General features: G+C 42.1%; 3 protein-coding genes across 3 annotated transcripts in view; all 3 read left to right on the top strand.

The window, feature by feature from the left end:
* Window positions 1-340, top strand: part of LOC147903657 (uncharacterized) — a 3,170-nt gene extending 2,830 nt beyond the window's left edge. The window contains exon 3 of the mRNA XM_087400481.1: window positions 1-340. This exon is cut by the window's left edge and continues 1,306 nt beyond it. Coding sequence (XP_087256607.1) covers window positions 1-154 — 154 coding nt within the window. The 3' untranslated portion in view covers window positions 155-340.
* Window positions 341-16,184: 15,844 nt separating this feature from the next.
* LOC147903656 (putative pentatricopeptide repeat-containing protein At3g49142) lies at window positions 16,185-19,063 on the top strand. The gene is made up of 2 exons (XM_087400474.1): window positions 16,185-16,631; window positions 16,745-19,063. The coding sequence occupies exons 1-2, from the start codon at window positions 16,614-16,616 to the stop codon at window positions 17,987-17,989; spliced, it is 1,263 nt and encodes a 420-aa protein (XP_087256600.1). The 5' UTR covers window positions 16,185-16,613; the 3' UTR covers window positions 17,990-19,063.
* A 20,705-nt stretch (window positions 19,064-39,768) lies between these two features.
* Window positions 39,769-47,915, top strand: LOC147903655 (nonsense-mediated mRNA decay factor SMG7-like). Its single transcript, XM_087400440.1, has 5 exons — window positions 39,769-39,860; window positions 39,944-40,564; window positions 40,675-40,797; window positions 45,889-46,052; window positions 46,191-47,915. Exons 1-5 carry the CDS (start codon window positions 39,825-39,827, stop codon window positions 47,773-47,775), a joined length of 2,529 nt encoding a protein of 842 aa, XP_087256566.1. The 5' UTR covers window positions 39,769-39,824; the 3' UTR covers window positions 47,776-47,915.
* Window positions 47,916-72,089: the final 24,174 nt, after the last annotated feature.

The following is a 72,089-nucleotide window of genomic DNA, read 5'->3' as shown; positions in this document are numbered from 1 at the left end:
GAAGGAGAAAATTAAGGACACTTTTCAGTTGTTACGTGATATCATACCGGGAGGAGATGATAGGGATACAGCATTTGTTCTAGATGAGACCATCCGGTATGTGAAGTCTTTGCAGGTTGAAATCCAAACTCTAGAGGCCAAGAAACTGACGTGATGAAGATGTTACATAGGTTTACATGGTGATCTGATTAGCTTGCTTAGGTAAGGTGTGGATTTGATAATCCTTTTGTCAAGTTTAGGAATAATTTATCTGTACCTTCTAGTGATTTGATAGGGAGAAACCAAGAATTTGGAGTATTTTCGTTGATAATCTTAGTTAATCTAAACATTTATTTGGGAAGTGGTTATTCTACATATCGTGCATAATTTTCTTTCTAATACTATTAAGGTCATTACCAAAGAAAGAGCTCATGTACATTCTCTCTCTTTTTCTGCCTGCTTTGTTCTTTTTTAGAAAATTTAATGTGTAAGATAGAATATATTCTAGTGTTTAGAAGATATATATGAGTACTCTTATGTCTCTTTCTTTCTAGGATTTTGGATCTCTGATTCATTTTATGGTCAGGACTAGATTAACTAAACGTTTCTTTGTCATCCATGTATTGGGATCGGATTAAAGCAAGGCTTGAATCTGTAGTGGTTTGTAGAGCTTCTTTGTTTCCTTGATGAGGTGTGCGGTTTTCTCTCAATGAAGGGCAAATGCTCAAATATGGACTGACATGAATTTGTAAGAGCCTTGTCAAACGCTTGGTTTTCTTTTGTTTACACTTACTCCTGAATAATAGATTTTAGTTTCAAAAGAGAGTTTGATTGTGAATGCTTGTGCTTTCTAAGTTAGGAATGTAATTTTGCCTCTTTGTAGGAAGCGATACATAATTGTAAAGGGTCTATTTAACTTTTTATGTTTTAAATAAGAGAGAGAGAGAGAGAGAGAGAGAGAGAGAGAGAGAGAGATTTTTGGAAGATTTTGTTTCTTGACTTGCTTGTTTATTTTTGCTTAGTCACCTTCTTCCTTTCTTCTTGATTTCTTGTTTTCTCTCTTTTGTTTATTTGACGTATTTTAGTAAGCACTGGGTTTGCCCAAGAGACTCCTCGGGTCTTTAGAAACCCAGTATAGGTGCTTATGCGTGGGCACTGATTACAACATTAGTGTTGCTTTGCATGCTAAGTATGTCTTCCTTTTGTTCTTCCTAAAAGTTTTTGTTTACCTCTTTTTTCTTCTCTTATTTTAGTAAGCACTGGGTTTGCCCAAGAGACTCCGCGGGTCTTTAGAAACCCGGGCACTAATGATGACAGAAGTGTTGCTTTGCTTGCTAAGTATGTCTTCCTTTTGTTTTTCATCAAAGTTTTTGTTTACCTCTTTTTTCTTCTCTTTCATTTTCTCTGTTGTTTTCTGTGTAGATTTTTTATCTTTAGAACAACAAAAACTCTAAATTTGTATGGACTTATTCTAGTCTTACAAAGGCATATTTAATTTGTGTAGATTTTTGGTCTTTAGAACAACACAAAATCTAAATTTGTATGATTGGACATATTCTAGTCTTACAAAGGTATATATAGAGATTTTTTTGGTTGGTTGGTTTGTTTTTTTGGTGCGAAAGAGAGGTTTGTATTAAAAGAAAATTATAAAGATTTGAAAGAGCATGCTGTCACTGAGCAGATGGCAAGGCTTTCTCAGCAAAGGCAAAACTAAAGTATCTCTCACACCGTGTTGTATCTGACCGTAAAAGCCTGCAGTAATTGGTTTGATCTTTAGACAAGGTTTCAAACCAGCCAAATGTGACTGCCTGAACTAGCTGCAATACCCGCCATCAAATGTCCTTCATCTTGGCCTTGTCAACCAGAATAACGACTTTCCAAGTGAGTGGGATGTGGATATTAGCAGAATTCAACCATCGCTCAATGAGTCGACAAATTCCTCGTGTGAAGAGACATCCCTTCAGGAATGTTCACCCTACATAGTGGGCAATAGGGAGAAACATCCTTCTACTTCGGTATTCTATCTTTGGTTAGGAGCTTACAATGGAGAACTCTCCATAATAGAAAATAAGATTGGCAAGAGGGAGTAAGTCTCCATACCCTAGGGACCTGTTTTCATCCTCTAAACCTCCATAAGCTTTTCGAGGCCACTCGAGTAGAGAAGGCAATGTCTGCAAGTGGAGAAATAGTAATATTCTTCTGACTGAGTCTGGAGATGTCCTTTCCTGTGACATTCACCCGACCTTCGAGATCATCAGTCCATTGTGTCACTGGACTGGTTGGCCAACCTGGTTGCAATCTCTGAAAAGCGACAATAATGAAGTTTCTCTCTCTTTTGGAGAGATTAAAACGCTCTGCAATCATATCTGGTGTCAAGAAAGTGTGCGCATGGACATCCCAAACAGAGTACCATGTGTCAATCCCTCTATTACGTGCCAACCACGGACTAATCTACACAGCGGCCACTCGATTGATATAAGACCATTTATCGACCCAAATATTGACTTATAGAGAGTGATCAGCCTCCACTCATTTTGGGCCCTGCCACTGATAACCTTTTCGCAAAATAGGAATGAGCTTAGATAGAAGCTCGGAGCTTTTAACCTTTATTTGAAAATTAGATAATAGAAGCTCTTGCCAAGAAAGTGATCCATGCATGAATTCGAGTATCCCAATATCTTGGATCCAATATGTCGCTAACATTGCCCAAGGCTGTGAGGACTCCCTGCCCAAGTGAGAAAAGGTGTGGGTAGGGAATGCTTTACACACCAAGTGAACATGATATAAAGAAACTATACTACATTTATGGCAAGTAACGAGAGAGTCTTACATGGTATAGCTTGTGGGCTTTGCGATTGGAGGGTTGTGGGTTCAAATCTCATGTTAGACAGTGGGCGGGCTATGGGCGGGTGTTGTTGCCTTCGTGGGCGCCCCTTATTTTTTGCTGCAATCATTTTTTGGCCATGCAATTGACACATACCCACACACGCTTGCCCAATCTTGGGCGGGTGTTGGTGTGTAAATAATTTCCCCCCCTTTTTTTTGAATAGTTGAAGACTGAGTCCACCCGCTTCTTTAAATGTGATGATAAATGGCCGTGGGAAAGCGTGCCATTGTTCACGCCCAATTGATATCCTTGCACAATTGTTCCACTTCCCACAACCCTCCTTGAGATAAAGGGAGAATGGAGGCGGCATAAACCAAAAGAGACTATAGTATATGCTTACAGTGATTCTGCCAAGCAAGGATAAATTCTTATGGCGTCGTTTATGAAACTTATGCTGCACCTTGAGAACAAACCAGTCTCTACTTCATTGTTACTCCCACACAAAAAGGGGAAATCCAAGGAATTGAAAAATCTGTCCTGTTGGAATTACGTGGAACCCATGCCCTTGGATCCAATCTGGCGGCCTGTCCCAATCCAAAAAGCGCACTTTAGTTTTGGCATGATTGATTTTAGAGTTGGACACCTCTGCAAAGTTTGCATATAAAGAAGAGATTATCTAGATAATGTTGATATGCTTGTAGCACATTACAGCTATCGTATGCAAAAAATTGGGTTGCAGAGGTAGAGCCATCAGGTATGTGCAATCTTGTGATGGTCCCTCTATTAACTACATAATCCATCTGGCATAGAAGACGCTATGTAATTATAGCAAAAAGAAGTGAGGCAATTGAGCATCCTTACCGTACAGATTTCTTGAGAGGGAAGCTACTGTAAAAATAGCCATTGATGGAAATTATAGAAGAAAGTGACACAAGTTCGCAATATTGTGAGCTCTAGTGTGTTGTAGAGGCATCAGGAACAAAGTGACCAAAGTGGCCAAAGATGGCAATATTGTGAACTCTACTGTGTTCTAGAGGCATGGTCAGGAAGAAAGTGATAGAAGTTGACAATATTGTAAGCTCTAGTGTGTTCTAGAACATGAAAAATGCATTGGATGACTTGAACTTACAGATTGACTAACTAGATAGTCATGGAAGGTTTTGCCAAGGGTCCACATAAGCTTCCCAAGAGGAAGGATGTATTTCTTAGACTATGTACCTTCATTGCCTATCTTCTTTACAAGATCCTATTTTAACATAAGAGTGGGAAGTAGTGGAATCTTTGATATAACTGACAATGGATTCTCTGTGAGTTATGTGCAGGAATATCTTTTAGTCATGGAAAACGAAATGTATAGTCCTTTAACTTTACTCGAAATGGTGAAATAGCAGTAAAGAATCTAGAGAAATGCATGAAAATGTCCATTTTATCCCTCGTGCAACATCAAACAATGTGTTTGTCTAGTACAAGCTATCCATAAATTGTAGGTTGGGCATTTTGCATAGGTTTTCTTCATGACTTCGAGGACATTAAAGGCATTGATGGATTTTATTTTGATGGTTTTTGTGTGGTTTCATGTCCAAAGTTTTCAGGTTATGTATACAGTTTTCATGCCTAAAGTTTTCATGTCTAAAGTTTACAATTTATACCTATTTGCCTTGCTTGCATCATTAAAGGAGACAATGCCATGATGGTAAGCATCCTATGTATTGATTTATATTTTATGGTCTTTTAATGTAATGTGCTTTGTTAGGTTTGCTAATGTAATGGTTGTTGAATTGATGTAGGAGGCATTTGAAATCTCTCATTGGTGCACTATATTAGTCGAGCAGGAGGATATGTTGTGGTCTTCCACATCCAATTTTTAGAATGGCCTACTTAATTACTGAAGTGCATCAAAGTATTGACAACTTGAGCATTGTGATCACATCACATGGCTTCCCCTATTGCATTGTATCCCATTGGCAATGGTGTAAAAAACTTTGTGCCCAGCTACCCTGAGAGGAGAGCCTTAATGGTATTAGTATTAGGATCTTACTTGGGGATTTCAAAAGCCTCTTTTTTCTATGTATTAGGGGTAGCAAAGAGGAGGTACAGGATGTGAAGAGTCTTTGTATTTTAATGGAGAGATTATAATACAAAAATGTACATTTTATCACATTCTCTTCCTTGCACGATACCATGTCATAAGCAATGATTTTGATTGAGTCATGGTTGGAATTTTGAATGTGTTGTTAATTCAATATAAGGTAATGTTGCTTTGAATTGTAGAGTATTGAATACACCACCTCCAAGTTTGTTGTGTAGAGAGGTGAACCTTTTAAATGCAAACTTGTCCCTTTTCCTTCATTTGTATCCAAAGTAATTACAAATTTATGACCCCCTCAACTTGTGATTGATTCTTGAAGGTCTTCTACATTGAATTTAAACATTCGGGGAAAAACAGGGTCATAGTGTTAGAAAAGACCCAACAGAGGGTACACGCAGCGGAAATAATGCCCAGGAGCTCACACGGTGTGCAGTGTGGGTGTGGAATCACAAACTTCTTTACTTATGTGCATTCAATAGGTGTGCAGACTCATCAATAGACAATGAACCAAACTAGATAGAGAAACCACCATATAATATATTTCTGTCCACAACTATGGACACAATACAAGAGAGACAGATCCAGAGTCCCACCAATGGTGTGGTCCTCTGATCTTACCACAAAGTCCTTCTCCTATCTGCTGGCTATCTCTAGACTAGAGTCCGCATGCTCCACCTCGAGCGTAAGTAAACTTTCTGTCTAGAATGATCCACTCCACCTTGCTGTCTAGAAACCAGCCTATGTGGGCAGCCTCCTGGCTAAGTCTGCAGCCCTGCTAGCACCTCTCTATCCTCCTGAATGTAGGTCCAGAGGGTGGCTACCTGCTGCTCCTTTCTGCTCTGGATTTGCTGCTGCAGTGATGCTGAAATGAGGCTAAATGGCCTCTTTATATAGGCCCCAAGGCTTGTACCAAAAAACCGACTCAGTCTGTATGAAAACCAACTCAGTCTGTATGAAAACCGACCCCACAGCTCCCCATTTATGGGACTGTGGGCTGCCCTTTTGGGGCACTCATTACAAGGGCCCTTGGCCCATCTTTCAAGGGTAGATGCCCTATAAATACAGGGTCCAGCCCCCCCCAAAATCTACTGCAGACAGTGCGCCTCCTGTCTAGATCCATCGCAATAATCTGTCCCAGCCATGCTTCCGCACTTTTCTGTCCCTCTGTCCTGCACATAACAGTCCTAGATGTGCTGCCCACATGACAGCCATGATGCTGTCTATGTGGCAACCCCTTTCTCTCTTTTTCTGTTTGGTTCTACCCTAGGTCTCCCTCCCCCATGCTCTCCTCATATGGGGGCTTACAGATGGGGAGGTGACCTTTCCATGCATGACTTTGTGTCTTTCGATATGAAGAGTCTATATCATCCATGTCCACCATTCTCATATCATCCTCCATGAAGGTCCTGAAAGAATAACTAAGGGAACCTTAGCAAAAGCAATGCACCACTATGGATAATCCAAAGTAAGAAATTACATTGAAACACTACGAAATTAACATGTTATCTCATATTCTCCTCTTTAGAGCACCTACTGAGGTTCAAGATGCTTCTTTTCTTGAAAAAAACAATCATGGATCACATATTGATCCTGCAATTGTATGGTCACATGGTAACATGGGAGATCTCCTCAAATGGTGCCATCAATAGTCGCAGAGTTTACAGAGACTGTGATAGGCCATGATAGAAGGTAGGTGATGTTTGAGGAGGGATGAGAAAGACCATGAATGATTACGAGGGAGGAGAAGCAAGCGGAGGACTAGGTGTGAGGATGAAGGCAGACGAATATGCATGAGTAGGAGGAGTAGAAGCAACAGGAGTAGGCGTGAGCATGAGGAGGCAAGAGGAGCTTGCATGAGTAGGAGGAAGGAGGAGTAGGCATGAGCATGAGGGAAGATGAGAATGGATGAGCATGAGGGAGGAGGAGCAAGAAAAAGCAGCAGGGGTGGAGGAGGAGGATGCATGTGGGAGGAGGGAGAAGGAGGAAAAGGCAGCAGGGGGAGGAGGAGGATGCATGTGGGAGGAGGGAGGAGGAGGCGTGTGGACAAAGGGAGGAGGAGGGGGAGAGGGAGGAGGGAGGTAGTGGGAGGGAGGAGGAGGAATGGGACGTGTGGAAGAGGAGGCTGGAGGAGGGAGACAAGGAGGGGGATGGGGGGAGGAGGAGGGAATTCAAATTCAAAATTCAAAATTCAAAATTCAAAAGTTTGACTTTGGAGGATGGGGGGAGGAGGGAGAGAGAGGGAATTCGAATTTGAAATTCAAAATATTGGCTTTGGGAAAAGTGCCCCCTCCTTGGTGTGTGAGGTGGCCCTCTCCTAGGTGTAAGAGGTGGGATCAACTGGGCTTAACTTACCTAGGTAGGGGGGGTTAGGACTCCCTTGGACCCCACAAGAGGACTTGCATTAGGCCTAATCCATTTCTTAACCCATTCCTTATGAGGCCCTTTTGAGACCCCAATTCTCCCCTAATGGATATTTTTATTTATATGTATATATGCATATATGTGTGTGGGCCCGTTCGCTTGCGCACGATGCACACCTGCACATACACGCACACCGATGCACACATGCACACACACTCATGCACCCATGCATGCACACACGTACACACACACAACATGCATGCACGCGCGCACGCGCACACACACACACACACACACACGCACTCTCTGTCTCTCTGTGCCCGTCTCTACTTCGTAGTAGCAGCAGCTCTTAGCCCTGTCTCTCCTCATAACTGCTCATAGCTCCTTTGCCAAAGCTCGTCAGTTCACAACACGCCGCCTCCAAGTCTAATGGTTTAGCTAGTTCGAGCAACCACTGCCATAGCTCCAAGGTTCAAAAGCTCAAAACCTAAGTTCGGCCGTCTCAATCCATTGGGTTTCAATTCAGTTGTCCCACTTGTTTTTTTGTCAGTTGGTTCTCTTTTGTTCAGTTCGAGCTTGTTTAGTCTTTCCACATATCCTTCCTCCACTCCGAGTTGGTTTGAGTCCCAGGTCCAACTTTGGAGTTCGCTTGAGAAGGGGTGTACACACAAGTGCAAGTCACCATGGAATTTTCCAAGGTCAAGGTTTTTGCAACCTTGGGCCCCTCTTTGAAGCCTTCGTATTCAACCATTGTGAAGACACCTTCCCCCTATGCAAAAACACATCAAAGATGGAGGGTTGATATGTAAATCTATTACCTTACAACAAGAGATTCAAGAGATCAAGCTTCAGCTTGCAGCCCTTGGGAGAAAAGTGCAAGATATGGAGAGTAGTGGAAAGGAGGAAATTATTACACAGGTCATACACAAATGTAATGCATCTCCACCGACATAAATACTTGCCTCCATGGTTAAAGATACAATCACCACTCACATGAGCCCAATAAAGCAAGGTGCTGATGCCAGTAACAAAGTCAATAGAGTGGAACTTTATGTGGAAGTGAAAGAGTAGGAAGCTAGAGCATGCAACAAGACGATCTTACACATTCGAGGACTAAAAGAAGGCTGCTTTTGTGATGATGAGGAGGAAAGTATTGAGGACATAATCATATGCCTTAAGAAGGAAGTACCACAAGTCCAATGGGATGAAAATGACATCCGCGATATTTGTCAAACTGGCACACAAGCATAGATCTATTATAGAAGGAAGCTAGCAAGAGTCAAGATTCTCAGACAAACACATACATTGAAGGGTACAAAGATTTGGATATCTGAGGAGCTCACTCCGATCCAGCTCAAACAAAGAAACAGTGAACTCACCACGGTAAAGGAAGCACAAAGGCAAGCAATTGGTCGGTTTATTGAGATAGGCAAGCATTGATTAGGGACTTCAAATCCAAACCCAACGACTCTGTCTTAAACTAATGTTATAAAGGCCACTTCATGATAGTGTTAGAATGTAGATATGCCCTATAATAACTCGGGAGGAGCTAGCCTTATGCACTCCCTTAATTCTTTGGCTATCCAGATATAGTAAGTCACTTTTTGGTGCTAATGCTTTGTCTCATAGACACGTGAGGTCTTTTGTAGAGGTTAATCTCTTTCTCTCTCTCTCTCTCTCTCTCTCTCTCTCTCTCTCTCCCCCCCCCTCCCCCCTAGCATTGAATTGCTTACCCATTGTGTACCTTTTTTAGCTATTACTTTTGTTGCATGAAACTTTTTATTTTCATGGAAAGTTGTGCTGTAACCATGATTTCACTTGATTGAAGATTTAAGTATTACTTTGGATTTGGAATTTACATATTTTAAAAGCCCCTAACCTAAATCAAGCACGATTAAATTCATAATTTGATCTGGGACAACTTTCAAAACAAAAAAAAAAGACAAAATTTTATGGAATATTTTCTAATGACTATTTATTGGTTTAAAAAGGGTTGCTCATAATTAGTGTCTTAGAGGATGCGCTATCCACTTTAAGTTTCTAATTTGAGCTCTTCATAATAATATAATGTTATTTAGCCCTTGCTTATTTGAAATGGATAATGTGGGGATCTATTAATATGCATGTTAAATATTAATTATTGACAAGCAAAATTTCAAGATACTTTGTGTTTATTGCTATACAATCTTTGACAAAAGCTTGCTAGGAATCAAAGTGGCTACAATTCTTAAGAACCCCAAAAGTTGATGGCTCGCTATGCTTCTAAGGTAATCTATTTGGACTCATGGAGTCACAATTCTCAAGCAAGCTTTGGATTCCTCTTAGCATCTGCAGCAACGCTCTATGAGCCCTCAGGCATCTTTTTGTCATCCTGCCATGTATTCTATGCTCCACGTTGTTTTTAAGCCCACACAGGAGCATTTGACAACTCACGGTTGCTACATCCTCCCTCGTACCTATTTTTGAATCCAATTCTTACTCTAGTCTTATGCTGATTTCACTCATGTTTCCCTCCTAAAAACCACTTAGTTGCCTTCAAACTTGCATAGCCTTGATGGTCGACCTTTGAGCATTAATAGGATCAGTAGACCCGCCTTTCTTCCCTATGACATGGATGTCACTACTCTCTCTCTCTCTCTCTCTCTCTCTCTCTCTCTCCCCACTAAGAAGTTATTTCCAAAATTTTTAATTCATTAACAAAGTCAAAAAGATAGACTCAAATAGGCTACTACAAGCTTCTAGAAGCAATGATGAGCTGATTTCTCTGTCCTTCTTGCTTCCTACTATTCCAATTAATTTGTGACTAGTGAATAACTAGGGTTGGATGCAAAAAATTTGTACTACTCAATGCTCATGCTCTGTTGAATTTCATTTTAATCAACTTCATGGTACAGTGTTTTAAGATCAGAAAATTGACCATACATTGGTTCATTTGCTATATTATGAGCACAAGTAGTTCAATTCTATGATGAACCTTGAACCAAGCCATGTTCCATAAAACAATATACTACATCTATTGGAGGAAGCCCTTCCTTTAGTTTGGAAACCTCATTGATAAGATTGGTTTTATTTTTCTCATTTACTTCTAATTTTGTTTAAAGTCTCTTACAAATTCTCTCTTCTTTACTTTATTATTGTACGTCTATATTCAAGTCTTATGAAGGTATATATGTATGGTCCTAAGAGGGGGCCAAAAGGTTAGAGAAATGGGAGATGGGTATACTAGTCATACTCACGATAGAAGTGCTAGTAATAAAGGAGGTAGTGCAACAAATGATGGATAAAATATGAGCTAAATTGAAAGAGAATAGAGTACTTTGTAAAAAGAAGTTTTAGTGAGAGAGAGAGAGAGAGAGAGAGAGAGATCTATATATATATATACGCACACACACACACACATACATACATACATACATACATACATACATACATACATACATACATATATATATATATATATATATATATACATATACATATATATATATATATATATATATATACATATATATATATATATATACACACACACATACATACATACATGCATACACACACACACACACACACACACACACACAAACATAGATCTCTCTCTCTCTCTCTCTCTCTCTCTCTCTCTCTCTCTCTCTCTCTCTCTCTCTCTTTCTCTCTCTCTCTCTCTCTCTCTCTCTCTGTGACTTCAAGCTCCATGCATTAAGACGTACCAAAAAACACCACTTTCCAATTATGCTTTGGAATGGAGAATGTATTTGTGCTCTTCAAGAGGATTTAGAAGAAAAGGCCACCAATGGGGATCTTGTTTTCAAGCTCCATGTCTTGTTGGCTTATATTCATGAATATCTATAGCTCTATAGACCATTCTTCCTTGCCTCTCTATTGTTTATGTATTCCATGCATGAACTCAAGAATATTGTCTTTTTAAGGAACATGTGTGAATGTAAAAAATGGTTTAGTTATCAAAATGACATATTGTGTAGCTGTAAAGCCGCACAGTGATTTCATATGTAGCTAGGCACTAAATCTCTTGTTGTGGTTGTACATTAAAGTCTTTGGGCTTGGGTTTAAGGCTATGGTCCAAAACTGCATCTCTTGATAAAAGTAGATTTTAAATAAAATTTTGCCATATTAAAAAGCTCTTACCAATTTGGTACGTTTTCTAACTAGAGTATGATTTGAGATGATTGTATACAATGGGTGAAATTTTAGACAATTTGGTATGTTTTCTACTAGAGTATGATTTGAGATTATTGTATACTAACCCTAAAATTTGAAACTATGTGATTGGAGGGTACCCTCGAATTGCATGGTTATGGATCAATGCTTCACTTTTCAAAAAATGATGTTAAAAATAATTTGTCAAAAAATAGGCATTTTTACAATCATTTTCCCCATTTTTTGATCTAATGTCAAAAATGAAAAAATATGCACAAAAAAAGTTGGTGATTTTAGGAGTGCATTTGGTCAAATCTAAAAACTTTGGACTTGATAACTTTGTGCCTCTTTTGCACCAGGCTATTTCTCCACTTGATTTCCATCTAACGAAAATCTAGATAAAAAGGAGCATTAAAGCTAGGAAATCCAAAACGGTGCACATTGGGCCTACTTTTAGCAAAAACTAGGCTCATGTTGCACCGTTCCCTATTTCCTAGCTACAAGTCACTTTTTGATCTAGATTTTCATTAATTGTATAAAATCAAGTGAGAGAACACTTTGGTGCAAACAAAACATAAAACAAAATATCCAGTCCAAAATTAGGGCTTTTAGAGTTGACCAAATTTATGAAAGAATTTGGTATTTATTTTTAGCTGAGTATGCTTCGAGGATAGTACTTGTTGCAAAAAGTATCCTAGAAAAAATTAGGGTTAGAGAGGCCTCTAAAAAGATAGGGTTGGAGGCTTCTTCAAGTCTAAAATCTCATCCACTATATACACTCACCCTAGAGCATACGCTGGTGGAAAAATATACCAAACTCCTTGAGACATTTGGTCAAACCTAAAAACCAAAATTTTGGACTTGACACTTTTGTGTTTTTTGGCACCAAAGTGCTCCAACAGCTGATGTGATATAGTTGATAAAAATCTAGACCAAAAAGTGTCCACAAACTCGAAAATCTAGAATGGTGTTAACATTGGCTTACTTTTTGCAAAAAGTGGGCTAAGGTTGCACTATTCTAGTGTGAGCAAATCATAAAATTTCATATTAGAATTTAGATTAATCTCCTATATGTTTTTTATAGCTATCAATGGCTGATTTTAGGATGTTTGTGGCTAGATGACTATGCTATGTGTAAGGGTGGAAGCAAAGGATTCGATCAGGGAGGGATGTATTCCATTGTGCATATCTTGACAAACTTCATCCCAATATCTTGGTCTTCCATCGACAGGTTTCTCTAGATGAGAAGGTGCTCATAGTGAAGTTGAGGATGTGGGATTTACTTTTTTGAATGAATTCTATCCATCAAAATGCCGATCATGTAATTTTGGTTAAGTGTAGTGTCGTTCCTTTTTTGTTCTCAAACACTTCATGAGGAACCCTCTATAGACTCTCAGCCATCGTAGGGCTAGCCAGTGTTACAGATCGGCTGCAATAGGAAATGAAATTACACAATCTTCTCTTCTTAGATGAGCAAAGGAGGGTCTAGGACTAAGCCAAGTAGGCTAGAGTTGTCTTTTCCCTAAAGGCTTGAGCTATGTAATCAAACTATATAATTGATCTAGTATTGATGATTTCAATTAAGGTCCTACAATTTTGATATGTTTTCTTTCTTTACTATTGAATATTATTTCTATTCCTTAAGTTGTATGCAAGTAGATTTGAGATTGCAAACACAACTAAGAAAGATACATAGACATCAAATGATGCAACAAATGCAACTTTATTATATTTTGAAAAACCTCATACAAGATTCACATTCCACAATGCCTAAGGCATAGTACACTGAAAATCCCTAACCATCCCCTAAGGTGAATGACAAAATTGCGTGTCCTTGGCAGTCACAGTGACCATGCTTCTGTGGATGGCAGCCAATTGAGTGTCCTTAGCGGTCATAGGCTTCTATGCATGGTGGCCAATTGGGTGTCACTCATAAGCTCTACTAAGTATGCCTATGTGGCTTTCTACAAAGAAAGTAAGGCATCCACAATTGTATGCTAGGGGGCCTTCATAATCCATCATCTATACTCCTTGGACATCTTGCTATTGTTTAGATTATGCTTCACTTTGTGTACCACCCTTGCAAAGTTGGCCTTTGAAATGAGCACCTAGGTCAATAGAATTTTGGTACTTTCTAATCTTTTGAAGAGCCACCTGATTCATCTCCATCTCACGAAGGGAGGGCTTCTATGTGAGTACATGTTGCTTCTTTCTCACCTCCTCCCATTGCATAGCATTCTTGGCCAAAGGAAGTAGGAATCTTCCATGGTGCTAAAGTAATCCTTTAGCTTTTTCTTCTGAGTGGACACGGTTGTGTTGTAGGATGAACTACATGGTGTTGACTCCAAAACAAATTACATGCTCCCAAACATCTCAAGATCTATTTCATGAAAGTTTTGTAGATAACTATAGTAAAAGTATATCTACTCACATGAAAGGATATTTAAAAGTGACTATTTTTTTATTGTTATACACTTCTCCCTTGTTAGAAGACTCTGTAACCTCACTCTTCATGAAATTTCCTCGAAAACAAACAAAACCTCTACCATTTTCAAATCATGTACCAAAATAAAATAACACAACTACACAAAACAAAATACAAAGTGACTATTTCTTCAAAGCTACATCATAAAATTTTAAATCGCATCATTTTTTGAATGTTGCATCTTTCCAAAGCCTATCTCACATCGGGCCTCCATGAAAGTTACATGAATACACTGTAAAACTTCACAAATGTTTTAAAATCATGTCTCTATATGTATTGTAATAGGGCAAGTGATTAGTGTTGAGAGATGGATGAAAGAAGGATTGATTTTCATGCATAAGAAAGTCTAGTTTCTGCTTTCTTCCTTTCTCAAAGAATCTCCTCTAGTAGCTCCTTCTAGGCTAGAAGAGATGGATGAAAGAAGGATTGATTTTCATGCATAAGAAAGTCTAGTTTATGCTTTCTTCCTTTCTCAAAGAATCTCCTCTAGTAGCTCCTTCTAGGCTAGAAACACCTTGCATCATTCATGGTTCGCCTAGCCATATTGGTTGTCTTAAGTTTCTGATTGAAAACCAAGTTAAAATTAAAAAAGAATCTTAAATGAGAGAAGGAAGTGGTGATATATGAAAGAGAAGCGCCCAAAATGCATCTAGCTCAAAAATCTTGAAAGTTATGAAAGAATGAAATTGAAATGGGAGGGGAGCAAATATAGAGAAGGGAAATGATGAGAGTTTGATAAGAAATTCCATCTTATGATAGGGAGGAAAGAGAAATAAGCTTCCCACTCAAAAGAAAATCAAACATTCAAGAATAGAGTTAAAACAAGAAAGGTGTAAAATGGCACTCAAAAATAAGAGAGAAGGAAGGCGAAAACATGAGAATAAGAGGAGCTCATAGTTAGATGGGAGGATCTAGTTTCAAGATAAATGGTGCAAGTTTGGTGGAGAAACTTGGTTTTCAAGTCTGGTTGTAGTTCAAAATTAATTGAATTAATCATCGGGATTGCCTTAGGTTAATCTGGCATTGCACCTCTGGCCTCACACAACTAATTAATAATAGCTTGTTTTCATGAATTGGGGGGACGCTATTGACTAAAATTTAGAACTAGGGGATAGCAAATAGGTCCCCCCAATTGAAATGAAATAAAAAATGTATGAACTTGTGGAAATGGGAGGAGGGGATGGGTCAAGGTAACGGGGGGCTTTGTAAAGAGGAGAGAAATTTATGAGGTAAGGCCCTCCCTCCTCTCTTATTCATGTAAAGAGGAGAGAAATTTCTGAATGAAGCCCCCCCCCTCCTCTCTTGTTTATAAGAGGAGAGAACTTTATGAGCCCCCCCCCTTCTCTTATTTACATGAAGTTTTGTAGTTATACCTTTGACTTTAGCTTAATTGGGATATCTCCACCTTTTTACATAAGACATCAACTGAATTTCTAGTCCCTTTTCAATTAGGTTTTGCCTTAGGTCAAGTCATATGTACGAAATAATTTGTTGAGATCAAGGGCCTTCAAAATACAAGCAAACTAATGGAGAAATTAGGTGACAGCCACTAGTCTCATGGGGGTGTGATTAGCATCCAACGATACACTTATTTGCAGTTACATGTTTTAACTATTCTATTGTTCTTGTGTCATGGAGGGGGAAAATAGGGGAAGCGGTATTTCCCTTATGTTGTGCAAAACGATGGGAAATAGAGGGGGAAAACACGGACAGAGGGGAAATAGTGGGGACCACAGGAAATAGCACTCCATGGTCTAGACCTCAAGGTGCTACTTCCCCTACCCTTGAGAACCATTTGATGTGAAACTTCTCTACTATTGATGTCACACTTCTTTATAGCCCTATCTCATTTTCCCTCGGGTGCTTATGTAATGCACCAAGGGAAAAATATATATTCTTTTCCAAATGTACAGTTGTGGATAATTGAATCAATCCTCCTTATAACATCTCCATTTAGAAGAAGACTTCTTTTCCAAATGTACAGTTGTGGATAATTGAATCAATCCTCCTTATAACATCTCCATTTAGAAGAAGACGAAGCTTTGGATTTGGGGCAATAAGCTCAAAATATAAAGAGTAGCATATAGAAGAAGATGAAGCTTTGCAGAGTATATGCTGTTTCAAAATATATGCTCTTCCAACTGTGTCATATGGATAGTTGAATTAATCCTCCTAAAAGCTTCCATCCATTTGAACAAGATGAAGCTTGTGCATTTGGGGCACTAAACTCATATGGTAATTGTAGTATATGCTCTTCCAACTGTATCATTGTGGAGAATTGACTTCATCTTCCACCCATTCAGAAGGAGATGAAGCTTCTGCATTTGGGGCACTAAGCTCATAAAGAAGTAGTGAATATATGCTGCTTCCATCCATTCAGAAGAAGATGACGGTAAGCTCATATAGAAATGGTAGTATGCGAGAAGCAACGTTTGCATGCACCATTGGAGGTCGCTGTTAAATGAACCCTTTGCGAATTTATGCCTCTACCCACCTGTTGTTTGTTCTCTTGCAAAAATGCATCAACAGTAAAAATTTGGCAGCAGGCAGGGAAGTGCATAGCCTCATCATAAGACAAGGATTTGAAACAGATTCCTTTTGGGGCAGCCACTTGATCCGATTGTTCGCTGTATGCGGAAGTCTGACCGAAGCACATCAGGTGTTTTCGAAATTGCCAAGACCCACTGCGTTCGCCTGGAGTGCAATTATATCAGCTCATGCAAAGCTTGGACAAGGTAAGCGGGCAATTCATTTATACCACCGCATGCGAGAGTCAAGCGTGAAACCAGATGACCATGTTTTCATTGCTGTTCTGAAAGCATGTGCAATCTCTGTTGCTTTGGCACAGGGAAAAATTATTCATTCTCATATCCTTCAAAGCGGTTTTGCCTCCTATGTACGAGTTGGGAGTACTCTGGTTGACACATTTGCCAAATGTGGGAGCCTGGAGGATGCCCGCAAAGTGTTTGATGACTTGCCTGAGCGGAATGTTGTGACTTGGAATGCAATGCTTAGTGGCTACATCCAGCATAGACGTGGTCAAGATGCTCTCATTCTATTTCAAGAAATGGAACAGAAGGGGATGGAACCAAACATTGTGACCTGGAACACAATGATTACAGGACACTCCCAGCAGGGGGATGATCATCAGGCTTTTGGATTTTTTCAGCAAATGCAGCAGAAGGGCTTAACACCAAATAGTGTGACGTTTGTTGGCATCCTCAAGGCATGTTGCAGCATAGCTGCACTAGATTATGGCAAGAAGATTCATGGCCACATTATTTTAATTGGTCTAGATCTTGACAGTTTTATTGGCAGCACCCTTATTGACATGTATTTCAGATCTGGAAGCATTGAGGATGCTCATAGAATCTTTGAGAATTTGCCAAAGCGGGATCTGGCAATATGGAATGCACGGATTGCAGGATCTTCCTTTCACAATGATTACAAGAAGGTCCTGCAATGTTTTGAGGAGATGCAACAAGAAGGCTTATTTCCAAACGGTATCACCTTTGTTTCTCTCCTCTCTGCATGCAGTCATTTGGGATTAGTCGAACAAGGTTGCCACTACTTCAAGTCCATGGAAGAAGATCATGGTGTCACACCAATACTCGACCATTACACATGCATGGTTGATCTTCTTGGTCGTGTAGGACGCTTAACTGAGGCAAGAGACTTGCTTCAAACTATGCCACTGCAGCCTAACATTGTGGGTTGGCGGACTTTGCTTGGTCACTGCAGGACCTATGGGAATGTGCAAGTGGGTAGAAGATGCTTTGATCAAATTGTTGAAGTGGATAGCAAAGATTCTGCTGGGTATATACTAATGTCCAATATCTATGCTGACACTGACAGGCAGGAGGATGCACTTTCAATACAAGAGCAGAGGAAATGTGCGGGTGTCTGGAATAAGCCTGCCAAGGTCTTCATTGAGGTTGACGATCAAGTGCATGCCTTTGTTGTGGGAGACAAAAGCCACTCAAGCATTGATGATACCTATGCAAAGATAGAGAGATTAGTTGAACAAATGCAGGAGGGCAGTGGTGCATGGTGGCCATCGTTAGGCGATCAACAGGAAGACATTTTGTTTTGACACTCCGAGAAAGTGACAATAGTTTCTAGGCGTTTTAGTACAGCCTAAGGCACACTTATTTGAGTATAGAAGATTCTTTAAATGTTTATGGAGTGCCAAAATGCTGCCGAATCATTTGTCACGTGCATCCTCTCTTGAATGACGTGGGATCACTACACTGCCCTAGGGCTGACACAAGGTACAGCCAGTGGGCAGACAGGCAGGCAGCCACAAGGGCAGCAAAGCAGGCGGCAGGACAGGTGGATCCCCATGGAAGCAGGTATAGTCAGAAGTTCAGCACAAGAGGCCCCAAATCAGCACAAGTCTGCCTGTTAATAAGTTGACGAATCAGCAGCAGTCAAGTTGACCTAGAGCAGCGTTAGGGGCCTCTAGTTCTGGCAAACTAAAGTCTGCAAACAGCAGGTAAAAGGCTGCTGACACCTACACTTCATCGGCAAAGGGGGTTCTCTGTCTATAGAAGACAGCACGTACGCCCTCCTTCCAGGCAGAGCAGCCTCAGCAAGAGTAGCCAGCAAGCCCCATGCCCAGTGTTCAACATGCAACAGTGAGCCTCTCTTCTGACAGCAATTCCAAGCAGACTTGAGGAGCTACATAGTTCCCCTCCAGGTAGCTAGGTATGCCATGGCCATGCATTGGACAGGCAGAGCCCGCTACCAAGCAATAGCAAGAGAAAACAATAATCATGGCTCCAACACCAATAATGCAAAGACCCAATTGGCCCCAGGGTCTCTTGTTTTGGGAAATCCACCAATCCGATGAGTTATAGGGACTTGGCAGACGAAGGTTTAGGGCATTATTTGAGTTGGTCTTATTTAAGTAGCCCATTGACATATTTTTGGATCTTAAAAACGAAGGGCTTTGCCAAAAACCCAAATAAATATGAGAAATTCAAAAAACAATGAATATACATCATTTTCTGCAAGTTGCTTTTCATTGACTCTTGCCTTGACTATTCATCCTTTAAGATGATGGACCCTCCTCTATGTAAACACTCCACATCCACCATTGACTATGTATTGTTCCAGATGATTGACCTGCATCTATGTAAGCAATTCACATCCACTCTTGCCTTGACTATGTATCCTTCAAGATGATTGATGTATATCTGTTTATCTGTTCATCTTTGTTATGCATTAGCCAATGGTTATGACATATGTGATGCAATTGAAACTATTACTGTCTCAATTATATTCATTCTTTTTATGATAGAGCAAGTTTCATTATAACAGATCCCATTTGTTGAGTGCATCTTTTTTGGTTCATGTCGTACTTTATTATTAAACCATAAATTATCAAGGTTGAGTTTAGCTTTCTAAATTGATTTACATCCTGTTACTTCAGGTTTCTTGCTAGCAGCCAAAAGAATGTTTTTTGAAGCAATATTTTTTGGGTTACAGCTGACGAGAATATAGATTTTGAAAAGTTTATGGTGCATTTGAAGGTTAATCTAGCCTTTAGTTGGTGTTCAATAACTTTCTTAATGAAGCTTTGGCTCTAGGGAGTAAGTCTGGCACCCATCCAAGTTTTCTATTGAGGTTGGCTTTTCGCTAAGAACTGATGGCATCTTGAGCAGCAGAGGAATTCTCTGAGTACATCTTGCACAGTGGAAGAATCAACTTCAAGAGAACATGCTGAGTTTGCTACAGTGTTGAACGACGATTGGACATTCTGAGAATTCAATTTTATGATGCTTAGTTGAGTGGTTTACCTCTGATATGAGTATAATCATCTCTGAGCTCAGTGCTTTGGCTTTGGTACGAGTATAATCATGTCTGTGTTTGATTGGCACTTCTCTTGAGTTCGTCTTGGTGCTATTTGTCCTGTTTGTAATTGGAAGCATTGCTATTAGGTCATTACGTTGAGTTCTTCTAGGTTGTTTTTCTTCCCCCATTCGACGTTAGGGAGGGGAGTGTTGGAAAAATTTGTCTTTGGGGCTTTAGTACAGTAGTAGTATCTTTGGAATGCTGGATAATTCTCTGCAGGGGAGGCTCACATGTGCTAAGGTTTGAGGAGACCATCAAATGGGTGGATTGTGATTGGCTGATTGATGTGGAGATTCAATGGATGTTTGGCTCTACAGGTGCATGGCAGTTCCTTCATGTGGGCTAAGTAGAGCATGGTTTCCAAGTGGCAACACAAGGCACACTTTGATTGATTGACCAATCACTTGAGGTGGTTTTGCATCTCGAGCGCGAAGGTATTGAAACGTGTAGTGAAGAACATCTATAGATCTAGTAGCCTGATGTCATGCTTGATCTCTTTCTCCAGGCTCTTCAAATGAGAGTCTTTATTACAAAATCTTTTTTCTCATGGCAGTAATCAAAGTCCAGCGGCTGCTACCTCTCAGGGTCTATGGTCATCATTCCATATTGTCTTTTGATTCTTGTATATGTAGCAACAGACTGAGTAGGGACGAGCTACTATCATTCAGTCAAAGATAATTTAAAAGCTCAAGTTTTGAGTCTCCATTGTGTCACTTGTCAATCATTTCTCCTCCTTTATCTTATGCAATCTTCATTTCGATGTATGAGAGAGCTTAGAAAAATGAGTTACATGCTTTGAATATACAACAAAATGCAAGAATACGATGTCAATTAAGATACCAACAACAAAGAGAAAATTAGATTGCTGGAATGGAAGCTCAAATAAGAAGGCCTTGAATGATTGCCGAAGAAGATGAATCCTTGATGGAGGGAGGTGAATAGGTCAAACAGCAAGGCACCACCAATGCCGAACAAACAGAGAAAGGAGAAAGCTACCAAGAGAGTCAAAAAATCCACCTCCGTCAAATTTAGGTGAGTTTTGACAAGAACAAGGAAGCAGATCCTCACAACTATCACAAAGGCAAGTGACCTTATTGTGCAACACAAGCTGCAATGAGTAGACCCACTAAGCCCACCATGGGGCAATGAGGTAGCAAGAGGACCAAAAATACGAATGAAATTCCAAATGCAAAGCATCAAATGATATGATCAGTACCCAGATGAGCAATTTGCCATGTGGTACAAGCTGAAAACTGCAATCTTAAAAAGGTTCTTGCATGAATTCAGCAAGGAAGGATGTATGAGGAATTGCTTAACAGAGTGATTGTGGTGAGAAGGGAAACATGGAACTCGAAAAAAAGGAGAAAGTGTTGATCTGAGAATTGGATAATGATGAAGGGTATGAAGATGAAATGGTGATAAAAAAAGACCCCGAGGTTGAGAAGTGATGATAAAAAAAGACGAAGTGGTAATCAAAAAACACATCAAGGTTGGGAAGGAGGAGCCAAAGAAGTTTCTAAAAGAAATGGACATCAGGGGCACCCCTAAGAAGGGTGAAGCGTGATGCATCATACGGTGAATGAGTATCGATTGGGCAATTATTGCAAGATTTGCAATTGCTCAGGCCACATGACCCAAAAATTGTTGGTTCCCAAACACAAACAAACAACGGATGTCCATCAAATGGAACAAGACACAAGAAGACCCTACCAAGGAGGCAAAACAAAGAAACACCAACGCTGCATCTTGAGGTTTTTGGCCTCTTGTACACCAGAGTCCAGAGTCACGCCGAAGAACAGCGTCGATGCAGTAGGTGACAGCGTGTCTGTTCTTCACAACCTACAAGCTGAGGTGGCAAACACATAGACCGATCTTGTTTCTCATAGTTTTGACATTGATGTGGCTGACATGCTTAAAGGTGGTGGTAAGCTGTCAAAAGGCCTATTGCTTAGAATGCTCAAGGGGAGGGCATAGAAAGGGAAAATTTTCGTTTATTTATTCACTCCTTTTGGTGAGGAAATGGGCCAAGAGAACGTGGATGATGAGTAGTAGTTACTCAAAAGTGTGCCTTGATTTGGTCATAATGACCTAGAATGTTAGGGGAGTATGCGCGAGGTGGAAGCAAGCTGCTGTCAAAAAGATGACGAGAACCTATAAGCCACATGCATTAGCAATTCCAGAATTAAAGACGAGCGATGCTAATGTGACTGATTTACAAACGGATGGCTATCAGGTCTTTACCAACTGCCCCTATGTAGGAAGAGGAGGGACCGCTTTGTTAATTAAATTTGATCTTGTGGGAGGCTCGGTGTACTATGATCAAGAGGGATAGTTCATTATGGCTAAAATCCACCAACTGCAGGGAGCTAACTTTTTTGTTGTCTCTATATATGCCCCTAATAAAACTATGCCGAGGGTGTCACTCTGGAGCAGATTGAAGGCCATACTTGCGGACAAACAGGGAATCTTCATAGGTGACTAGAACAAAGTGAGTGGCTCAAAAGATCACTCGCATGTAGGAATTGAGATGTGTGCTCAAGGATGCAGTGTGTGAAATGATTTTGTGGGTGCTTGTTCACTGGTTGATTGGTCCAGTTTTGGGAACCTGGATGATGCTAGGGATATTACATGGCATAATAGACATGGGGATAGCACTTGGAGAGCTGCGAGGCTTGATGGATTCTACTTCAATATGAATGCGTGGTGGTTGAGGCTGATCATGAAAGGAAAGGTTGTCTCCGATTGTTTCACCTCGAACCATTTTCCTCTATGGCTAAATGTTGGTCTTACTACTTTATCATCCCGTGATGAGGGCCCTATCCCTTGTAAGTTCAACACATCATTTTTGGGTGTTATTGATTTTGATAATGCATGGCGCAGTGAAGTGAATGCAAATGCTTGTCTAATTCAAATATGGAAGGCTTGTATGAAGACAGTGACTCGCGTAGCTAAGGAATTTGGAAGATAAAAAGCCAAAAGTAGGAGATGCTTGGAGGGATTAGCTAACTGGGTGCGGATATACCTATTGGAACCTCTCAATATTTCTCCAATTGATTCTCACCTTCAGCGCTTCTGAAGACCCCACTTAAGGGTGCAGGAACACAGTAAGCTAACAGGTGTGCGCATCCAAGCTCAGCTTATGTGGATGGACAAAGGTGATCGACCCTCTAACGTTGTCTTCCGTGCAGTTAAAGAAGATAAGTTCAAGGAAAATATCTTGGTCATTCTCGACAATGGTGGTGATCGAATTGTCGGAGATGTGAATATTGCTAAGGTGTTTGTTGAGCATCTATCTAGTATTGCTGGCCAGTGACCTCAGTCACGAACTGATTTCGATTTGAAGGATCGATTATTGAAGTTATTAGATAATCTTCAAAGACTTATGATGCCACATGAAGTATTACAACTTCAAAGACCCTTCTCCGAGTCCGAGGTTAAGTTCATTGTGATGAAATGAAGAAAGATAAAGCACCTGGAGCAGATGGCTTTCCAATTGAGTTTTTAAAACACTTTTGGGTTGTATGTGCAACAGACATGAATGCCTTCATTAACAGATGCCTACAGAGGTAAACACCGTAGAAGCTTGAATGTTGTAGTAATCGCTATATGGGGACAGTTCCCTCAGCAAATCTCTCTGGTTGTCAACTTGGGCTTTCAGAGATGGGTAGCCTTTGTCTCAACTCATCTAAAGCTAGTGAAGAAGTTATTTCACAAAGGATTGAAGACGTTTAGGCAAATATGGGCCCCAGGCTGCCATGTTGGTGGCTCCTCCTTCAATTCCTTGAGATGGAGTATCAGTTGACTGCCAGAGAAGCTGAACTCATGAGACTTCTTTTAACGATGGAAGATTCCTTCAAGGGATTTGTGACGGCATATGGTAAGCCTCTACAGAATTGTAAAATGAAGAATTTCAAAACGGAACCTTCTTAGTGAGTAGTTTTGGAGACTCGAGATGTGTGGAAGCCATATGCCTCTTTGGACAGTCTTGCAATATGGAGATGTAGATTGCTGGGAGTTTGGAGTGCGACTCCATCAGCAAAACTCAATTTTCTGCTTTGGAGGATTGGTGTTTGCCCTATTAGATCACGGCTTTCTAAGTGGAATCCGAAAATCTCACCCCTGTGCCCTCTACGTAAGTGTACAAAAGAAACAGTCTTGCATCTTTTCTGGGAATACATGCAAATTATTAGTATAGTTACAGGATGAATATGATTTTAAAATGCACAAACAGGTGCATTGCTGCTACATTGGTGGTCTTGGTCAATATGACTAAACAATATGGTTCGCATTGCAGAGTAAGTGCACAAGATAGCAAGATGGTGCAAGCAAGAGATAACTGTTGCGAGATGCGGGTGAGTTGCAAAGTAGATGCACAAGAAGAACAAGATGCACAAGAGCAAGATGGTGCAAGCAAGAGATGACTACGAAATCAATCGAGCAGAGCCAAGTTACCCACAATGAGGCATGCACACTTCCTTCTAGTACAGAGAATCTGCATGGCGGCGGGTGCTGCGCCAATGCAAGCCCATCTTGAATCACCTCATCCTACTCCATAAATGGGCATTGAATATGACCCTCATGATAACATCTATACAAACAAGAAGTGGAAGCACATGCCCTTTTAGATCTTCCACAAAGAAAGAATTAGATTTCCTTTGCATCAAAGATCCAAAAAACTTCTCGAGTCCCGTCCCCTACATCTAATTCTTGACGGTGCAGGACATTGCTTTTGCATGTCTCCGCACAATGCTCCATACATTCTTGCCTAGCCCAGAATCACAATACGAAAGCTAGGCACAACACTCGACGGTTCCACAAGATGCCTGACATGAACCTCCACAACGGTAAGCCTTGTTCCTCGAGAATTCAAACGGCTTGTTGCACCACACTATTGGGTAGGCATGAACAACTACCCATAGTCTCCCTCGAATATTGTTAATGCTTTGCAATGTCCTGTGCAAAAAATTGTGGGTTTGGTTGGAAAAGCTCACCAAAATATTGGGGAGTGCAAAAAAGCTCACCACGCAAAGCTCACAAAAAAATTACACCTTAATTATCTGTACTCACTCCATAGCCTTCAATTAAAAGCTCCATGAGAACTTTTGCATCCCGTTAATGTAATCATCAATGGCCTTTCTATTACAAGCCCAAAAAATGTAGCATCCTTGAATCGCAATAGGACAACCAAACAATTTCGTCTTTTATACTAGGATCATATGTCTACTTGCTTGAAGTCTGCTCTTTAGGTGCCCTAATTCTTGCTCTAGAATGCTTGTGTGCACTCTACAGCATTGGATTATGGTTGATCCATTATCAAGAAGGCATCGCACCCAGGCAAAGTGAAAAATGTCGATGTTGATGTGGTCGTCCCCTAACCTAAATGCTTTGTCTTAAGTTTTCTAGTTGATTTGATTTTTTACCTCAGGTGGCACTTCAAATACATGGTTGCATCTATTCCATGACCTTGAGTGAGACCCCACTATTGATCACCTGAAAAAATGCCCATTTCTTACATGTGGCAAGGAGTATCTCACCGATTCAGGACCTCTAAGGAGAACTTGCCTTACAATCGCCTACCAAGTCACCAATATCTATGATGGGAATGGTTTCATCTTCTCCATCATTAGCTTCTGGGCATTGCCTCAAAATGAATGGTTGAAAAACATTCTAAAGTGCTTTTGTAAGAGTGCGAGCATGGGCAAGTCCTTCCCCTGTATGACAGCACTACCTTCTACCGATTGCATGTGGAAAGCAGGTGGAAAGCTGCTTTCCACCTGCTTTCCATAGCAGTTGGAAAGTTGGGATGCCTGCTCAGAATAAAGTGTGAACGGATACCATAGTCATGAGTAGGAAGGAAGAGGTCACACTGATACCACAATGGAGTGGAAATCAATTGATGGATTGTAAAGCAGCTATTGAGCCCATGCTTAGACAGAATCAAGAGATCAATCGATATGGAGGGGGATGGAAGAGAGAACACAAAGCGTTTGATAAGATGGAGGGGTGAACAACCTTGCTTATTCCACTCTAATCCTTGTATTGGTCTTTTTTTTGGGTCTGACCAACCATGGAATGAAAGCTAGCCTTTTGGTAAAGAAAAAAAAAGCCTCGCTTGTTGAAAAACAACAATAGGCATGTTTTGGTAAAGAAAAAAAAAGCCTTGCTTGTTGAAAAACAACAATAGGCATGTTTTGGTAAAGAAAAAAAAAGCCTTGCTTGTTGAAAAACAACAATAGGCATGTTTTTTTCCCCATACTTTGCTGTTTTGATCAAATTCAATCTAAGGGATAGAACATGCTCAAGGACAAGCTAGCATTCTTGAATTTTGCCTCTGTAGAGATTGGATCATATTTCAACAAATTCTTTGATTAACAAATGAAACCATCATCAAATCCTTAATAAGGGTTTCATTCCATTTCCCTTCCAATCACATGATTAATTGAAAATCAATTCCGAGAATTGCCATTATGCAATGTTCCTTTTCATCTTGGAAGAGTGGGTATGTTACACAGCCATCTATACAAACATTCATTAAAGGTTTGGTCCTCAATTGCATTTGGTTTGCCTAATGAAATTCTCTATATTAGCTTCTCCATACATGGACCTAATTAGTATGATGAGCGCTTTCCAGTATAGAGTTCAACATAAGCTTCTCCATACTTGGATCTAAGCTCTTGGACCTCTTTCATCGTTGCATTCCTCAGACTTGCATCATTGGAGTTGACAGTAGGTGTCAGCCATGGCCATCTGTTGTGCCCTAGATTTGCTAAAAATCTCAGTTAAGGTTTCAAGAACACTCGAATCTTGATGCTAACCATGGCCATTTGTTGTGCCCTAGATTTGCTAAAAATCTCAGTTAAGGTTTCAAGAACACTCGAATCTTGATGCGCAAGTGGAGCAAGCATGTTTGCATGTTGTTACCAATGCACTGCTAATGATAATGAATAAGCTCATGCTGATGATGGTCTATGGGCTTATTTCCATGACAGCCAAGTGGATGAGGGAAAGAGCATCAGTGTGGAGTGGGGTGGCATGACAGTTCAGTTCAGATGGAATTCTGGACTGTGGAGAAAGGACTCATTCATTGTTGTGAAAATAACAAGGCACACAAGAGACATCACCTGGGAAAAGCCTCGGATTGACTACCTGTCTTTATCAGCCCATGCAAAAACCTCACAAGAAGTTGTGGATCCAAACAACCATTTCTAGGAGGCCATACCGCCACACGCACCCAAATGCTGGCATGTACCCTTAGTGGAAACAAGGCCCTTTAAAAAAAAGAAAAAAATAAAAATGGCGCATATATTAAACGTGGTAAAAAAGAAAGACCTGTTACAAAAATTGGCTGACTTTCAGGGCATAAGCCCGTAGCCTACGCTATGCCAGCCGGGGGGGTGTGGTTACATTGCATAATAGATGGATAGCAGTGCATGGCTTACAACTAGGACTGTTGACAGGATAGGCCCCACCCACATGGACACTGACCATGGGATACGTTAAATACACCTCTGGTAAGAGGGAGTTACTAGAACAAGGTAGTGGGATCATTTTATAACTGTAGGGATAGTTGTAACTGTCCCTAATAGCACTCCTTAGTGGCTTGATCCACCACATAATGTTTTTGACTATGACTAACATTTTGAAACTTACTGTTGCCTTACAACAGTCGGACTGATCTCGGATGGCTATAAACCTTGTATCAGCTCCTGTTGAGAGTTTGAGTTGTTGAGTTGATGTATTCTCTGCCAAAACATAATACACAAGAAGCATACTACCTTTTGCAAGATTTCCTCTCTATCCTTTTTACATCTCGTGATAGTTTTTTGTAGTCCGATTACTTTCCGACTATACTCTGACTGCTGGCACCTTGTTGTCAGGAGTGGAGATGTGTTTGTGTTTTTCACTTATGTGAAGACACTTTGAACACTGTTGGCGATCCTATCAACGTTCCTACCCAGAATTGCCGGTTTTTGCTCATAGCACAACAAGTGACACTGTCGATTACAACGTGAAATAACAACAGAGGAACATACAGATCGCAACTCCGAAAACAACAAAGCTCCCAACTGCATTATAGGATCACACCTGCATGCACAAAGCTAGCGATTATGCCAATGATTACAAAGGACATCATAAACCGCATACAGTAGCAATTGTCAAAAAAAAAAAGGAGATTCTATCCTAGTGAATACACTAGTAGGGGAGGATCTCATAGCGCTCCTTTAGCAATATGTGCACATCCGTATTGAAAAGCAATACTCTACCAAAATGAACTTGGACTAGGCTGCATATAGTTGTCATTATGCAGCAACTACAGGAGCATTCGTTTGAGTCCAAAAAGGCTCAAAGCTTCAAGCGGCAGTTACTCACAAAGAAAGACCCCAACAAACACAACAATCAAAAAATAGCTGACAGTCGGACTCCTATTGGAAAAGTGACATACGACAGCAACATCAACAAGACACCGAAACAAGCACAGTACATCAAATCAGCAAAGAAGAGCACAACATCGACATTACAATTTCATCGTGAAGGAAACACACAAAGCTTAGTGACAACATCGCATTTCTACTACCTAGTAAGCTATTGTAATCCCACCTCTCTCCTTTTCCTTTCATGGAACGACTAGCCCATGTCGGATAGCTTCGGAGAGGAAACGTTGCCTCGCCATATTGATATTGCATATTTTACAAGAAATAGAGCTTGGGTAGAGGCTGCTTCCCAAATTGATGATCCAGAGGATATCTTTCATGACCCTGATTATATTCCTAGTGGGACAAGTTCCTTTGATAATTCCCTACATAGCCAAGAGGTGCACGAGGCAAAAACTGAGCTAGAAAGATTCATGCTATTATCCACTCCAACACAGGAATTACTACAAAGAACACTTGCCACTAATATTGTAGCCAGTGTCTTTATGACTATAAGGAAGCAACTGAATTTCAACCCCCTCCCACCACCTCCAAAGAAGAAGAAAAATAAGTATGTCAAAGTTCAAGTTCAAGTTCACGCTCAGCAAAAAATGTAGAACCCACTGGTCAAATATGCAAAGTTTACTAGCAAGAAAGGTCAAGACCCTGACAACCATGTTGGGCACTTTGAGATAAGGTGGACAGCTAGTGGATTTGGACAATTGCTAGATGATACCAAGAAGGAGCAATTTGCTGTGACGTTCAATGTTAAAGCAATGAATTGGTTTATTGAGTATGAATTGAAGATTGCTTTCTTAAGTTGCTTTAGGAAAGAGAAAATACTAGAGGACATTTTGAAAAAGCTGAGAACAATGAAACAAAAAGACCTCATGGTTGAGGACTATTCACAGATGTTTAGAGACCTCAAAAGAAGGCTCACAGCAAATCAAAGACCTACCCAGGAGCAACTGGGAGACTATTTTTGCAAAGGATTAAACAACGAGCTGAGAATTGTGTAGCTGGCAGGGACCAGCTTGGGGGAGCAAATGATTTTAACAATATGGTGTGGAAGCTACCCAGAGAGCAGAGAGAAGACTTGGTACAGCATCAAAATCCAAGAAAGCAAAGAAAAAATGTCATTCAGATTCAGAAATAGACTCAGAGATAGACACAGATAGTGAAGCAGAAGAAGATATTGAAGATAAGAAAGACAACTCATCAAAAAATGATGAGGATGATGAGGAATCCTCAAAGAAAAAGAAGAAAGACAAAAAGCAAAAGCTGAAAGAAAAATATACAACAAAAAAGACAGCAGACAAAATCTCCAAGTTGGAGAAGATGATTAAAGACTAGCTGCAAAGCTTAAAGCCACCCCCACAACAACAAAAGGTTCCATGTGAATTCTGCAAAAAGGACAATCACAATAAAGAAAGATGCTGGTACAACCCCAATTACAGAGACAGAGTACCACCTTACATTCAACAACAATAGAATCAAGCACCAGCAATACCTGCTAATCAAATAGCAATGGCAAGACCGCCACAACAAAGATATCAAAATGTAGCTCCAAGCAGGCCGAATCAACAACCATGGGGAAACTAGCAGAGCAAAGGCAAATGCAAGACCAAGCTTGCACCTACTGTGGTATGGATGGCCATAAGCAAGGTCCACCATGTGAGCTTTGATGCAAGCATAGGGAAGAAAGAGGTATACCCATTATTCAATACGACGGAAGGAACAATAAAAATCATCAGCAACAACAACAGCCTCCTCCAAGAGTACATATGGTCTATCTAGAGCCCATCCATTAGGAGTACAACTACAACAATCAATGCAATCAAAGAAATATTTAGGCTTTGGCAGTTATGAGATCGAAGAATACAAAGCCATTACCAAGGCTAGGAGATGCCCCAAGGGAAACAGCTAGGCCAATGAACTGGCCAAATCAAACTGAGACAAGGAACAAAGCATTGCAACAAGTACTATAGAACAACGCCCACAAGATGTCAGAAAAGAACACTAGAATAACAAAGACAAAGGGATAATGCAGTACCAACAGATCCGACTGCAGTCCCCGATGACTGTCTGCTTGCACAACAACAACACAAAAATCATGCTATAAATTTACAATGCAGTAGCAATCCATCAGGGTAGTTTCCTGGGAAGAGCCAACATCCACAAAATACTTACTCAAGTCAAAATGCAACTCCAAAATGCAACTCCAAAATAGAAAACAAGCTTTCAGGTTAGGACAGCGTCCGAGTTCCTAGAATTAGAAAATACAACTAAGCAGATAGAACCACGGACTATGATACATGCCAAAACAACTCCAAGAAGTGAGGATACTACGACAAGAGCCAAGAAATGTAGCAAGACACGAGCATGCAAAATGAGGACAACACGCTCTTTTTCAAAGAGTTAATGGACTCCTAGGAACAAATTACTCTTGATCAACTACTGAACTTGGTTCCAGCTTTCAAACATCAAATTCGTAAGAGATTGCATCCTGAAGAGACATCCAACAAAAGCTCAACAACCAAGTAATGATGAAGAGGAAATTCCCGATATTTACACACCAACAGTTAAAGATGTGGACTACCAAGTACCACTCATTGATGTAGGCTACTAAAGGCAGAGAATTCCAAAAGTTTTGGTTAATGGAAGCTCAGGTGTCAATATCCTCTCAGAAGATTTATTCAAAAAATTTTGCTGCAATGAATTGGTCCCAGCACCATTCCAGGTGAGGATGGCTGACCAAAGGAGAATTCAACCTCTTGGAATATTGAGAGGGCAAGAGATTACAATCATGGGACTAACATTCACATCCACATTTGTAGTGCTCCAAATGGAGGAAAAGGATTCTGCTTACTCAATGCTATTGGGTAGGCTAGTTAAGAGCTGCCAAGGTCAAGCAAGACTGGGGCTAAGAGAGAATCACTATTAGGAAAGGGAAAAAGAAAGTCAAGGTCAACCTATCCTCAAGAAGGTGTTTTCTAAGAAAAACACAGCCACTGCAAGTAGAGGGAATCAATATGATTCCAGATTTTGATGAAGAAGAAGAAGAAGAAATTTTCCTTAGAAGAAACCCCACTGTATATCCTATTTTTGAGATTGATATTATTAAGATTATTGATCAATATATAGGTCCAAATCAGCAGATGCCACATTTTGACATAGATCTGATTGCTACAAAATAGAACAAACTTAGAAATCAATCAGATTAGGTTTTCACAGGAAAAAATACAACAGAGGCCAATGATGCAAACAAACATGATACACTAGAGGATATCACTTCTAAATCAGTAGAGGAAGCAATCATGGAGGCAGAAATACAATTTGAAGAACATTTGCTAGGTCAGGCAGGATGACTTGGAGGAGATGAACTTGGGAAACAGTGACAACCCACAACCAATTATGGTAAGTACAAATCTCTCCCCACCTTTTAAAATGGCACTCAAAGAATTATTGATGCAGTACAAAGATATTTTTGCATGGCACTACACTGATAAGAAAGGGGTAGATCCTAAATTCTGCCAACATAGAATCAATCTGAAGACTGATCAGTACCAATCATACAAAGCAGATATAGAATGAATCCAAATTATGCCAAGCTGGACAAAGAGGACATTAACAAGTTATTAAGAGTTGGTTTCATATATCTCCTAACACATGTCACATGGTTATCTCCTATTGTCATTGTTCCAAAGAAAAATGGGAAACTCAGAATCTATGTAGACTATAGAAAGTTGAATGCAGCCACTATCATTGATCCATTCCCACTACCATTTTGTGATTCATTACTTGATGCTGTAGTTGGACATGAAATTTATAGTTTTTTGGATGGTTTCAGTGGGTACAACCAAATCAGAATGGCTCCAGCAGACAGAGATAAAACTGCTTTTGTCACAGAATGGGGTGCGTTTGCATCAAATGTGCTGACTTTTGGATTGAAGAATGCCCCACCTACTTTTCAAAAATATATACAAGAGGTATTTGCAAAGTACCTGACATCCTTCATGAAGGTATTTTTGGACGGTTTCTCAGTTTTTGGAAAAATGGTGGAACACTTGAATCACTTAGCATTATGCTTTGCTAGAAGCAGATTTGCTGGTGTAAGTTTAAATCCAGCAAAGTGTGCTTTTGATGCTATAGGAATTCTACTAGGACATATTATCTCCCAACACGGTATGGAGGTTGATCCTAACAAGGTTTCAGCAATTTAGAATGCAAAATCCCCAAAAAACATCAAACAACTTCAAAGATTTTTAGGCCAAATCAAATGACATTGCAGGTTTCTAAGATACCTTGCAGATATTTGTTATCCTCTCACAAAGCTGAGTAGAGATACAGAACCATTCATCTTGGGAAACCCTCAAGAATATCCCAAGAATATGCATTCAACATTTTGAAAAAGATGATCATAGTGGCACCTATCCTACAACCCCCTAATTGGTCTCTTCCTTTTGAAGTATTTGTGGATGCTTTAGATTCAGCAACAACTGGTGCAGTACTAATGCAACAGAAAACACCAAAATGGTTCAGACCTGTGTACTATGCAAGCAGGATCTTAACCAAATATGAAAGAATATATGCAGTTACAGAAAGAGAGGCACTTGGTATGATTTTATGCATTGCATAAGTTTAGACATTATTTACTGGCTAATACGGTAAATTTTCATGTTGACCACCAGGCTTTGATTTAATTGGTCAATAAACAGCAACTAACAAGAAGGCTTGCAAGATGGATACTTTTGTTACAAGAGTTTGATTACACTATGGTGCATAGACCAAGAAAACAACATGCCATAGTAGATTATTTGAGCAGACTCCAGTCAGGAGAAGCTTCGACTGGCATCCCAAATGAACTTCCCGATGCAGTTATATTTATGGTAAGGATAGAAGAACCACCAAACTGGTATGACAAGATGTTATTTTTCCTTACTGATGGACTAATCCCAGAAACATTGAATAGGGATCAAAGAAAAAAGTTAGAATTGCAAAGCCAACCTTTCCTTATCATTGCTGGAGTGTTGTACAGAAGAGGTATTGACTAGGTCATTAGAAGGTGTGTCAGAAATGGTTAAAGAAGATTGGCACGCAAGTCTCCCATGGTCATCTTGGAAGGCTCCACAAGATCCTCTCGCACAATATGAAGCTTTCCAGAAATCGGGAGGTATGTTGAGCAACAATCTCATGGTGACACCCGAGATTATCTCCGAGGTTTTTCAATTGCCTTTGATTAGGGAGGAAGTTGCATACATGAAGGATGTCGATAGTGAGATGCACAAGGAATTCGAACCGCCTGAAACACAAAAAAATTATTTCTTTGTGAGTAATGTGTAATATACAAGCCGCCGCCAATGCAGCTTTTGCTAAAGCCAAACACAATGAGCTGGGATTCATATGCAGTCCTCCGCACAGCCGAGAAGGACACACGCATAAGTTGGGCTCACCTATTGCACACACGTCTCACGGGGGAGATAACAAGAAAGATTTGACTACATCTAATGCACATTCGAAGATTGCACCCTTCATTACAGCATTGTCTGAATTTGCAGCACAAAATAAGGAAGAGGTGCCAAACATCATTATACAATATAGAGAGGATAAAAAAAAGCACATGCATGATAGAACAGAGCTCTAGGGTAGTAAAGAATTCGACAAATTAAAGGATGCAATAGTGCAAGATTTGCAAGTGGCTCAGTATTCTCAAGATGAGGCATTACAAGCGGTATATGGTAAGTCCTTACCAGATACACTCTAAGACACGCCACTGGCAAAGGAGGACATGCCCCCTCAGCAAGCAGAATAGAAATCCACCAAAAAAATCAAGCTCAATCAATGAGCTAAAGGAAACATGGCTGAAGCCCGAGGATGATGTGGCTCGTTTGTTTTTCAACTCACCCCCAAGTCCCAATTTTAAAATTTGTCTCCAATTCGTAAGCTCAACTCGCAGGAAACTCCTGTGAAGGACAAACAGGCATTTGCAGCAAACACAGAGGTGTTAAGCATGCAAGCTGGCAATACCCTGCTCGCACGCCAACATTATTTTGAACACCAACAGAACAAACAAGCAAAGCTGTAGCAACAGGTCCAACAGTTGCAGAAAGAAAAAGAGGCAGCACAGGAATTCATGATCAAACATTCTGACATGCAGCAACAGCTTGCCAGTGCACTTGCAGAACTTTAGGAAGAAAATGCAAAGTCTACAGAGTAGCATAGCAAACATATTGCAAAGCTGACAGCATAGGTCAAGGTACAATAGGATTGCATGCTGACTGTGACAGGATGGCTCCAAGAAATGAAGGATGAATTCTTTGTCCAGCTCGACCGTATGGGAGCAAATCAAAATGACCTTCAAATCGAGAATCTTTTGTTAAAGCAACAACTTCATGCACTACAACATGTAGAACAACAACTCAGGGAAATGGCTGACGAGGTAGAGGGCGTATTCCTTAGCAAATATGAATTTTCTGAGTTGAAGAATCAACTGGTTCGGACATCCCAAGAGATGTGGAATACCTTGAAGGGCAGACTCTTTACTATAGCAATACGATGCTTTCGCATTGGCTGCATATGCCTACGAGGCCATGGCCTATGAGCTAGAGACTCTAAGGGCAAAATCAAAGGATGCCTAGGAGACTCATTTCCTCTCTATCCTTTTTACATCTCATGATAGTTTTTTGTAGTCTGATTACTTTTCGACTATACTCCAACTGCTAGCACCTAGTTGTCAGGAGTGGAGATGCGTTTGTGTTTTTCACTTATCTGAAGACACTCTAAACAGGGTCTTTAGAGCCCATCATCCATCCAAAGTCTCTAAGATAGGATATCACCAACCAAAGCAGGTGGGGCTCCCAAAGCCCAAAAGTAGTGCTTGAATTGAATGCTAGTTGGTTTCTCAACTCCCAGGCTGATAGAAAAACTGTGGCACAGACCGCCGACCGCCATGCAACACTTAGCATGGAGGGGAGATGGGGGGTATCTCCCAGCAAAATCTTCCTCCACCTAGCTTTGATGTAAAATTTTGCCATCAGCCCCGAATTTTTGATGGCTGCTTCCACCTTCATCTAGACTTTGTGGGTCACTGGGCAGGACTAGAATAGATGCTTCAGGAACTCTAGGACCTTCCCACACAACGGACAAACTGGGAATAGGAATATGCTTGGACAGTCTACCCATGGACGGGGATCCAATGTTTAAAGATCTTTTGTAGCATGAACTTGGCTTTCCCTGCCACACAGAGCTTCCATGCATCCTTAAACCTTCTTTGTCACCATAGATTCCCCCTCCTTAGCTTCCATTTCTTGTTGAGGACCACTGTCATTAGTCCTGCATAGGCTAAGTTCCTATACAAGGTCTTCGTCGAGAGGCGTCCTAACTTTGTTTTTTCGCACACCCATTGGGAGAGGCGATCCTCCTAGGATGAGAAACAATTGAAGGGCCACTCCGATGGAATCCGGTCGATCACGACCTGCACCAGGTCCTTGCTCAGAGACATCACAAATTTGTTTGAGAGCTCCTCCACGGAAAGCTAGTCGGCTTTGGAGGCATTCCACATGTCCTCCCATTTTCTGAGGCTTTTCCTATGCATGCTGCGAGCACGGGGCAGATCGTGCAGAACAAATGGTTCCTTCCTAAATGTTGTGCTCCACCAGATTGATTCCAAGAGACTAGAGTCTCCCCGTAGCCCTGGGCGTCCCTTCCATACCATACACCCAAAACATTCTTTCCATGCTGAAACCAAACCATAAATTAAATCAGACCCAACGATTTTGATTGGGAAGCCATAGTAGAGACGATCATACCACTGAGGATTTTCCAGTACCACTGAGGATTTTCCAGGTGCTGATGCCTTTCGCTTTCCCTTCATCGACAAACAATTTAGTGATCTCAACCCAAGGGGATTGGCTAAGGAACATACACGGCAGCCACTTGCTAATTAGAGCCACATTGCGGCATCTGATATTCTGGAGGCCAAGGCATCCTTGGGCCTTTGGCAACTTGAGGGGCTCCCACGGCACATGGTGCATTCTCTTTTTATCTCCTTCCTCGGCCCAAAGAAAGGCTCGGAACAGCCTCTCCACCTCTAGCCATTGGCATTTGGTGAAGTGCCATATCGACGCCAAATAGGTGGTTGTTGAGGAGAGGATATGCTAGATTATGAGGGTCCTCGCATTCCATCCAAGGCTCATGTTGTGCCAAGTTCTCAGTTTGGACTTGACCCTTTCTAGGAACCAATTGAACCTCTATCGCTTCGTAAGGCCTAAGCCTCTATCAGTGCTCTGAGGTAGAGGATGAGTTCCCCTTTCTTGACTACCTGCATTTGCTTGTCGACGAGCCACTGAGGGAGGGGGCCATCATCCATCCTTATCAGGAAGGTTTTCTGCCCGCTACATTAGGAGTTGGAGGCTCTATAGAAGTGGTCGAGAGTGTCTAGAAGGGCTTTCACACTGTCGGGGTCTTCCGAGGAGAGAGCAAGGGTGTCATAAGCGAAGAGTTGAAGGCTAAATTGGTTCCTGGAAGGGACTTGGAGGACTTGGAGCGCTCCATCCCCTATGTCAGTTCTGACTTTGTGGATCAGCGAGACTGTCCCTATGGCAAACAGGAGAGGCGCTAAGGGACAGCCTTGACGAATGGAGCATTTAAGATCAAAGCAGCCAACCGTGCCCCCATTTAGACACAGGATGGCGGAGGCGTTGCCGAAGAGGGTTGAGACCATCTTACAAAAGCCCTCACTGAATCCCAATCTTTTCATTACCTCCAGGATGTAGTCCCACCGAACACGGTCATAGGCCTTGTCGAGGTCGAAGCCGAAGAGTAGAGTCTTCTGCCCAGTTCTCCATGCATAGTCGAGAGACGCAGACACATTTAGGATATTGTCAAAGATCTCCCTGCCTTTAACAAACTCGCATTGCTCCAAGTCGACCGCGGACATGCACACTTCACGAATTCTGATGGCCATCGCTTTGGCTAGAATTTCGTAAGAGATATTGAGCATGGTGATAAACCGCCAATCTCCTATCTTTAATCTATTGACCCTTTTGGGAAAAAGCTTGAGCAGGCCTTTGAATGTGTCAGCAATGTGTTAAAAGTCTGTGATTAGATTTCCTTGGGCATCTTGCACTCGCTCAATGGTTTCTCTTTCTTGTTTCCTCTTGATTGCTTAAAAAAAAAATTTACTAGGGCAGTCTCCAGCTGACAACCATAACTGCTTGCTACGGATCCTTGCAGCTTCCACCTCTTCAATTTCAACAGCTTGGAGGGCTGCCTCAGCCTTCACTAGTAGGGTTGCTGCCACAGCGTCCTATGGGGTGGCAAGTAGCACCTCCCTTAGAGATTTTCTGATGAGCTCCAGGTCCTTGGTCTTCGCCCTCTGATTGGCTTTGTATTCACGCTCCCAAGCTTTAGCCGCAACATGTATTCTCCTTATGGCTCCATTCCATCTGGCACACGGATCCAAGGTCTCATCGCTCTCCTTTTTCCATTCATTACAAACGTGGTTGTAGAACTTTTGAGAGGCCAAATGCACCTTGTTGAAGGAAAATGGAACATCGAATGGCTTCTGCTTCATCGAAGGCATGCAAAAGGACCAGGAAACTAGGATGTGGTCAGTCAGGCTCATCTGGGTTAGGTATTCCCCTTTCATTGGCGCATGCATCCACCACCCTTCGTCGGAGGCGTAGAAGCGGTCTAGCTCACTTGATCTGAAATCTAACCCTACTCTCCAATTCGCCCAAGTAAACCCTTCCAAGGCATCATGGTCAAATTGTATGCAATCAACTAGCCCCTTGCTGAGCGACATATCCTCCCATGCATTGCGCTCTTGGGCTGAAAGACAAGGTGAGGCATGCGATCGATCTTGGAGGCCTTCTGTAAAGTTCCAGTCCCCTCGTATGAGCCAGTGATCTCCATCTAGTTTTTCTTGTAGTTTCTTCCAGCACAATTAGACCTTTCCGAGGAAGAGTTGGCACCAATCAGGAAACCCATCGATCATGACTTTGACTGCTACAACACACTCGGCTTGATCTCAGAATTTTTCTGAGGCCTTAAGGGCCTAAGAACTAGCACTGCCATCCCCCCTCTCCCTCTATGCAATTAACAAAGGCATCAAACTCCATTTTCATGCATGTATTCCAAAAAATATCCATGGACCCGCATTTCACCTCTTGCAACAAAACAATTTTGGGTGCCCACCTTCTGATCGCTCTTAGGCATCCTCTCTACTTCAATTTGCCACAGCAACCCCTAAGATTCCAAGGCAGCACCGAAATCTTACCCACCACCTTTCCCTTCATGCCATTAATCCTCCGATGGTTTACATGCATCGCGGAAGAAACTGAACCTATTGTCTCTGACCCTGCCTACGCTCCTAGCCACATCTTTGAGTCTCTTAAACAGGCTACGTGTCTCTTGGTTCTTGACACGTGTGCCTTCGGCTTCCGGAGTACCTTCAGCCAGGTTTCTGGTCTTCCATGAGTCTCTTCCTCTGGTTGGCTTCACGGAGCTCTTCTTCATCGTATTTGACCACTTGCGGAGTGGCGATCATAATGGTCTGACTAGAAGAGTTGTTCTCTCCTTCCTATGACTCGCCCTGAAACGACAGATGGGACATTGATTTGTGGGATGCTCTTACCTCTTTTGCCCACCGTTTTCCATCCGTTCGCAGAGGGCACCACTTCAGTGATCTCATCTGAGGAGACATCAGTCGAACACTGGGGGGATGCCTGGGCTTCCATAGGTTCTTTCGGGGGATCAGAATTATCATCTCCATTGTCCTTCGATGTTGGGTCTGGGTCATTTCTTTTGCTTCTTGCCAAGGTTGTGCTCGTCGATCTTTCGGGGAACGAATGAGCAAAGTGTCAAGTCTTTCAACACACGAAACATGCATCCGGGAAGTATTCAAATCTGACTTGAACTAGTAGGGTGTCTCCATTCGAAAAACGGGCTTCGACGAAGTCCGGGGTCTCCTGGGCTCTATCCCATAGGATCCATGCTCTCCATCTTCCAAAGGGGGCTTTCGAGGCTGGTGGGATAAACAGCACCCTGCCCAGCGAGGTGGCCAACTTGTCGATGGTTTCTCCTAGCCATGCAGGTAAGCCAAGAAACTCCACCCAGACAGGGCAATCGTGGAAGAGGAACTCATCCATCGAGAAGGAGGGGCTTCAGGGAATAGCTAGCACCTCAGCCCCCGAAAACATGAGAGGCTTCTTCAAGAGGTCGTTACGTAGGGGTACGGATACACATCTGATAAGAAAGAACCCCTTTCCAAGAAATTTCGCTGGATAAGCATCATGGGGGAGATCACATTCGAACGAGAGAAACTGGCGCATCTCCTCCGATGAAAAGCTGCTAATAGATCTCGGCCTCGTCCCTTGCATGAGCTGAACCCTTGCATGTCCTCCCCTAGAGATGTAGGTAGAGTAGGTAGTAGTTTAGTCAGCGTCGTGTAGGCCTCCCCAAGAGATGAGATTCGATACTAGAACAACGTATTATTAGATATATTGCTGTAAAAAGCTTTTAAACTTAATTAGGATTGCTAATTAAACTTGTGTTTACGTGCTTGGTAACAACGGCTATGGCGTCTTCTTCTCCAACAGCAATGTTTGCTGCACTTCTTCAAGCTCCTTCGTCTGCACCGGCTATGGCGTAACTACCTTCATGGACTCTCCAGACACCTTGCATTCCTACGATCAGGTACCTTTTCCTCCCTCTTCTTCCTTTCTTTCTTTTCTCCCTTCCATCTCTTTTCACCCCTCCCTCATCCTTGCCCCATACAGATCCTCCGACTCGAACGGAACCTCTTGGCCTCTTCCAAATCCAAAGGCCCTTTCGACCCCGCTGTTCGTCGCCTCCGCACTTCCATCCGTGATGCCTACCAGGACCTCATCCTGCGCGATCTCGCTCTCTGCGAGTCTCTGGAGGTCCAACAGTCCTTGTGGCGCCTTCATTACAAAGTGATCGAGGAGTTTCGTTTCAAAATCCGTAAGCTCTCGGCGGCGATGAAAGAACCGACGGAGGGTGCAGCGGGGGAGCGCGGGAAGAAGAGAAAGAAGGGCAATCGGCAGGAGCCGCTTCTTCGAGTTGTCACGTCGTTGAAGAGCTTCCTGGGAGAAGCCTCTGGTTTCTTCCATGAATTGCTCATCAAACTGAGGCTTCAGAACGGACTGACTTCATCATCCATTGACAACACGGATAGGTTGGCCGGTGAGGGAGTTGCAGATGAGCTTCGCTGTTGTATGCTGTCCTGCCATCGATTACTGATCTATCTTGGAGATTTGGCCCGGTACAAGGAGCTCTATGCAGTCATGGACTCCTCAGCTAGGGATTGGACTGTTGCCGCAAATTACTACAAACAAGCGGCCTTTCTTTGGCCTGCCGGTGGAAATCCATATAATCAGGTTCCATTCAGCAAATGCGATTCCCGTCGAGCAAATGCAATTCGATTCACCAGCTTTTAGGATTAATGACCCGCACGTGAGTTTATAAGTCTTTCTTGGTGTCACTGCAGCTGGCCGTTCTTTGCACTTACTCTGGGGATGATCTTATGGCATTATATGAATACTGTCGAAGCCTCGCCGTGAGTGTGCCTTTCGCTACAGCGTGGGACAACATATATTTGCTGTTTGAGAAGGTGAGGCATCGAACCAGATGCTGTTGATTTCCTTGCCTTGCTATACCGAAGGTTAACTACCTAGCGAATGTAGATCGTTCAACTTAATTCTTTAGCTTTGTCTAATCAGCACATCTGACTGAGTCATACATGCTGATGGATTGGATATGTAAGGCGCTCTTGGAAATATGCCTATCTTTTGCATGCCTTCATGAATAGGCAGCAAATCTTTTCCATCCCACCCTGACGCCTTTGTTTGGCTTGCATCAGTACGATTTTGTGCTTTAACAAGCTCTACACCATCCTTCTCTCTTTTTACTCGAACTTTGATCTTGTTCAAAACTATTTTTGGCGGTGGAGTTCTTTTTTACGTACCCTCTTTTTGGGGCTAGACTGAGTGTTTCACAAATAGTAATAGATTTAGCTTGAGGTCGACTGCCTTTGATGATGCAAAGGGACTTCACCCTGCCCTTATAAATGGTGCGTGATAGGGTAGGCTTTAATGGTGCATAAACCAAGGGAGGAGCCTGAAGGTAGCGTAGGCTTGTTTGGGTCGCATGGACTGTTCTTAGGAAGCTGATTTTTAGCCAATTTCCATGTTTATCCGCTAAACACGGATGATAATATTTTCTGCAGGAAACCGGATGCTACAAAGGTACCAAAATGTGTTGCTTTTAGGAATAATTTTGGTGGTGGTGGTTCCCATTGTAGTTAGAAAGGCTGAAGCTAGGTCTAGCCATTGGCGCTTAGGCCTACATGTGGCTTGGGACTTTTTTGGATCTAGGAGGCATAATGGATCCTTTATGACGGCTTTGGAGGACATCACCCCTTTACACGCCTAACTCCGCTTTCTCCAGACACAATAGTCACAAGTAGATAGCAGTTCTCATGTCTGAAGAAAGTCAAATCTATAGTAACTCTTGCAATTACACTGATGCATTTGGCCTTTTAGGAAACTTTTGACTCCGTCTCGCTCCCCTAGTCTTTTGAGTCGGGGTGGATTTGTTTGATCTCGAAAGTGAGAGATTGGTTTAACATTTGGTAGTGGCATTTGATCATCGTGCTAGATACTGCCTGCAAAGTCTTAGCAACAATCTTGATTCTGCTACTGTGGCCCCAGCTTGCTGACATAATTTATGACACTCAGATAGGTTTTGTTTATGAAAGCATATCTTGGACAACATCTCCACCTTTTGGACAGTGGATTGGGCCTAGCCTATCTTAGTCCTTCTCTTGAATTTCGAGAAGGCTTATGATAGGGTGGAGTGGCCTTTTCTTAGAGGGCACAATATGGAGGATGGGTTTCTCGGACATATGGATTTGGGGGGGTCTTAGCCTTGTAAACAGGGATTGCCAACCAAATGCTTATTGGGGTCACACGGGAGTAGCCTTCTCCCTTTTCCGTTTCGTACGCCAATGCTGCCCTCTCGCTCTGGTGATAGAGGCTTTAGGCTACTTTCTGAGTGCCATTCTCCTTGATGCATAGCCTCCTGCTAGTGTTTTCATAGGGGTTGTGTGGAACAACGTAGGCGCTTAGTGTGCACCTTCTTGTGGACAGGAGTAAATGACATGAGGAACACTAGAGCCGGCAAACAATGATTTTGCCTTAGGCAGAGGGAGGACTTGGCGTCATAGACCCAGAGATGCAAAGCAGAGCCCTTGTCGATGAGTTGGTAGTACGAGGTCTCCCCCCAGGCTTAGAGCTCTAGAAGCTCCTGCGAGAGGGCTTCTTAGTAACACCTCTTGCACACATGAGGTCACTTTGTCTGGGGGACTCATTAGGGCTAGCTCTCGATGTTGTGAGGAGTTTGAGCGATAGCTCCTTCTCTGGAATTCGGAGGTCAAAGATTAGGAGGGATTTATGTTGGGACAACAGCAATACATATTGGTTGGGCGCAATCGAACATTGGCTTGATCAAGTCTTTTGGAGCATAAAGTCGTCTCCCAATCATGACAGAGGCATGTGAGTGAGTCCTCTCTCACTTCAGGGATGATGATATAGACACATTCCGAGTAGTCTTATAGGGATGGTTTACACAGGGTCTCAACTCCCTTGCGCTAGCATGGACAAGATAGAGGTGCCACTGAGGATTTAATATCTGTGTCAAGCCCCATGGATCTTAGTGCTTTAGGCACTACAAAGTGAGGCTAGAAGGCCTTCTCTAGCTAGAGACGGAGACCTAGAGTTATATGGAGTCCTGGACGTGCTTAAGTGGTAGCAGATCAGAGTACTAGGTGATTTTTGACCTAGTGTAGTCACTTTGAGTCAAGATAGGCGCCTTCGGTTGTGGGAGCGTTGGCTCCTTTGTGAGAAGCAGTGGGATCCGGGCATGTGGGATTGGCCTTCTAGAGCAGGGCACTTAGAGAGGGTTGTTGAGGTGCCTTTCTTCTTGTACACGGCACACTTTAGTCATCGACGCGAGCTAGAGGTGGTGCTTGGACTTCGAGAGAGATCGGAATTGGATCGAGTTAATTGTCCAAGCAGGCTATCTCCGTATTTTGGTTGCGTTTGTGAACCAGCCGCCAACCACGCAAGAGGGGGTTAATGCCTCCTCCATTGACACGGTTACATCATCTTGCAAGATCTAGGGATAGGGGGTCATCCGGATCGTGGTGTAGGATGCGACTCCTCGTTCTCGGCAATGTCCGTTTTGTCCTTCGTATTTGGGAGACAGTGTCTGGCATCATTGCATGGAAGACATTATCTACACCCTATACGCTATTTGGGTGCGAGAGACGTCAGGATCTCGGATGATCGCTGAGAGGTGAGCACTTTTCTGCAAGGCTTGGCCGGTACGTGTCCTCGCTATGTATTTCCAGAGCGAGGCGTATAGTCCCCCCACCCTGGTTTTTGGCCCCATATCAGAGACTCCCTAGGCAGTGAGCTAGGTTCTCCTAAAACAGACTGGTTGACATGACAGCCAGTTCCTATGATCAATGCCGCACGGATTACTGATTTATATGGTTGGTTTTTTCCAAGTATGAATAGAAAGATCTTTTCCTCTTGGGAAAAAAAAGACATAACCTTGTCTTTGACCATAAGTTTGACTTTGTAACCTGTAACCTTAAACATAAACCACACCCTTCATTTATACATAAAACCAAATCAATATGCATGACAATTTAGGTTACATTAAACCACCTTATGGTCTGTCTAAGGACTTTAGTCAACCTATCCATTTGCAGTCATCAGCCTATCCATTCGTGGTCATGTTGCATTCATGTTGGTCCATAGTAAATGCCTTGCTGAACATAGGGAACACTTAAGAAAGCTGTTCAGTGCTTTGAGACAAGCTAGTTTCTTTGTCAACAAAAGGAAGACTGTGCTGTGTATGGTGAAGTTAATGCCGTCGAACTTGATCAAAAGAAGATGGCTGCCAAAATGTGACCACTTTGATGTCATTCTTAGCCTTTGTTTAGGTTTATAGAGGACATGTTACAACATATCACCGTTAATTCAGTTAATCTCATATAAAATATCTTACGTATGGGGAAAGAATCAACAAGAGATTTTGACACAATAAAGAAAGCAGGTGCTTATTGGCTTATGTTAAAGATTGTTGATCCTCAAAACCATTTTTCCTAGAAATCGATGCGAGTGGTCATGTGGTAGGAGTGGTTTTAGTGCAAGAGGGAATGCTGGTTGTCTTTTGAAAGCAAGAAGCTTTCTTTCTCCCAGTGAAATTGGCCAACCCATGAAGAAGAGGTGTACGCTGCCATTCATGCTTTGAAAGCATAGAGACATTGATTAGACGTCAAGTTGAATGAAAAAAAAACAATTTTGGTGCATTTGCTAGGCATCATGTCGCTACATCTGTTAAATTGCTCATGATGTTGATTAGGGGATGCTTCATCTGTTGCCACGAAATCTTCTGCTGCGTTCTATGTATTATTTACTTCGACATTGCCTAGAATCAGCGTATGCAGGCCCAAACATGCAGATTTTGATTGGCTATGCTATAAATCTCCTATGTACGTAGCACAGGATTGGATGTGAACTATTGCATGAGGCTAGCTCATCATCCAGCCACAGCTAGGGTTCAAAGAAACCTTTCCAGAGTTGCTGACCATGATGGCCAAAGCAACCCCTATAGAAGCTTACATACAAACAAAAAACAAGAAACTGATAAGCAGCCAGGCAGAAGGAAGGTAATGCCAGATCATGCATCGTGTGCACAATCCAGTTGAGATTTTCCTGTATATCAATTGTTTTAGGGAGGAACATATGAGAGTTGATTTGACAAATGATGTCAATGATAACATCCATTATCTAGTTTAGATGGCTACTACCTTGGATTTGGTGGATATACCTGATGTAAGAGTAAAGGAAATGTTCTGAATGTGAAATTTAAACTCAGGAAGGTTTTCAACATGTTGCTGTGGTCAGCACTGCATCATCACTTGTGGCTGACCAGCTGGAGTATATTCTGCCATTGCCCAAATTGGCGGGGAGGTACCCCATACAAGAGTTAAGGAAAGGTTCATAACTTGAAATTCAGACTTCGAAAGATTTTAAACAAGGGGTGTTGGAAACCATTGTATCAGTCTTTGTGGCTGGCCAGTTAACGTGTTGATGAATCATTATCAGTGAGTAAGGAATTGCATCAAACAGGTTGCCTCTCTTTAAGGGGCATGGAAGGTGAGAGGCAAGTGGGATGTATCTGCAGTGTGCAAGCTAATATTAATTATTTCTGGCATGTCTCCTTGAGATGTCAAAGAGGCCATACGGTGGCTGAGCTTTGTGAGCATGAAAATAGTTTCAAGTAGCAGAGATTTTGGGTCGGGAACTTGCGCAATACTGAAGTCTTATTGGGCCTGACAAAATATATGCTTTGGAAAAGAAGATGTGAAACTGTACGTTAGTTTCTGCAAAAGGCAATGCCAACTCCAACATAACCTAACAGTTAACATATGGAAGCGTTGGCTGGCAGACTCACCATGGAGGTTGTGGAAAAAAAATTGTTATCTTCCTTTTATAGCTGTATCCTATAATATTTTGTTTCTTGACTTTTGGATTTAAGCTTGAAAAGGATTATGAATTAATATTATTATTTTCTGGGGTGTGCCAGGAAAGTCCAACCTGAATTTACTGTTTTGTTTTGGGATTGACAGAACAAACAGCATCTTGGTCAGGCTTCTCTTCTGGAGGGTAAATCTGATGCTCATGGAATACATCCACGACCTAATTTGCAAGGCTTCATGGTTGAACCAAGATCACGTGGGTTGTTTATCATGCATTTTGTCAAGCTAGTTGGCATTCTTCTGACTCAGTCAAGGTGTGGACAGCCTACAATCTGTGCTAATCGTCTTTCAATATAAGTTGTTGCTTGGTGTGCACAGCAGTGATTACTGAGATGAATTACTACCAAGAGGTGAAATCACGTTTGTTTTTGTTTTTGACTTTATTATGCCAGCACAGAAGAGCTTGAGGAAGCTATTGATGTGACTGAAAGAGGCCTCCATCATGTTCTCTTTGCTGAGTTTGAGGCATCTTTTGAGAAGAATCTGTCCTGTAAATTTGGAGGCAGGAAATCACTCACTTTGCAAGTCATCGTGATTCTCATCTTCTGTATGCACTATATCATTGGACAGCCCAGCATGATAAATCAGGAACACTGCTTGAGCTGCACCTTGGAATTTGCACTTAAGTTTCTCTCTGTTTCAGTGGAACTGGCAGAAAAAGCAGAAATGTGGCCAGTGTTCCCAGTTGCAGTCATTTTAATGGAATGGCTTGCAAGCCAGCCAAAAGCTGTTGAAATAGTTAGAGGAAAAGAGGCTGTAGCAGTAAGTTTCACAGTGTTTTGTGACAAATTCATGGCCTTTGACTTGGCACTAGTCAACAAAATGCAAGTGGATGATTTGCCTGGAGGGAGAGACGTTCCAGGAAGAAATGATAAGGCTGATCTATCAGGAGTCTCTGAGAAGGCTCAGTGGGAAGATCATGAGCTTTTAGGGTTTGTTCCTCTTGCAATCACTCATGCAAACCTTGATTTCTCAAGGAACCTTCCAGTGTGTGGGATCCATGATTTCGCAGCGTATCTCTGTTGGAAGCTGCGCTACACAGGAGCTTTACAGAAATCAAGCTACACATTTCAAGAATACAATGCAGTTTATGCTTCAGATTGTGGAATAGAAAGCTCGCTTGTAAAACCATCTGAGGCAGTCCATGTCAAATCAACAGCAGAGGAATCCTTGATGGGTATTCATCCTGCTCCTTCATTGAAGGAGTGGATAGAAAAAACCTTTTTCCCTTTGGATGTGCCGTCCAACTGTTCATATACTAAACAGCCAGAGCTCACACATCCTGCAATCAAGACTGCTCTTCATGATGTACCAAGTTCAATATCTGAACAAATTTCTAAAACCAATGACCGTTCATCTCAATTGAGAATGGATTGTGACGAACCTGTTTTGGAGCAAAGAAGAGGTGTCCACAGACGATGGTCCATTGAAACACAGGGGGTGGCTCCATCAAGAAGGGAATCAAAGATGAACGCAGTCTTTCTATGTAAAAAGGATGAAACTGTGGTTGCACAAGTACCTGATGTTGAGAGCAGAGGACAAAGCGCCAGCTGTTTGGCCCAACGTCAACCAATCAGGAATCCATCCGACGTGGCAGGATGTGGCTTTTCACATTCATCTACTACATTGAGTGAAAAATCAGAAAACAATCAAAGAAGGGAAAGTGAGATTTTCTCTGTGCCTTCTAGGATAGCTGTAAAACATACAGTTAAGAATCACTTAGGGAACTGTACAGTAACTTCTTCACATATCCCAGAGCACCCCTTTGAAAATATGGATTTGTTTGATGAGTCCACACATGTGAAACCAGAACATAAGGAATTTGCTCCAGGTCCAAGGTGTAGACAATTATTGGACTTCACCGTCAAAAATAATGTAACGGTGTTCAAATATAGCAAATCTTTTGTTTGGGGCAATAAGATTTATGAATCACAAAATCCTTTTGTGCTCCGAATAAAGAAATGTGCTAATAAATGATATTTTCTTGCTTTCTGCGATCACATTTTTTCCTTATTGGAGCTACAGTTTTCTCACCTGGTCATTTGAAAGCAAAAGAACATCCAAGGGTCAGTCTTCTACATCCAAAAGTCAATGCAAAAGGACTCAATCTCTGTGAGTCTCTAGATCACAGTGGACCCTGTCATCATATCATTGGCTCAAACATGTTTTTATTGAAGTGATGGAGAGTGCAATCCTGTAGTCTTTCATTCTATATGATGTGGTGTGATTGTTTGTGCCTCAAAGACTACTATAGTTCTAGCAAGGGGTTTTCCTCTTGACTCAGCCTGAGTATACTGACTCGAATATCATACTGCCTAAGTATCTCTCTCAATTTAGCAATTTTATGGGTACAATTCAAGAATTCCAGTGATGTAAAGAAGAAAGTCCGCTCTATTCTGCAATGAATTTGGAATTTCAGCTTCAGGTATGTTAAGCGTTATTGAATGCTAAAGGAATCGAAGTAGGGAGCTTCAAAGCCTGCTATCTTTCTAGTCTTTTGGTTGATTTTGTGAAGTTGGTGATTGATGTATAGTTAATTAAAGACATGGAAGGCAGCAACAAAGAAACAATTTAGAGAACTAATATGCTACCTAAACATAATTAGACTTTAAAGAGACTAATTTAAAAGACATTTCAAGAGACTAATTCAATTTATGCTATCTAAACGGTTTGACGATTGATGATTGATTTACAGTCAAAGCAGAGGGAAGAGCAACAAGAAATGAACACGTGTTCTCACCAAAGTACATCTATAAAGGACGTTAGATTGACACTTGCACTTCGTTAAGACTACCTTGCTATGTGGCAAGCATTTATAGTGAAGGCTCACTAATGTGTCTAAAGAACATGCCAATGTAGTGCCTTGGGGGATGACTACTTGCCACTTGCTAGTTGTATCTTTGTAATTCTAGGGCCTCCTCACATGACAAATAATTTGATTTTAATAGCAGTTATCTATTTAAATAGACACATCATGAATATCGAGTTGATAATATCAATAGAGCTCTTGCTCTCATAATGATGGTAGACCAAATGAAGAGGCCTTTCTTGGAATGTTTGACGCGTTTTCCTCCAACCAACGACCATGCACTTCCTAGAACTCAAGCTCTAGCATTGCCACCTGTTGAGATTCAAGCATTTCTAGGGAGTCTGTCGGAAATCACATCTATGCACCGATGTTGAGGAAATGAAAATTAGCATTGCTTTCACATTTATACACCAAGTCTGTCGGAAATCACATCTATACACCGAGGTCGAGGAAATGAAAATTAGCATTGCTTTTAAAATTGTAGATGACAACAAGTGCCTTGTCTTCCTTAAATCCTTTGGCAGCTTAATAAACTATATTCCATGTCTCCAATATAGGCAGACGGAAAGCTCTAAAACACCACCGCTTCTCAAGGGTTGCACTTATGCATGTTTTGGAGAGTGTCTAGACTCTTCCATGGTGTATGATCCTAGTTGTTCTTGGTACACAACCATCTCTAAGCTTGACACCTACCTCTCCTCCTTTGAAAACATGCGCCCCCTTTTTGAACTTTCTTGTCATACGTTTCAAGGGCTAAGGGCGCCTCACTTCCATTTCTAGGTTCTCAAAAGGTGTTGGATTATCAAATGAACCTTGCTAGCGGATCTCCCATTTGCATTATCACACATGAAAGGCTATGTCCACATACACAAATTTTGTGTCGATGGTCCCCACATTCAATTCCTTCTCTTCTCTTGAAAACTTCCTACAGTATTTCGGGCTAAGAGCCTTCCATTAACGTTGTGATTTGAAGTAGAATGCTGCATTTGTTCTCCAATACTATAGGTAAAGAGCACACCCATGGCACATTCTTGATGCCTAGCTGAATGAAGTAATCATCTAACCATACACATAGTGAATAACATCCCTGAACGCGTCAGGGTGCCCCTTGAATTGTTTGTCCCACATTGATCTCTTGATCCAACACCTCATAAATCTCAGCCTCTCTACTAGTACTAACTATAAAAGCATAGTAAGCTAAATGTCTAATGGACATGTGACATGAAGGTTGCACATGTGTGAGAGGGAATGGGGGTGCACATACACGCAAGGGGGGAGTGGGGATGCGGAAGGTAGGGGTGATGCACATGTGCACAAGAGGAAACGAGTGCGCATGTATGCAAGGGGGCGCATGCACACACAGTGCTAGGGAGGCGGTCTTACAAGAGTAAAGGTGTGAAGAAAATATGGAGGGAGGTTTTAATAATTGTAAATTTGGAAGTTAGTGTGACAAGACTTGGAAGACAAAGAACAACATTGTAACAACAAAAGCAATAAAGAGTGTCATACACACTAAAATTCAATGGTTTCTAAGCCACCTTATGTTAGCCACATTAGCTTGCCTTACACAAAGAATTACAATCTATTTACCTTATATTAGTATCATAATAGCTTGCCTTACATTAAAATGTCCTTTCATACACAACATTAGCACTTTTAAACAAGAAAAAATCATTCACATATCCAAATGAGTCCAAACAAATGGCATCACATGGCATCAATGCAATAAATTTGGGAAAAATATGTCCATTGCTCTGCTTGTTTCATTCCATCAAAATATGGATGGCCAATCTACATGGAGGTTCCCATTGGGAGAAGATTGTTGTTGCTTCCAACATTTGACTTATTGCAAAGGAGGTCCATTGGACATACAGAAAAGTTTAGATTCATTATGCTCCAATGTGTCACTTTTGAACATTGAATATCTTCATGCAACATATGTATCTCTATCTTTATTCCCAATCTTATTGTTGCTACTCATTGTTTTTGCCCATTGCTATGATGATGTGATCCACATATATTGCAATGATATTGAGAGCAAATCCATTCTCCTTCACATACAGAGAGCAACAAGAGTTCACGATGTACAGGGAGGTCTCTTCACAACTCACCACCTACACCCTATCCCCACGCACTGTCCCCCAAACACTTCAAATGCACTTTGATGCACTCCGTACCCAAACCTCATCTTCCACATAGATCTCACCACCCCTCTCCGACCCAACACCATTCTCCATTGCAAGTTTTCATATCATCGATTGGTCGCATTGCGACATTTTCATCAATGTATATTCCATGTTCTAGCTCACTCCATATGAACCCTTGTTGCCTAAAATGTGTTAATTTTTCATTTGAATGAAAAATTGTGAAATATTATTCATGGTAAAATAATGGTTAGATATACAATCGTCTTAAAAATTGTATTCTCAAACATGTGACTGTAGATATTTCAAACTTATTGTCCCAGGCCCATGGATCAATTAAGATTGTGTAAGGGCTTCTTCGATTGGCATAATAAAAAGAGAGGGAGAGGGAGAGGGAGATAAAAAGAGAGGGAGAGGGAGAGGCAAAGGGAGAGGGATGGAGGGAAAGTGATTGTAGTGTCTATGTAAGTAGGAAGTTCAATCAGTTGAAAAAGTACATCACCACTAGAAGCGGACATTTGGTCATGATACACAACATGCAAAAGTCTAGATCTTAGTGTCCTATGTTGATCATTAGACCCTTCTATATCTATGCAACAAAAATTTGATGCAAGGGTGATGAGGTGGATGTTGCTACTCCAAGAGTTCACCTTTACTACAATTCATAAGCTAAGAACTCACAGCAGAAGGCAAAATATTTGTCAAGGATGGAGTCATACGTACCCTTGAGAGCAATATCCTTGATTCATTGTGGATGCACAGCTATTTGTAGCCATGGAAATACATGACGAAGAGAATAAAGTAAGTATGTAGTAGTACCTTTCTATTGCAATATTAAGGAAATAATAGAACACACACATAAGGTTTAGCCTCAAAGCCTGTAGTAAAATTCAATCACTAGAGTTCTTCATACCTTTCTATTGCAATATTTCCCAAGAAAATAATAAGAACACACACATAAGGTTTGGACTCAGAGCCTAGAGCAAACTTCAATCATCTATAGATAACTATAATAGAAGAATGCAAATGTATCTTAAGTAGGGTAGTGGATGAAGCATGAGAAACATTCAATCTCAAGGGAATCTCATCCATGTGCTTTAGTAGGACATTCCTATTAAAAAATAACATACCAAAAAAGAATTCAAGTTGGATTATGGTTGTGCATCCCATGTTATATGATTGTTAAAAAAGTATTACAAACAGTGTGATGTTTGTTAGGGTAAAAGTAGACCTTTATTGTAGGATCAGATATGTTTACACCTACGGCATCCTTGGAGACAAAAATGGGGGTTGGAATTCATGGGACGATTTAAAGAGTTGGAAGTAAGTAAATGTCCTAGCAATAAATTATGCCACTAAAGGGATTGAAGCAAAGGCTTCAAGAGACAAGAGCCACCCTATGCTAATAGCCTACCCACTTGAGTCCCCCTTAACATAGGGATAGGGAGAGGGAGAAGCATAGGGATTGGTGGGAGAGTGAGAGGGAGACAGAAAGAGAGGAGAGGTAGAGGGGAAGGGAGAGAAAGATAGAAAGAGAGGGAGAGGTAGAGAGGAAGGGAGAGAGGGAGAGAGGAAGGGAGAGAGGGAAAGGGGGGGGGGGGAGAGAGGAAAAGTGGGGAGTTTGGGGGGGGAGATTGAACTTTTATTGTTTTTATGTTTATTTTTAGGGCAATGGTCCCTTATATATAAATTGCATTACTAAATGTCATTTTCACATTCATTGTTCACACTCCTACTTCTCATGTCAACCTTCTTTGTCGTCCATTGCATCCTTCTTTTTCATCTTCCCAAGCATCCTCTCACATTCATGGCTTCCCCTAGAGAAGCCTTTGATCATTTGATTTAATATACTCATTCTCATGCCTTAGTAGATCAGATTTACCCTATCTTTTGCAAGCCACTCGGTCTCTAGTTACACTAGAGATCTTTCCTTCCTGCCCATAATCCCTCTCTTCAATTTATTGATAAACTTCTCCACATTGGGCAATCAATCATGATTGCTAATTCCCCTCACCCAATGGGTCCCATTGGATATTTTGAGCTCTGTTAACTAGAGCGTGAACCTCAAGAAGACTCTTGATAGGACCATGGAAAATGTCCCTCTATCTCTCTGTGAGCACGCTACTCCTCTAGGGGATGTTGCATCTCCCCCCATTCATTTAATAGAGAGAGATGCAGCCCTTGCTGTTCTCTTCACAACTAGCAAGTTTGATGAGGATGTTGAACATAGCCCGCCAAGGGTCCTTCTACATCCACCACCACTGGTGGACTAGGTCCATCCACAAGTCATGGAGTGGGGTGAACCTAGACATAGTGTTAGAATCCAAGAGCATGTGCCTAGCGTGCCCCCCGCCAAGACCGCTAGCACCTCACGGAAGTGCACAACCTTCATGGCCACTACGGAGGCTCTGGCATGTGTGTATGGCAGGTCCCCACCCCTGCCATAAGGCACCCTTGCCTAGCCAGCCCTCCAACCTCCACAAAAGGCAAGCTTGGGCGAATTGAAGATAGGAGGGGCAACTTGGACTATTTATGTCCCTTCATCTTCGACACACCTTTGTATGTGGGATAATTCAACCCTTTCTCCTTCTTCTTATCCCCTTTGTCCATGAGAGATTTGCACCTCCAACACATAGAACCTGAGGAGCATGCGATAGACCTAACCGAAGAGCAAATTGAGAGCTAAGTCATCCTATCATCCTATCCGAGTCATGCATACCCATCCTCCACCTATAATCCCAATGAGGAAGCAACAAGGCCACACCTCGCATCGACTGATCCAATCACTATCGAGGGTGAGTAATACCTTACCCTCTTAGAAGTGATGGAGGAAATCAGTCTCCAAGAGGATGAGGTGCTATGCCAACTAGCAAATGACACCTGAGAGGATGTCATTGACTTCAATGCTCTCATCAATCCAAAAGTCAATGAGATAGAACACTACGATGAATCTAGCCTCAACAATGATTTAGAGGCCATCCGTCTGACATAGAAAGCGATTGAGGATGCAGAGCCAGAGTACCAGATGTTGGAGGAGGAATTCTTGGATTTACATAAGTCGTTGTTTGGGGACAAAGATGAAGAAGATGGCACGTCAAGTCAACAAGAAGTACAAGACCTACCAGAAAAGGGATTCTAATTGGACACTATGGTTGATACCCTTTGTGATGATGAGGTAGAAAAGGTATGTACCTTATGTTCTTCGCCCATATAAAGTACATCAATGTTTAAGATTTTTGTGCAACATTGATAAAAATTATGCCAAAAACCACTATTCTAGATTGAAACATGGTTTGGGGTTTAGGGAATCAAACTAGGGTTTCTGGTTTAGCATCCAAACACCAAAAAAACCTCATTTTTCAAATATTCATGTGATCATTCAACACATCTGAAGAATATTGTGAGTTTTCATACCCCAAAACTAGATGGAAGTATTCCTACCAAAAAATTTAGGGTTTGAAGCAAACAAAATTTTAAATATTTTCCTTTCACCCATGTGCTCCAATAGCAAAGACAATGCACAAGGTGAATTTTTGACCCAAAAAAAGCCCAGGAAGAGGGAAATTCGACATCATGCGACCAGGGCCCACTTTTTTCCTTGGTCGCATGATGTCGGATTTCCTCTTCCTGGGCTTTTTTGGTGCTGAAAATTCACCCTCTCCATTGTTTTGCCGCCGTTAGAGCACGTGAGTGCAAGGAAAATAAAAAATAAAATTGTTTGCTTCAAACCCTAAATTGATTTAAAAATGTTTTTCGTCAGATTCCTAAGTTTTTTCTGCCATAAATATGTTGGTATAATCACAAGTCAAGGTTTAGGGTGTTGATGTAATATATTCATTCCAAGATGTTTTGTGGATCGATGAGTATGCTATGCTCAAGGGCAGAACCAGAGGATCTTCTAGGGGATGGACGGCTTCAATCGCTCACTCTATTGACAAAGTGGCTCAGCATATTTTGGTCTTCCATCGGCAATTATCGCCAGATGGAAAGTCAAATATTTTGAAGTTCAGGGTCTTTAGTCAAATGGTGAAGATGAATCGTATCTATCACACTACAGATCGTGTTGTTTTGATAAAGCATAGCGTTGATCTATTATTTTTATTCTCAGAGGACACACAATCCGGCCCTCTTCATAGCATCATGGCCATTGCAGGGCTTGACAAAATATGAAGAGGGGAGAGGGGAAGAGTGGAGATGAGGAGAGAGGGAACAGCTAGAGAGCACACAACAAATGACTAATTGTACACTAGATTTAGTTGAAAATGGAGAATATTTAGGGTTAGGGTTAGGACATCTAACCCTTTCCTTTATAACACTCTATTGGGTTAGTGCTATGCACATATGATCACAAACATGATGGTGCTATGCACACATGATCACATGATGTTGAGCATGAACTCTTAACACCTTCCCTCAAGATCAACATCATGAAGTAGGCCTTCCCTCAAGATGATGATTCTGAGGGATCGAAGAAGGACTGAACATTACATTCCATCACACCCCTTTAGTGGGAATGTCCTTCCTTTGCATTAAACCAAGAGCTAGTCGGTGTTTCTCGAAAATCTCTTTACCGAGTGGTTCGATAAAGATGTTTGCAACATTCTCTTTGCTATCACAATGCTACAGTGTGATGTCACCAAGTAACACTCTTTCTCTGATGAAATGCTCTCTGACATCAATATGCTTTGTCCTGGAGTGGTATACTAGATTCTTGGCCAATGCTTGAGCCGATTGATTATCATAGTATATTGTTGTTGGCTTTGACTCATCAAAGTAATCTATTTCTGAAAATAATCTTCTGAGCCATATAGCCTCACATGCACCTGTAGTGAGTCCAGTCGAAGACAAAGAAACAGTTGGGTGTTTATTTTGACAACCATGATATAGCACCTTGACCAAGGAAAAATGCATATCCCTGTGTCGATCTCCTGGTCTCATGATCTTCGGCATAGTCACTATCATAGTATCCATACAACCGTGGATGACTTCCTCTGTATTCTATCCCAAATTGTCTTGTACCTTTGATGTATCTCAAGACTCTTTTGGCTGCGTTCCAATGAAACTGTTTTGGATTTGCCATAAACTGTGCAAGTGAGCTTACTGCATAACATATATCTGGCCATGTGATAGTTAGATATATAAGAGATCCGATGAGCTGCCTGTAGTACATGTCATTGATTGTAGGCTTTTTTGAATCTTTAGTAAGTTTCAAACTCTATTCCATGGGAGTGGCTGCAATCTTGTAATCTGCCATATCAAACTTCTTTATAGGAGACTGTCAACATACTTGAGCTGACTCATGAAGGTGCTGTCTGAATCTCTCCAAAACTCAATTCCAAGACAATAGTGCATAAGTCCAAGATCTTTCATGTCAAAATCTGTAGATAAGTCTTGTTTTAGCTTTCTGATGAAGCCATCCTTGCTTCCTGTCACGATTAGATCATCTACATATAAAAGTGCAATAGTAATGTCTTCCCCTTGAACTTTGTAGTAGAAAGTATGATCTACATTGGACTTCATGTATCCCAGATCAACAAAATACTTGTCGATTCTGCTGTACCAAGTTCTCCATGCTTGCTTTAAGCCGTAGAGACTTTTCTTGAGATGGCAAACCTTATTCTCCTTTCCTGGTTCAACATAACCTACTGGTTGTTGCATATAGACTTCGTTGTCTAGGTAACCATTGAGAAATGCATTCTTGACATCGAGCTAGTACACATTCCATCTACTGAGTATCGCTAGTGATATCAAGAACCGTATGGAATCCATCTTAGCTACTGGAGGATAAGTCTCATCATAGTCTTGACCATATTGCTGTGCGGATCCTTTTGCAACTAGTTTGGCTTTGTATCTTTGAATACTTCCATTCGGATTGTACTTCACTTTGTATACCCATTTGTTGCCTTCTTTCCTTGTGGAAGGTCGCATAATTCCCAAGTATTATTCTTATACAAAGAATCCATTTCTTCATTCATAGCAGTTTGCCATTTTGGCTTGTCTACTGCATCTTCGAAGTACATTGGCTCTTCTGTAGCCATGATGGTAGTCATAAGAGCATAGTTGGTGGTTTCAACCTGAATTGCTTTGCCTTTCTAAGCATATGTCAATTTGGCTGGTGGTCTACTTTCCCTAGTAGACCGTCTGAGCTACTGTGGCTTTGCTTAGGGTGTTGCTGGCAATTCTTCTTGCTCTTCTTCATTAATTTTTTCTGTAGATGACTGTGAAATCAGTGCGTCTATCTCCTATGTATTTGAGGTTTTTCATTCTGATTCCTCATCAAAGATTACATCTTTGGAGATAATGACCTTGCGGTTGATGGGATCATACAACTTGTCTGCTTTGCTTTCTTCACTGTAGCCAACCATGATGCATTTGCGTGAATTTGTATCCAATTTCCTACGATGATCATCATGTATGGGGATATATGCTATGCAACCAAAGATGGGGAGATGCCCAATGTGTGGCTTATGTCCAGTGAATGCTTCATAAAACACTTATTTCATTAATTTTGGACTTGTCAATGTACAAATTCATTTTTACATATACTTTTGGACTAGTTTTCAGATAAAATTTAAGAAAAACCCAATCTTCAAAGCACATATAAAAACATAAAAACAAGCATTTTTTAATATATTTTTTAAGGACATGAAACTAAAATTATAAAATTTAACGCAGCCTACATAAGTTACATGAAAAAATAAGATTCGGTTGTTGTAAACTCTCTTAATATTTAATGGTGTTAATAAACACCTTCAAAAGTTAAGCCTGAGATTTTCAAGACTACATAAGTTACATGAAAAAATAAGATTCGGTTGTTGTAAACTCTCTTAATATTTAATGGTGTTAATAAACACCTTCAAAAGTTAAGCCTAAGATTTTCAAGACTACAGCCATTCAATTTGATGAATTTTCTATTTTCAAGTCCTTAGCCTAAATTCAACCCATTCAAGAGCTGCTGAGCTCATCTCTTCCTCATCGATGTAGTTAAAATTATAGAAGAGAAGTAAGGATTGATGAATTTTCTCCTGCATAACACTTTGTTTGTTCCGAATGGCTTGCGCTTCCTCGGGGGAAAATCTTCCATAACAAGCCACACGTGAAGATATCTCACTTTGAAAGTCTATCAACTCTCTCCTATATGACTGCAATTTATCTATTTCAGTAGTAGCCATACTTATTTTTCTTTCCTCTTCCTTCTCTAAGCCCTTCTGACAAGCAAAGTCATCCTTCTCGTACTGGGTTAATGGAGCTGGATTTTGCTTTCTCTCCTCTCTCTTTCCTTGGTTCTCGGCAATCCATTCTTTGAGGCTGCTAATGGCTTGCTCGACAGAATCGATTACCTTAAAAAGATCCATAATGGCTGCAAGATGAAAGGAGTATGCTTGAGAAGAGGAGGTAAGGTTGCGGGCAAGATGGAAGGAGCAAGCTTGAGGAGAGGAGTAAGGTAAGAAGAGTAAAGTGGAAGAAGTGTGGAGAGGAGTAAGGTAAGAAGAGTAAAGTGGAAGAAGTTTTTGCTGCGGGTGAGATATAGAAGACGAACGAGGTGAGGAAGGTAACGAGAGTGAGGAAAGATATAGAAGACGAACGAGGTGAGGAAGGTAACGAGAGTGAGGAAGGTAACTAGAGGAGGTAAGGCAAGATGAAAGGAGTATGCTTGAGAAGAGGAGGCAAGGCTGCGGGCAAGATGGAAGGAGCAAGCTTGAAGAGAGGAGTAAGGTAAGAAGAGCAAAGTGGAAGAAGTGTCTGCTGCGGGTGAGATGCTGCGGGTGAGATATAGAAGATGAACGACTACTAGGGAATTTATAGAACTACAGATGCAAGACCATAATGCGAGATGACTAGATGCAAGATCGTAATGCGAGACATTATAAAATAAAATGATGGGATGCAAGACCATAATGGGAGACATTTGAGACATGTAAGATAGTGATAGTACATTGAAATCTATAAAATAAAATGATGGAACACAAGAATGATATAATTAATAGAATCTCATCATGAGATATTCTTTTAATATAATATAAGTTAGTAATTATTAGAATCTCATCATGAGATATTCTTTTAATATAATATAAGTTAGACTTGCTATACATAATAAATGATAGATTTTGAGTACATTGAAATCTATAAAATAAAGTGATGGAACATAAGAATGAATTCTTTTAATATAATATAAGTTAGACTTGCTGTACATAATAAATGATAGATTTTGAGTACATTGAAATCTATAAAATAAAGTGATGGAACATAAGAATGATATAATTATTAGATTCTCATCATAAGATATTTATTGTACATAATAAATTAGACTTTCAAAAAAGTAAAACCTAATGTATTGTAATGAATAAATATCATAAAATATCCTAATGTATTGCAACATTTAACATAAGTTTTAAAAACACTATCATTAATCAATACAAACAAGATAAAAATCTTCAAGGACTCATGTTTCTTTCTACATGTTTTACAACTGAATAGAGTCTGATGAGTCCTCTTGAGGCTGTGATTCTCTAAGAGTACATTGAGTCTCTACTTGTGTGGATGGTGTACATTGAGATTCTACTTCTGGTGCAATCGGGATAGACTTAATCTCTTCCTCCTTTACAAGATGTGATGTTGTAGATGCACATTGAGTCTCCACTTCTTGTGTAGGAAGAATGCATTGAGTCTCTAATTCAAGTGTAGACTGTAATGCTTCTGCTTGAGGCTGTGATATAGAAGGAGACTGAATTGTCTCTTCTTTTTCTTTGGCTCCCTCAGGTTCTTCATTGAGTCCATCATGTTGTTTCCCAATGATAGCAGTTAGATAGTGAACAGTCTTAGCCACAAAATCTTGTAGCTCGAGCTTGGTATATGCTTCTATGGAGACATGTTCAAAAATTTCATTGAGATACAACATGAAGTTGTAGGCAATTCTCCACCCACTACTAAACATGTCTTTTTGCTCCACTGCGAGGCGTGTCTGGAAATTTGGTTGGTCTTGATGCTCCTTGATTTTCATAATCGCAGAAACTAACTTGTTTGCAGACCTGTCCATCATGACATATGACAAAGTGAATTTGTGTAGTAAATAGTAAGATGCATGTTCATAATGATATTTTAAAAGAACACTTACCTGAACACCCCGTGAAAGCCTCTAATTGAGTTGACAAACCAACAATGGTTGTCATCAAGGTCCCATACTATCAGGCTCCAATGTGAACTACATCACCAATAAAGAGCGATAAGATTTATCACAATATTAAGTATTAATTGACACAATATTATAAATAAGAGAGTAAAAGAAAGATTGAGACCATACTTACTTCTCATAGTATGGCATAAAGACAAGTAGTATGCCATCCAAGTCTAAAGGTTGTAGAATTGAACAAACATCATCTACTGTCTTCTTGGTATCACTAAGTACAGCTGAAAGAAGAGAATCGAGCATACAGACGCGATTCTGTACTGATCTAGGAAAATGAGATATAACCGTACTGCAGCAATAAATAAACAAATGTTAGAAGCAGATTGAATCAAATGATTGAAGTATCAAGTCAAGAGATGTTCATATCAAACCTGAGGATGGCCATCATGACTTTGTCATTAGCCTCTTTCAAAGGGTCAGAGAGGATTGTAACTTCCTCGCTACCAAAAGTCAAAACACGAGGTTGCTTGCTAATGATGACCTTAACCTCAGAATAGCTCCCCATTTCGTCCAATACAGCGGTTACATTAGGACAACTTATGGGCATAGTCCTTTATCTCTTCTTGATCGTCGCCCACTCATTTTTTCTCCTCATTGGTAAGATTTTCTATCTCGATCGTACTTTCTCTTGTGCCCTTCCTCTCTAAATTTTCATCAAACACCAAGGTTTATAGTTTTGTTTGTTTAAGTTTCGACTAAATCACACACCAATCTCCTCTCATATGCCTCATTGATCGTAGCTCCTTTATCTTGTCTCGATTGTCGCCCACTCATTTCTTCTCTTCATTGGTAATATTTTCTATCTCGATCGTACTTTCTCGTGTCCTCCCTCTCTAAATTTTCATCTCTCGTCCATCTCTCTCACTCTTCTCTCTCTCTCTTTCCTCTCCGCTCTAGTCTACATTTCCTCTCATCTTAGTCTACTCTCTCCCCTCCTCTTCATTTCCCCTCTCTCTCTCTCTCTCCCTTTCTCCTCACCTTTTCCCTCTCTCTCACTTGCGCTCCCCACTCTCTCTCTCACTTGCCGCGGCCTCCCCCCCCTCTCTCTCTCCCCTCTCTCTCTCTCCCCTCCCCTCTCTCTCTCTCCCCCCCTCTCTCCCTCTCGCTGCCGCGGCAGCGGCCTCCCCCTCTCTCTCTCTCTCTCCCCCCTCTCTCTCTCTCTCTCTCTCTCCCCCCTCCCTCTCTTTCGCTGCCGCGGTAGCGGCCCCCCCTCTCTCTCTCTCTCTCCCTCCTCTCTTGCTGCGCCTCCCCTCTTGTCTCTCTCCCTCCCCCCCCTCTTCTCTCTCTCCCCCCCACCTCCCGTGGCAGCGGCCTCCCCCCAGTCTCTCTCTCCCCCCCTCCTCTCTCGCTGCCGCGGCATCGGCCCCCCCCTACTCTCTCTCTCTCCCTCCCCCTCTCTCTCGCTCTCGCATCCCCCCCTTCTCTCTCTCCCCCCGCTCCTCTCTCGCTGCTGCGGCAGTGGCCCCCCCCTCTCTCTCTCCCCTCCCCTCCCCTCCCTCTCCCCCCTCTCTCTCTCTCCCCCCCTCTCTCTCGCTGCCCCCCCTTATCTCTCTCCCCCCCTCCTCTCTCGCTGCCGCGGCAGCGGCCCCCCCTCTCTCTTCCCTCTCCCCCCTGCGGCCCCCCCTCCTCTCTCTCTCTCCCTCCCCCTCTCTCTCGCTCTCGCATCCCCCCCTTCTCTCTCTCCCCCCCCTCCTCTCTCACTGCTGCGGCAGTGGCCCCCCCTCTCTCTCTCCCCTCCCCTCCCCTCCCTCTCCCCCCCCTCTCTCTCGCTGCCCCCCCTTATCTCTCTCCCCCCCTCCTCTCTCGCTGCCGCGGCAGCGGCCCCCCCTCTCTCTTCCCTCTCCCCCCCCTCCCCCTCTCTCGCTGCCGCGGCAGCGGCTCCCCCCTCTCTCTCTCCCCTCCCCTCCCCTCCCTCTCCCCCCTCTCTCTCTCTCCCTCCCCTCTCTCTCGCTGCCCCCCCTTCTCTCTCTCCCCCCCTCCCTCTCTCGCTGCCGCGACAGCGGCAGCGGCTCCCCCCTCTCTCTCTCCCCTCCCCTCCCCTCCCTCTCCCCCCTCTCTCTCTCTCTCCCTCCCCTCTCTCTCGTTGCCCCCGCCCCCCCCCTTCCCTCTCCCCCCCTCCCCCTCTCTCGCTGCCGCTACCGCGGTAGCGGCCCCCCCTTCTCTCTCTCCTCCTCCCCTCTCTCTCACTGCCCCCGCTCCCCCCCCTTCCCTCTCCCCCCCCTCCCCCTCTCTTGCTGCCGTGGCTCCCCCCTCTCTCTCCCCCCTCGCCTCCCCTCCCTCTCCCCCCTCTCTCTCGCCGCCCCCCCTTCTCTCTCTCCCCCCCCTCCCTCTCTCGCTGCCGTGGCAGTGGCAGCGACCCCCCCCTCTCTCTCTCTCCCTCCCCTCTCTCTCGTTGCCCCTACCCCCCCCTTCCCTCTCCCCCCCTCCCCCTCTTTTGCTGCCGCGGTAGCGGCAGCGGCCCCCCCTTCTCTCTCTCCCCCTCCCCTCTCTCTCGCTGCCCCCACCCCCCCTCCCTCTCCCCCCCTCGCCCTCTCTCACTGCCGTGGTAGTGACAGCGCCCCCCCCCTTCTCTCTCTCCCCCTCCCCTCTCTCTCGCTGCCCCCGCTCCCCCCCCCTTTCCTCTCCCCCCCCCTCCCCCTCTCTCGCTGCCGTGGCTCCCCCCTCTCTCTCTCCCCTCCCCTCCCCTCCCTCTCCCCCCTCTCTCTCGCTGCCCCCCCTTCTCTCTCTCCCCCCCCTCCCTCTCTCGCTGCCGCGGTAGCGGCAGCGGCCCCCCCTCTCTCTCTCCCTCCCCTCTCTCTCACTGCCCCCCCTTCTCTCTCTCCCCCTTCCTCCTCTCTCGCTGCTGCGGCAGCGGCCCCCCCCTCTCTGTCTCTCCCTCCCCTCTCTCTCGCGCCCCCCCCTCTCTCTCTCCCCCCCCCCGTTCCTCTCTCGCTGCCGCGGCAGCCCCCCCCTCCTCTCTCTCTCCCCTCCCCCTCCTCCCTCTCCCTCCCTCTCTCCGCTGCCGCGACAGCCCTCCCCTCCCTCTCCCCTCCCCTCTCTCTCCCCTCCCCTCCCCTCCCTCCCCCCCTCTCCGCTGCTGCGGCAGCGGCCTCCCCCTCCCCTCTCTCTCTCCCCCCCCTCGCGGCTTCCCCCCTCTCTCCCCTCTCTTTCCCCCCCTCCCCCTTCTCTCCCTCCTCCCTTTCTCTCCCCTCTCTTTCCCCCCCCTTCTCTCCTCTCTCTCCCTCTCTCTTTCTCTCTCTCTTTTGCTGCCGAGGCAGCAAGACTCTCTCTCTTATATTCTCTCTCTAAAAATCTTTCCTTCACTTTTCTCTCTCTATAATAAAATTTCAAAGAATACAAATTTTAAAAAAAGTACCTGGAAAAAAGTTGAAATCGATGCTTGTGCTTGCTTTTGCTCTTCCTCCTCTTTTTGCTTCTCCTCTTGCTCTTCCTTGTTGAAATGAGAGAAACAATGAGAGAAGGAGAGTATATATAAGAAAAACTAGGGTTTTAAGTGCTTCTCTCTCATTGGTCCTTCTATAACATTATCTCTTCTCCCATTGGCCTCTCTATTAGATTATCTTCTCTCTCTCTCCCACCTACTCCCATCCTCCCACCCCATTCCCACTCCCATCCCATTCCCACTCCCACTCCCACCCCCATCCTCCCACCCCACCTCCCCCATTCTCACTCCCACGCCCACGCCCATTCTTTCACCTTCCCCATTCCCTCCCTCTCCCACTCCCATCCTCCCACCCCACCCCTCCCACTCCCACCCTCACCCCACCCCCACCTCCCCCATTCCCACTCCCACTCCCACTCCCATTCTCCCACCCACTCCCATCCTCCCACCTACACCTCTCACTCCCACTCCCATCCTCCCACTCCCACCCCCACCCCCACCCCTCCCCCCCCATTCCCACTCCCACTCCCATTCTCCCACCCTTATCCTCCCACCTCACCCCTCCCACTCCCATCCTCCCACTCCCTCTCCCACTCCCACTCCCAGTCCCATTTTCCCACCCCCCCACCTCCCCCATTCCCACTCCCACTCCCATTTTCCCACCCCCCCACCTCCCCCACTCCCACTCCCTCAGGCCATCCTCCCACCCCACCCCTCCCACTTCCACCCCCACCTCCCCCATTCCCACTCCCATCCTCCCACCTCACCCCTCCCACTTCCACCCCCACCTCCCCGATTCCCACTCCCTCTCCCACTCCCATCCTCCCACTCCCACTCCCCACCCCTCCCACTCCCACTCCCATCCTCCCACCCTCACCCCACCCCCACCTCCCCCATCCCCACTCCCTCTCCCACTCCCACTCCCACTCCCATTCTCGCACCCCCACCCCCACCTCCCCCATTCCCACTCCCTCTCCCACTCCCACTCCCATTCTCCCACCCCCACCCCCACCCCCACCCCCACCCCCACCTCCCCCATTCCCACTCCCTCTCCCACTCCCACTCCCATCCTCCCACCCCCACCCCCACCCCCACCCCCACCCCCACCGCCCCCATTCCCACTCCCTCTCTCACTCTCCCTTTCTCCCACTACCACCCTCCCACACTCCCTTTCTCCACTTTCCCACTCTCCCTTTCTCCCACTACCACCCTCCCAACTATCAATTCCACTATTACTTATGAATTCTAATTAAAACTATTACTTAAATAAATGATATTACTTGAAAACACTCATAGGATTTAAGGTTTAGGATTTCGTGGTTTGGGTTTAGGATTTGGGGTTTGGTGAGTTAGGGTTTAGGGTTTAGGGTTCAAGGTTTGAGGGTTAGGGTTTGGGGGTTAGGGTTTAGAGTTTGGTGGTTTAGGGTTTAGGGTTTGGGGGTTAGGGTTTAGGATTTAGGGTTTAGGGTTTAGGATTTAGGGTTTAGGGTTTAGGGTTTAGGGGTTAGGGTTTAGGGTTTGGGGGTTAGGGTTTAGGGTTTGGGAGTTAGAGTTTAAGATTTAGGGTTTAGGGTTTGGGGTTTAGGGTTTGGGGTTTAGGGTTTAGGGTTTGGGAGTTAGGGTTTAGGGTTTGGGAGTTAGGGTTTAGGGTTTAGGAGTTAGGGTTTAGGGTTTAGGGTTTGGGGGTTAGGGTTTAGGGTTTGGGAGTTAGAGTTTAAGGTTTAGGGATTAGGGTTTGGGGTTTAGGGTTTAGGGTTTAGGGTTTGGGAGTTAGGGTTTAGGATTTAGGGATTAGGAGTTAGGGTTTAGGGTTTGGGGGTTAGGGTTTAGAGTTTAGGGTTTGGGGGTTAGGGTTAAGGGTTTAGGGTTTAGGGTCTAGGAGTTAGGGTTTAGAGTTTAGGGTTTGGGGGTTAAGGTTAAGGGTTTAGGGTTTAGGAGTTAGGGTTTAGGGTTTACGGTTTAGGGTTTGGGAGTTAGGGCTTAGGGTTTGGGGTTTGGTAGTCAGGGTTTAGGGTTTAGGGTTTGGGGATTAGGGTTAAGGGTTTAGGGTTTGGGAGTTAGGGTTTAGGGTTTAGGAGTTAGGGTTTAGGGTTTGGGGTTTAGGGTTTAGGGTTGGGGAGTTAGGGTTTGGGGTTTGGGGGTTAGGGTTTAGGGTTTAGGGTTTAGGGTTTGGGGGTTAGGGTGTAGGGAGTTAGGGTTTAGGGTTTAGGGTTGTTATTGGTTAGGGTTTAGGGTTGTTTTGGTTTAGGGTTTAGGGTTGTTATTGGTTTACGGTTGTTATTGGTTAGTGTCTAATTAAATTTTCAAACACGTTCTGGATTTTTAAATCATTAATAAAGTAGATTATTGAGAAGAGACTAATGTTCTTTATAATGGTTGTTACAGCTTGTTTGCAAAGGAAACTCACAAAGGAGATGGCTACAAAATTTATTCCGGGGATAGTGGTGATTTTATGTTGCAAAAGAGAAGTAGTTGCATTTGCTACAATCCATGAAAGTGATCCAAATTCTATTTGTCACTTTAGAAGTCTTGGCGAAGATAAGGTGGCGGTTATCGTATCAAGGATTCTTAGTGCACATGTTGAGCTAAAGCATAAGTGTGGGGATATGGAAATCCTTGGAGATGTTATGCCCTATAATACTTCCAACAAAGCATTTATTGCATGGGACAGAGATGAGACTTATTATCCAACACATGTCATCAGGAATGCAAAGTGCATATCTTTGGATTTTAGAGTGGGAGATATTTTACAAATGTTATCATTTACAAATAAGTATGTAGCAGAAGGTCAAGTCTTGGGATTTGAACAAGTTGAACACTGGACATTTGCGCAGATGAGAATTCAAAAAGTTACTGATGATGGTATGGATGATAACTCAATGTCATTGGATGGTCCCTACTATAATGTAGGTAAGGATTTGAGATGGAGCATGCAATTTTTAAAGATTGGAAAGGCTCGGCATGTGGTTTTTAATGATAAACATAATGTATACTACAACATCAAAGAATTGAAAGAATATGCCAATGTACCAAGCTCTATTCCTTCAGAGATGGATGATTCCAATGCACTCAACTATAGCACTGACGTCTTATCAGAAGTCGATGAGTTCATTGGTACCGAGAAAGAAAAATATTTCACAAGTGATGCCTTATCCGGGGTGGATGAGTTCATGCACATTGAGAACTTGGGCAAAGATGTCAAAAGTGTTATATCTTCAAGCATGGATGGCTTCATGGATACTGATAAAGTTCTTGGAGTCAAAGCAGGTAACTATGGAATTATGGAAATCATGCACGATAGTATAATGAGTGATGTTCTCTCTGGAGTAGAGGAGTTTCAAGACTATGGAGTTATGAAATCCATAGAAAGTGCATCAATGAGCGATGTTCTCTCAGGAATAGATGAGTTTGAAGATCATTCTGGACACTCTATCACCACTGACTATGGAGTTATGAAATCCATAGAAAGTGCATCAATGAGTGATGTTCTCTCAGGAATAGATGAGTTTGAAGATCATTCGGGACACTCTAATGCCATTGTGACAAGTGGTTCTACGATTGTATCAAAAGTAGGGATGAGATCAACAAAGGACTATTCGGTGTTTGACTTTGATTGTGAACTTGTAAATGTTACAAATGGTTTGACGAATGTATCAAAAGCAAGGATGACATCAACAAAGGAATATTCAGTATTTGACTATCAGAGTGATAAGATCAAGGATGCAACATCTCATGAAAACAACGTGACAAATAAATCTTACAAGGAGAACTACACAAATCCAAATAAGAATGTACAGAAGGTCCCAAAAAGGACATACAGATGCATGAAAAGACAACGAGTGCAGGCAGATCCAGAAAAGCAACCAAAGAGAATAAGAGTAATGAATGAAGATGTTATGCTAAAAGCAATGCGATCTACATGTTGTAAGCATACATGTATGCGATCCATTAACTTACATGACATCAAGGGTTGTAGAGAACATGTCTAGCAAAGGAAAGGAAGCAGAAGAAATGAATACCTACTCACGAGATTGTCTTGCTTTCTTGTAAATAATAAGAGAAGGCGAAGTTCAGGACATCAAATAAGGCCTCTTATAAATGGAAAAAGTATATGCAATAATGCATATCGCATTATTACAGGATTATCACATGGCACATATTGGAATTTGGCTAATAAAGCAAAGTATGGAGTTAAATTTAACATTCATGGAAACATAGGAAGGCCCAAAACAAGAGCCTCAACGGTTGCGGCAACAGCAATTTTGAAAGATTACATTTATGAAAATGCTTTACCGCAACCCCACCTATCAGAAATGCATCTTTCGATAGGTTTGACCAAAAAAGAAGTATTTAACTCTATTGGAGAAACACAGAGGCAAAGAGGGCATGCACCGGCATCTTTTCATACTTTGTATACTCTTTGGAAAAAAAGCTTTGGACATGTTAAAATCCCAAAGAGGCAAAAAATGTCAAAGTGCAACGACTGTGATGATCTAAAGCGAGCACTTGAGAGTGCAACATCTCCAGAACAAAAAGAAGCTTACAAAAGAAAGAGAGAATTTCATCATGGACTTGTTCGACATTCTAGAATAAAATATGCATTTTGGAAGGAGCAAGCTATTTCTCACCCAAATGAGTACATGTGCATTATTGTAGATGGTATGGATCAAAATACAACAACATTACCTCGATTCGTTAACACTCCACCTAAGCTACAAGGCAAATACTTTTTAAAGACACATCTATGTGGAGTGTTAGTGCACGGATTTAAGTTTTTTGCAGACATATGGATTGATTCCTTGCATCTACACGATAGCAATCAAGTTGTAACATCCGTTATGAAGGCAATTCACAATGTACATGCAGAAAAAGGTCGCCTACTAGCAACTTTGAGAATACAAGCAGACAATTGTGGACGAGAGAATAAGAATGTACTCTTCTTTGCATTTTGCTCAATGCTAATCGCTCATAGAATCTTCAATGAGATTGAAGTTGGGTTTTTGTTGGTTGGGCACACACATGAGGATATTGATCAGGTATTTAGCACAGTTTCAAGAGAACTAAAACACAAGGACATGGAGACAATGGATGACTTGATAAGAAAATGTGGGAGGCAAGTTGGTGGCCGTAAGGAAGGAACAATATGCTCAATGGTTGAGAGGATGTATGATTGGAAGAGCTTTATTCTACCTTTCATACAAAAAGGTGGTGATGCCTTGATTAGTCATAGCGCTCCACACTATTTTCGATTTTTCTTAAAGGATGAAAAACCAGTGATGCAATGGCAACACTATTCTCTTGATACAAAATGGGAACCTGAAGAACCTTACTCTCTCTTAACTTCAATCCCGAGCAAAGAAATGCATCCAACATGGGCTCCTATAAAAGAATTCAGCGAGAAATCCAAAGGTGAAATAGAAGGCTTAAAAGCTTTTATTGCATACAAAGAGGAAATGCAAAAATGCGAGAAGATGATATTAAGGCAGAACAGCCTTTATTTTGGCCAAATGTTGGTAATGACTTGCGTCCAGCATGTGGTCTCTTTGAAAATGAGTTTGAATCGTTGCTCCCATGTCCATATTGTGGACCCAAGAAGAGAGAGTTTATGCCACAAATAGACATAGATGTCCATTGTTTTGTTGCAGTTCGACCATCGGATGATGAACATGAGAACGTGAAGTTTTGGGTTGCGAAAGTAGTTGATGTGAGCATGGATGACCGGGGGAGAGCTACAACATTTACAGTGGTATGGTATGAGCCAAGGGGCAGGAAGGAGAACCAAGATAACAGAACATTGTATAGTAGTTGTTTGAAAAAGGAATGGGTCCCAAACCATGAAGCAATTTTAAGACTTTCCACAGAGACAGTCATAGTATCCTGGAAATCAAGGTCAAAGAAAACAAAGAAGCACATGGGGTATGATGTAGAAGACAAAATAAAATTACCGCAACCAATTATTACGCACATTACAGAGTTCACAAAGATGCTCGCCCAGGAGGAAGTAGAAGGAGATAGCACAAATGAAGAATGCCCATGATAACACCATTCAAATATCGAGAAAGAGTGAAGGTGGTGGTGGTTGTCAGATGAGAGTGAATGAAGATGGCACCCAAGTGACAAGTGATGACAGAAAGGACATTCTGAACAAGCAAATGTTTGGATCGCTCATTTCTGTGATCATGATAGAAAAGGACATTCAAACAAGCAAATGTTTGGATCGCCCATTTGTACTAAACTCATTGTAAAGGAAAAATTAAATTATTGAAAAGGCCACAGGAGATCCTTTGTACAAAGACTCATCCAGAGCAATATTTGTTGTAAAACTTATGACATGATAATGTAAAATTGCAAGCATAGCTATTGCTATTTTTTGGAGTACAAAAGAGGCTTCCATCATGTCTCATGTGTATATAAACCTTTTAATTTCTTGAATATTCAAGAGTGTTATAGTTTTCTGCATTGAAAGTAAAAAGAGTCTTACAGGTCTCTTATGTATACATTTTTAAAATGTTGTGAATCCTCAATAGCATGGTTTTTCATGGATTTAAACTAATAACTCAGATTTTTTATTTTAAGAATATGATTCTTATAAATAAGAAATACAAATTTAGGATTTAATAGTAGTTTTTGCATTATTTGTACAACAGTGTAGAGAGATAATTTGAAATGTCTTATGTGAAAATGATAGTGCCAAAAAGTAAACTTTTGATTCTCGAATGACAGTTTCATAAAGTAAACTTTTCAGTTGGGAAGGATTTTAAGGAATAGTCCAAAAGTAGACATATGAGTCCAAAATTAATGAAATAAGTGTTATAAGGTGTCATACCCTGTATCGGTTCGGTAGGAAGCTGATTAAGCAAGTAGTTCGTAGTAGCTATTGCTTCCAGGGATGTTTTTATCGAAGCTATGCTTATATAATAATATAAACTCTTGGCAAAAGTTTTCAAGCTCATTTTTTTACTTTCACAATATTGGTAGAATGTAGTACTTTTTTTAATATTTTCTTTTGAATTTTGAAGGCAAAAATGTAAACCCTTGCGAAGCTTTAAATTTTTTGCATAAAAGTTTCAAATCCTGGTGAATGTTTCACACTTTTATTTTTATTAGGACATACAAACTTTTGATGGCAATATAAAAGTTTAGCTTCTTAACGAAACTAGCTTGAAAAAATCATCGATGATTGCTTCTGCCCAATATTGATTCGGAAGATGCTTCTCACTAAGCATTGCTCTAGCACTGTTTGCTAAAGTACCATTCTTCCTTTCAGCTCTTGCATTCTACTGAGGAGTATCTGCACAAGTGAATTGTCTTTGAATGCCATGACTTCTGCAAAAGTTCATGAACGCTGAAGACATGTATTCACCTCCTCTATCTGATCTCATGGCTTTGATCTTTCTGCCTGTTTGGTTTTCTACCATGGATTTGAATTCTTGAAATCTAGAAAACATTTTAGATTTCTCTTTCAGAAAGTAGACCCAACAATATCTGTTGTAGTTGTCGATGAAATTCAAGTAGTAAAGTGAACCATTGATGCTGCGGTTCTGGGCATAACCCCATACATTTGTATGTATCAAATCAATAATACCTCGTGCTCACCAAAGTTGGTTCACTTTTATTTGCCAAAGTAGCACGCTTCGCAAACTTTTCTAAGAAACTGTAGTTTAGGAATCCCAATTGCCATATTTTGATTCTTGAGATCTAGCAAGCTCTTGAAATTGACATGACCATATCTCTTGTGCCATTTTGCAGATAGTGGCATCTATTGGGGTTGAGCTGACATGGCATGCAAACTTGATACTATAGCTAGCATTCTATACAAGCATCCTTCCTTGACACCTTTTCCTACTATAGCTGACATCTTTTGGATTTATCTTTGATAGTGCATTCATCTCCATCAAAGATGACTCGGTAGTTGTGTTCCATCATTTGACCTACTGATAAGAGGTTCTTGCTGAGCTTCGAAACTTAGAGTACATCTTTCACCAATACTTTTGTACTTGGAAAATTGTTCATAGGGATAATGACTGTCCCCCTTTGGTGTATTATCTGCTGTGTAGATGACATTTTTCTAACCTTCTAATGGTTTCATCTCTATGAGCCATTCCTGATGATTTGTCATGTGAGATGATGCACCGTTGTCGATATACCAAGGATCCTGGTCTGCTTGGTCGACTTGATAGCTACAATCCTCTTTTGGATTGTAATCATTGTCTAGGTACACAGGTACACTGTGCAAATCTTTTGCATTTCCTCGTTTGCAAGAAACATATTCCCATGTTCATTTGCAAAATGACTGTGACTAGAGTGTCCACCACGATGATTTCCTCTGTCGTGGAAATTCCCTCGATTACTACTGGATTGATCGCCTTGGTCATATTGCTTCTTGTAGCAATATCTTTCATAGTGTTCAAACTTATGACAATAGTTGCACTGGATGTTTCACATGTTGGTGGATGCATTCCCTCATCCTTGGAATCTTCCTCGGTTGGAATGATTTCCTATTTGCTATTCTAATGTTGCCGAGGATGATGCTAATGCTAATTTTGCTGATGATTCTGTTGCTGATGATGACCACTTCTCTCATTAGAATGACCTTTGGATGCATGAATGGCTTGTGTCCTGAGTTCTTCACCAAGTAAGATTGACTGAAGTTCTTCCACTGTCGGAATTTGCCATTGAATGGCAATACTCTGGACTAGATTCTCGTATCCCTCCTAGTCCATTCCTCGTCCATTCAAGATGACTTGAACCATTTTTGCTGGATTCATA

This window comes from Dipteris shenzhenensis, chromosome 3 (assembly GCF_047967505.1).
Source record: "Dipteris shenzhenensis isolate YYH24624 ecotype China chromosome 3, Dip_SZ_1.0, whole genome shotgun sequence".
NCBI lineage: Eukaryota > Viridiplantae > Streptophyta > Polypodiopsida > Gleicheniales > Dipteridaceae > Dipteris > Dipteris shenzhenensis.
This window is presented reverse-complemented; position numbering and strand designations above follow the sequence as displayed.

Excerpts from the sequence above, each read along its gene's own strand:
- LOC147903655 (XM_087400440.1), top strand. The coding sequence starts at position 39,825 with ATGGACTCTCCAGACACCTTGCATTCCTACGATCAG. Across the intron at positions 40,565-40,674 it reads GTGGAAATCCATATAATCAG|CTGGCCGTTCTTTGCACTTA; the intron begins GTTCCATTCAGC and ends GTGTCACTGCAG. Across the intron at positions 46,053-46,190 it reads ATTCTTCTGACTCAGTCAAG|CACAGAAGAGCTTGAGGAAG; the intron begins GTGTGGACAGCC and ends TTATTATGCCAG.